The sequence below is a fragment of the Hydra vulgaris genome, chromosome 10, assembly GCF_038396675.1.
Source record: "Hydra vulgaris chromosome 10, alternate assembly HydraT2T_AEP".
In the NCBI taxonomy this organism is placed as follows: domain Eukaryota; kingdom Metazoa; phylum Cnidaria; class Hydrozoa; order Anthoathecata; family Hydridae; genus Hydra; species Hydra vulgaris.
The window spans coordinates 46,739,980-46,812,068 of NC_088929.1; the positions used below are offsets into that span (position 1 = coordinate 46,739,980).

General features: G+C 27.4%; 5 protein-coding genes and 1 long non-coding RNA gene across 6 annotated transcripts; 3 read left to right on the plus strand and 3 right to left on the minus strand.

Moving 5' to 3' along the window:
• The first annotated feature begins 1,868 nt into the window (after positions 1–1,868).
• Positions 1,869–2,481, plus strand: LOC136086619 (uncharacterized). The gene is made up of 2 exons (XR_010641473.1): positions 1,869–2,105; positions 2,222–2,481. It is a non-coding gene; the product is annotated as an uncharacterized LOC136086619 (long non-coding RNA).
• Positions 2,482–7,924: 5,443 nt separating this feature from the next.
• On the minus strand, positions 7,925–9,902 carry LOC100212946 (transport and Golgi organization protein 2 homolog). The gene is made up of 5 exons (XM_065808157.1): positions 9,733–9,902; positions 9,349–9,639; positions 9,070–9,217; positions 8,867–8,968; positions 7,925–8,788 (listed from the first exon to the last, which is right to left on the minus strand). Exons 1-5 carry the CDS (start codon positions 9,869–9,871, stop codon positions 8,662–8,664), a joined length of 807 nt encoding a protein of 268 aa, XP_065664229.1. The 5' UTR covers positions 9,872–9,902; the 3' UTR covers positions 7,925–8,661.
• Positions 9,903–9,995: 93 nt separating this feature from the next.
• Positions 9,996–11,102, minus strand: LOC100209488 (transcription initiation factor TFIID subunit 7). Its single transcript, XM_065808156.1, has one exon. The coding sequence runs from the start codon at positions 11,042–11,044 to the stop codon at positions 10,076–10,078; it is 969 nt and encodes a 322-aa protein (XP_065664228.1). The 5' UTR covers positions 11,045–11,102; the 3' UTR covers positions 9,996–10,075.
• Positions 11,103–11,905: 803 nt separating this feature from the next.
• Positions 11,906–13,458, minus strand: LOC100205945 (ribitol-5-phosphate transferase FKTN). The gene has a single exon (XM_065808159.1). It carries the CDS (start codon positions 13,256–13,258, stop codon positions 11,927–11,929), a length of 1,332 nt encoding a protein of 443 aa, XP_065664231.1. The 5' UTR covers positions 13,259–13,458; the 3' UTR covers positions 11,906–11,926.
• Positions 13,459–14,183: 725 nt separating this feature from the next.
• LOC100198749 (histone-lysine N-methyltransferase SETD1B) lies at positions 14,184–47,250 on the plus strand. The gene is made up of 14 exons (XM_065808158.1): positions 14,184–14,350; positions 21,860–22,296; positions 22,369–22,458; positions 22,595–22,865; positions 25,037–26,800; positions 31,466–31,542; positions 36,633–36,855; positions 41,828–42,212; positions 45,717–45,865; positions 46,148–46,338; positions 46,419–46,535; positions 46,622–46,767; positions 46,853–46,964; positions 47,041–47,250. Exons 1-14 carry the CDS (start codon positions 14,284–14,286, stop codon positions 47,212–47,214), a joined length of 4,203 nt encoding a protein of 1,400 aa, XP_065664230.1. The 5' UTR covers positions 14,184–14,283; the 3' UTR covers positions 47,215–47,250.
• A 397-nt stretch (positions 47,251–47,647) lies between these two features.
• LOC100211777 (uncharacterized) lies at positions 47,648–51,010 on the plus strand. Its single transcript, XM_065808160.1, has 5 exons — positions 47,648–47,841; positions 48,190–48,303; positions 49,747–49,917; positions 50,043–50,114; positions 50,294–51,010. Exons 1-5 carry the CDS (start codon positions 47,815–47,817, stop codon positions 50,789–50,791), a joined length of 882 nt encoding a protein of 293 aa, XP_065664232.1. The 5' UTR covers positions 47,648–47,814; the 3' UTR covers positions 50,792–51,010.
• The last annotated feature ends 21,079 nt before the right edge of the window (positions 51,011–72,089 follow it).

Consider the following 72,089-nt stretch of genomic DNA (forward strand, 5'->3'; position numbering starts at 1 on the left):
TTGCACTAAAAAAAATTCAATAACTTTGGATCCGCTTAACTTCAAAGGTTGACTGACCCCTCATTTTTTAAGTCAAGTCAAGCTCTATACAATGATATTAATTATATATACTTTTTTGAATTATAAAAAAATTGTCTGGAATTGCTAACAATGACATTGTAGGTGCACTTGGTTGTTTTTCTTTTCCGCTATATATTCCTATGACAAATGGTTCTTTCATACTGAAGTTCTTAACAATACAAAGTATTGGCCATACTGAGACACAAGACCTTTTGAAAAGAGGCAACCCATCTACATTAAATTCCAAGAGGATGTTTGTATTTTCGGGTATAAACAAATCATTAATGCAGTTTTTCAAACCATTCTCAAGTCCAATGGGACAATAATCTCCTCCACTTTTTAGTTTTTAACTTCAAACATCGTCAATGTTTGAACAATTTAAAAAAGATTAGTTAGAGAAATGGGTTTTTTCAGCATCAAATAGAGATAACTGTTTTATTACAAATGAAAGTGTACCATGTCTCATTCATACTATACAACTGATGAATAATAATATTACATTTGTTTGTGAAAAATTCCTAAATGTTTTTGAAAGTATTATGTTTCCAATTTCATCAACAAACTTAGGAATTTGTAAAGTGTCTAGAAACAGTTTATCTAAATTGCAACTTTTATCTGTTTCAATGGTGATTCATCAGATTATTTTATTGTACCCCTGTTACATTAAATATTTAATTTATTAATTAATTAATTTTTTTTTTTAACTAAATTTTTAAAAAATATTAGAGTAGCATTTATACTTTTATTTTATACCTTTTGTTTTTAATACTTAATTATAGTTATTTTTTCATACTTTATGTCTTAATAAGATAAAATGTAAAATGATTTCTGAAAAAAAAATTTAAACTTTAGATGAAAATTTTCAATTTATTTTTAAAGTATATATGTATATATATATATATATATATATATATATATATATATATATATATATATATATATATATATATATATACATATATATATATATATATATATATATATATATATATATATATATATATATATATATGTTTGTATATATATATATATATGTAAGTATATATATATATATATATGTAAGTATATATATATATATATATATATATATATATATGTTTATATATATATAAGTTCTATGATTTATAAAGGACTGTTCAGTTTCACATTTTTTTACTTATAAAATTGTTAAATTATATATTTTAACTGTAAAGTCAATTATTTTAATAATTTTTTTTATTGATTAAATAACATTAGATTATCTTTTTATACAGTTAAATATTCTGGCATCATTTAAAATTTCATTTGAAAAACATTATCTTTTATTGAGCCCTAGCTTACTTTTTTTTAAATACAGTTTAGTAATTAATCATTTTTTTAACTTCCTTATTAAAGAAGTTATCCATAATAACCTTCTTTATGGATATTGACTGGTTAAGAAGTTTTTTTAAAAGAGTTCTGAATTGCACCTTTTATCTGTTTCAGTAGTTTTCAAAAAATATCTTTGTCTTCCTAAAAATGTTGATTCATCAGATTATTTTATTGTACCCTTGTTGAGTTATACATTTGTTGTATATACATTTATACTTTATTTATAAGTTTTATGGTTTTTAAAGAACTTTTTAATCACTAATTTGTTTACTTATAAAACTGTTCTCTCATTGATTGAAAAAAAAAATGGATTATTTATTTTTATAGTCAATTATTCTGGCATCATTTAAAATTTTCTTTTAAGTGTGAAAAATATGTTTTATTGAGTCTTATTTTACTTCTAATTTTAAAGATTTCTATGTTTTATTTGTTTTAATATTTTGCTTAATTTATTTTAGAAAATGCAGTTTGCTATCATGCATTTTATAAATGATAACTCTGTAGCAATTGTACCACTGAAGTGGATTGTTAATGTGAATTTCTGTTACTGGCCCCCTTATTGTGGTAGTCGATTAGAAAACTCTATACAAAAAAAAGAAGAGCCTAAATTATCTTAGGAACAGCTGCCAGCTAGATCATTACATTTATATCGTAATTGTTAATAACGTTGATAACCTTTTAAAATTACATTAAAGGTAAAATAAATGATAAAAGTCTAAAAAAAATAATAAAAGTTACATTTTTTAATTTGAATAAAAATAACTATTTTATAATAAGTATTTTGTAAAATTTTTTTTTTTAAATTTTTTAGCAAGTCTTGAAAAAGCACATCAAAATTTAAAACAAGTAGAGTTAGACATCTCAGCTCTCTACACAGAACAGGATGAATAAATTCCTATGTCAAAAAAGCGGCAAAAAATTTATTCATAGTCTAATGAAGAATAATATCAAGGACAATCATACAAAGCTTAAATGTCCAAATTTTCCACCAGGAATGGCAAACCCTTTAGTAAAACCACTAGTTCAGCCTAATAAGCTCACATTTCATCCTAGGCTAAGAAATATCAAAAATACAGCTAAACTATCGCATGCAGTAGTATCAAATACAATTTCAGGTAAATTATTTAACAAGATTAAAAGTTCTTTATCAAGATTAAAAGTTGCTTTAACATTAACTTTCCAATATTTTATTAATTTTTTATAGTTTTTAAAATTGGAGGTGTTTTATTGATTTTAATATCTGCTGTATTATGAAATGTTCAGTAATGTATTCATAGTAATTTTTTCCTTAGGCAAGGAGCTCATAATTTTATCAAAAAAGCAAAATCTATAAGAAATAATTATAAACATTACTTTAATTCGAAGAAGGGCTTAGTTTTATGGCAAGATAGAATAGTTAACAGTACATCTAATCCTTTTGATGAAGAATAATATAAAATAGTAAATAATAATATTCAGACACAGTATACAAGGAATAAAAAATAAAATAACTTAAAGTTTGACGTTTTTATCATAAATATAAATAAATTTATATAATTTTTATATAAAAAGTTATTATTCTTCAAACTCTAAAGTAAATAAAACCTCTTCAATTCTTATTCTTGCCAAACGATTTTTCTTTTTTGGAAGCTCTTTTAACCTGCTAAACAAACTTCTACTATATAAATCATCAGAATCTGTGTTAATAGTTTCATTGTCATCTTTATTTAATTGTTTTAAACTTTCAACAAGTAAGGTATCAATAGCATTGACTGCTTTATGTTTTTTTTTTATTGCGACTTGAGAAAGTTTTTGTGTTGAACTGCAAATTGGTGGAACTGCAACCGACTTGTTCAGCTAAATTTTTTGTGTATATAGTTGTTTCAACCTAAAACTCTATCTGTGTCTTGAGGACAAATTGTATCTGTCAAGAAATGTAGTTGTTTGAAATATTTTCATGTTGGCAGTATAGATGATGCTGCCCCTGACCGTGGTGCTTTCTCTCGTCTGTCATTGCATCGTTTAAAATTTTCAAAATTCAACTATAAAGTTAATTAGAACAGAGTGAGTTTTAATAATAAAAAATCAAGTATAACAAAAAAACTTAAATAAAGCACTACTTAGAGTGCCAAGATAAATTAAAATAAGTATAATCAGTTACTATTAATTGATTAGAATTATAAATAAGATCTATAAACATAAATCAGCCCAAAACTAAAACTTTTCTCTATAGTTTCCCTTTGAATGCAAGAAATTTATTAACCTGTATAAGCACCACCAAGACTTTCATTAATCATTTCCCAAGCATTTTTTCTTTTATCTTTTATTATAATCTTTATGCGAAGATAATGCAGTATTCCATAAACAGGAGTATTTTTTAACACACTCAATAAACTCTTTATTATCGATTTTGGCTATATCGTTGGAGTTAATTTTCCTTTTTAAAGTTGTATTTACATTTTTTTTTATTTAATTCTTTAGAACATATAAGTGAGGTTTCAATTGTTGGTTGCGAAAAAAACAGTTGCGGTGAATTTTTTTGTTTTTGAAGCAAAGATAAAATATATGTTTGTTGTTCAGGTGACATATTAATTCTAGCCAAATCACCATTGTTAATAATTTCCATTATGCTTTTATACCTTTTTATAATTTAAAAACAAATTAGTTGTAAAGTAAAATATTATAAAAGTCTAGTTATATTATTCCTAAAATAATTATTACTTTATTTACCCGTTAACTATATCTAATTTAGCATTAATATTTCATACTTGTTTATTTTTCAAAGTTTGTTTAAAACAAAATATTATTTCTTGTATCATGTGATTGCTTTCTTGTTTTTTATTGGATAATACTATAGGAGCAAATAACTTTCCGCTCTCTAACTTTTATTATAATTTTCCGCCAACTTTTTACAATATTACAGTATGCGCATGCGTGAAGTCGCTTTCCGCGCGGAAAGTTAAAAAAAGCTGAATGGAGAATAGCCCTAACGGTTTCATGTCTTCATTTCATATCTTTTCTTATATTTTACGATTCATATCATTTCTTATATTTTACGATTTTCGGCAGTGTCGAGATTTGCTTATTGGAGTGCGGTGTTTATTGAATTATTTGGATCAATATTTTTTAAACAGGTAAGCAAATAATAGCAGGAATAATTGCAGTTTTAATTTAACAACATTATTTGATAACTATTTAATTTTAATTTTGTTTTGTTTAACAAGTTAAATTATTATCAATAGTACATCCTAAAATGTATTCAAAGGAAAGTTATTCGGAATACACAAAGCAATGTAAAAATCAAAATTCTGTTTGGATTCATTTTTTAAGAGTATCAAAAAAACTAACAGCAAAATGTAAAATATGTTATGCAATACTAAAAACCGCTGGTTCAACGACAACACCGCAGCACACGCATTTAAGAACAATACACAATATTAATGTATTAAAATGAGATGTCGTGCAAGATGAAAGTCCAGAAAGCAGTACATCAAAAATGATGATTACAAACTATTTAATCAACAAAAAAGATGAATCGCTTTCTGCAATCGTATCACGAACGTGGGCCTTAGATAATATGTTATTCAAAGTTTTCTGTACGTCTATCGATTTGAAAAATTTGTTTTTGGCTAGAGGCGCTCGAGATTATGTATTACCAAAATCATCTAACTCGATTCGCAAAATGGTTTTAAAATACGCTCAAAAAATGCGGGCTAAAATCATGCAGGATTTTATAAATTTAAAAGAAGACGGAAAAAGATTTTGCTTAATTCCAGATGAATGGATATTTTCAAGAAACCAATGTTATTTAAATGCGAATGTCCATGGCAAGAAACAGTTTTGGAATTTAGGTTTAATACCTGTTAAAGGACGTTTTCCTGCAGAGAAATGCCTCACGGCTCTAAAAACCACATCGCAAGACAACAATCTAAATATCGATAAAGATATTACGTCTATAACAACTGATGGGCCAGCTGTGATGCAAAAAATTGGACGGCTTTTTCCATGTAATTAGCAGTTGTGCTTCGCAAACAAGAATTTGGAAAACAATTGAATCTTATAATGGACACTAGAACTAGATGGAATAGCTTAGTCAAAATACTTGAAAGGTTTACCAAGCTAAAAACCTATGTTAGAAAAGCATTGGTTGACATTGCATCTGATATCGCTATTCAAGATGCTGAAATTTTGTCGATTAAAAACATTATCTCTGCACTTCTCCCAGTGAGACTAACTGTTCATCTGATCAACTTTCATTAAAATTAAAGAAGAAATTAGAAGACCGAATAAGCCAAAGACGAACTAATGTGTCTGGAACTCTTCAGTATTTACACAATGGCGGAAAAAGTGAGATTCGCCCATCTTTCACTAGACCATTGAAAAAAACAATAGCCAAAGTTATTGAAACTTTGCACAAAGATTGATATTTAACACTAACATGGAAACTTCCTCAGGCAAACAGTCAAAATATTAGAGTCCGTCTACTCACATTTGATTTTGATTCCGCCATCGAGCGTGGAGTCTGAGCGAGCCTTCTCATTGCTGGTAACTTTTGTACAAAAGTTCGAACGAGACTCGAAGACGCAGCTTAAAGTGATCTCTGCTTCCTGAAGGCATATTTTTGGCAAATAAAACAATAATTTTATATTTTTTATTATTAAATGATATACCATATTAGAATGTTTCTGTACTAATTGAATTTGGCATAATTTTATGTTCCATTTTTATTTTTAAAGAAAGTATTTTTTATGCAATAAATAACAATGAATTATCTCAAATAAGTTATTTTTATTATTTTATTGACAAGTAATTTAAAATATTTTCGGAATTCGACCAAATTCCGAAAAAATTTAATTTCTAATTCCGAATTCCGATTTTTTTATTTTTTTATTAGATACTTTTCCGATCTTTAAAATTTTATTCCAAAGATATGGTGCTCGAAATGTAATGCAAAATTTGTTAAATTTTGTTATGCAAAATAGGTTCATATACAGAATTTTTATTTCTAAGTAAATATTATTTGGGTTTAGAGAAAAAGGGTCTTTAAAGGTAAAACTAAATAGTTTGTAAATAAAGCATAAAAAAGTAGAGTAAAACGATCCACAAAATTAATCAATGCGATTGCATGCTTCTGACGGCGATAAAGGCATTGTAACTTATTTTTTTATGCGCTTCCCCAAGCTTGTTGGCATAGTTTATATACGTATGAATAAATGAGTAATAAAGTTGGGTTAACGATTTTTTGTTTAAATATGACCTGGAATATATTTAAGTAAAAAAGCTATTATATAAGACTCCGTTACTTTTAGATATTTTTGAACGAATATACTCAGTATGCGGTTTCCATGTAATGTTCTCATCGAGAACCCCTCCTAAAAATTTAGCAACAAAATCTCTCATTATTAGTCAGGAATAAGTTGTTGTCGTCGACAAATATGATACTCATTAAGTTTGAAGCTGTATTTAAGTCATTTATATAGATTAAGAACAAAAGTGGCCCCTTGATAGAACCTTGAGGAACACCACAGGAAATATTAAAAAGATGACTTTGGTTATAGTTCTATTATACTATTTGGTTATAGTTTTATTAGTGGTACAAAATTTTTTTCAAACAAACACTTTTCTAGATAAGTTCTAAAAAACAGTAATAATTAAAACTGATACTTCATATCACTTTTCAATATTCTTTTCTTTTGTTGAAGATGCAAACATAATTTACAATTCTAAAATCAAAACCTTGAAACGAAAAATTAAAATTCTATGCTTAAATTTAAATAATCTTGATCAACAATGAAATGGATAAATGTATACCAAGAAAGTAATCTTGGTCACACAAATTCCGCATATAACCTATTTCTTGACACCTTTCTTGAATATTATAACAAACATTTTCATATTACAAGATATAGAAATAGGAAAAATTTTATCGAGATCCAAGAAAAAAAATCCATTTTGTAAGAAAAACTTACATTCGAATAACAAATTACGAATTCTTACATACCTGTTATTAAGAAGTACAACATTTTTTCACGTGTTGTGCTTCTCAATAACATATTACAATTTTTTATTTACATGTTATGTTCTCAGTTACATCTTGAAAAGGAAAAAAGTAATACATAAAAACAATGCACTATAATTAAATAATAATAAAGAGAAGTTTAAACTTTGTTTAAACACTTTAGCATCTTGAATTTTTAAATTTATGAATAGTACAAACTATTATAATCTATTTTTTTATATATATTTTTTTTTACTATTTTTTTTTATTTTATTATATTATGTTTAAAGAATATATAAAATAAGCAGTTTGTTGCTTTATTTAAAAAAAAAAAGAAAAGTTATAAATACCTTTTTTGCATAAAAATAACAATAAAATACTTTATCTACAAAATTTAAACAGGTTGAGAACGGGTCTCAAGCCCGTTTTCAACCTGTTTAAATTTTGTTATAATTTTTAGTATAGAACATAAACTTATTAATAATAAAAGTAAAACAATCTTTTAAAAAATACCTTCGTTTAAAAAAAACAGAACAGTTTTCAATAATACACCATCTTTTTAATTTTAATAAATTAAAATAACAAAATCCATGTTATTATACTTGTTACACAATTGGAAAATAATCTTCTTTATTATAACAAATATAAAAATATAAAAAATTGGAATTCATATTAGAGAAAATAATATTTTGTAAGTTAAGTGCATCTTAAGGTTTGCTGTAGAATACTATTTGCTATATGGTAAGGTTAGGGCATTGTATTGTAGCAACAAGTCTAAAAATCCAATAACTTTAATAATTAAATTGAAAAATACTTTTTGAAAACATGCCTCTACATTCTTTGCATAAACTCGTAATAAAATACGTATTTTATTAGGATCGTCCATAAATTACGCAACGCTAAATTTATTTAAAAAATACAAGTAGGAGATCTTAAGCTCTTTTACGCGGCGATTTTCACTAAACTTAATGTGCTATTTTGATTTTTCATTTAACTTAAGGCTCCGCGAGGGAAAACTTTTGATCTTTTTTGTTTTGTTTATTAGTAAAATTTAGCGTTGCGTATTTTATGGACTACCCCCTTACCCAAAATATCTAATTAGATAAAAACCGATAGTTCAATTTACCAGCTACTTATACTGAAGATTAAAGAAGATTACTAACAAAGGTTATTAGAAAAAAGTATAAAAGCTATTATGATACTTAATATAAAGTTAGCAAAAAAACAAAGTTAGCAAAAAAACAAAGTTAGCAACTAAAACAAATAAAAAGTCGTCACTTTATAATGTCATATTCATAAGTATTAGACAACCAATCACTTAGTTGCTGATTAGCATCTGTTTTGGTTTTTTCTTGGAACACAACATGGTTATTGGTATCCACTGTAATGACTGTACTTGTTCTAAATATGAATAAAATGTTTTTTTCTTTTTTAAATTAAAAAATAATAAAAATAAACTTACTTGAAGTTGAAGTTTACCTTGTTCCAAAAACGTTTGCATTTTCAAAAGGAGCAATTGTAGGATCTATATATATTGAAGAATTCCATTCATCAGAAGACTCCTGACAAAGATCTGTATTTCTAAAGGTTAACAATTATAACAGTTGAATAAATTTTCTGTTAATCTTCTTTAAGATTTTAAAAAATGATTAAAAAATAATAAAAAAGACTATTAAGGTTACTTAGTAGTATCAGCTAATAATGCGAACAACTTTTCGTGAATGTTTTCAATTTCTTTTTCACCATGAAGCAAATCCTTGAATTTATTTAAGCTGTTCAAGGCCTTTAAACATGGTTTATTTAACGAACTATTGGTCAAACATAAGTATCCTAAAATATAAAAAAAATTATTTAGAAGCATTAACTTTAAAACATGATCATTGTACAAAAGATTATCATTATAAGAAGATAAGAAGAAAAAGAAAAAATAAGATTGTTGTAAAAGAAACATACAATAAAACCTTTTTCCAAAGTACACAAATTGTTTTCAGTACTTATATAGATAAAATCACTGTCAATTAATCCAGCAACCAAATTGAATGGACGAAATGTCTTTTTAATTTTTTCTAAGCCTAATAAATAATCAGATGGATTAATTTCATTTCTTAAAAAGTCAGCAACGAGTTGTCCACGACCCTTCTGAGTAGAACTGATGAACTCATTTGTACTGATATTTGTCAAAAAACACACACGTCCTGAGCGTGTTATGCCTAACCAAGTTCCACCTTCATATCCTTCAGTCAAATCTTGACCTGCAATCGTATACAAATAATGATTATAAATAACTTATAAAAACAAATATTGAGATTCAACAAGTTTAAACTTGGAACCAACAGTATTTTAACCTGCCAGAATGTGTGAATCACTTCCTTCCCAGAATGAAGCTGGTTTTGCAGGTCTTGAGAAGTACTCATCTCTATTAGCAGCTAATATAAATTTATAATTTGAACGTGAAACACCACGCCATAAAAATATTATACACATGCTAAAAATAATTTATGTAATAAAAAAATGTTTAAGAACAAATTTTTGTTAATAAATAAACCTTTATAAAATATAATGATTTGAATATTTTCAAAAATGATATATTAAAAGAATGTTTTCAAAATTATCAGAAGACATTTTTTTTAAATATTTAAACTTTTCTAAAAATGATTTCTTTAACTTTTTAAAATATTTTTTAAAAAACTACAAATTTAATTCTTCCATCTCAGCAATAAATTTTTCTTCTTGTTGTTTCAAATTGTCCAATTCAGTTTGAAATCGTTGTTTTAAAAAAGGATTTGCAGCCTTGCGTACTCTCATTTCTTGCTCAAGTTTCTTTTCTCGTATCTCCATCAATTTTTTTTCGTACTCAATATGCATATGAGATTTTTCCTTTTTTATCTCATTAATTTCGGTATTTTCTTCTTCATCACTACTGCTAATATCAGGTAAAATATCTCCTTCATCTAAAGCAATGTCATCAGAAAACATGCTAAAATTAGAATTCTCATTAAATTGTTCAAGTGTTGGACCACCAATATCAATTTCTTCTTCCTTATCTAGTTTTTTACTTTCTAACTCATCATTTATTATTTCAAATTTTACATCAACAGCACTGACATCAGCACGCAACAGACGTTTAACTTCTTTTTCTATTTCAGGTGCATCAATATATTTTTGCTTTGCTGTTTTTCGAAAACGACGCTTTCGTACATTTTTTAATGGTGGAGTTAAGCCATGAGCATATTGATACTTTTTAGTTTCCTGCAGTTTACGCTTAATATAATCCATACTTAGGTTCTCTTCTTCCTCTGAACTTGAGTCAGGTTCATCTGGGTCTTTACATATTAGAACCTGACACATATCCCCAGTTTTCCATAAACTCTTTTTATCAAATGTCTTCCAAGTTTCCACAATGCAAGGCAAGTCATAAAGTTTGGCTGCAAATACTACTTTATCAAATTTGACAGTGGCATGACGAGCATCTTCTTCAAAATCTATTTGTAGTCTATCTTTTAAACCACCACTTTGAAGAGCATCACGAAGGCTGCTTGAATAGGGTTCAGGCATACGCAAAACAATTTCATTTTCAAGCTCTGTTAACTTAGGAATCTCATACTTAATCTTTGATTTTCCTTCTTTGCTTTTAGATTTAAGTTTATTGCTTGACATGGTTTTTTATTATTAAATATAAAAACAACTAAACATTTAAACAATAAAGTTAAAATCAAAATGAACCTAAACTTATTTACAGAATATAATTAAAAAAAAAAAACAAAAAAAAAAAACTTTTTACTGCTAAAGGTTGAGAATATTTACAGATAAAAAATTTCAAAACTTGTTTTCTAAAAAATTAAGCTATTAAAAACGGATTGAAAAAAATGATAATCCTTTTTAATCTAATACAGCTATTTATAACCTATAAAAAATAGCAAACTTTTAACTAATGATGAACAAATATGAATTATTAAAATTTTTACGTACACCTTAATCCACCTTAGTTAATAAATATATTTTAAACAGTGCAATCAAAAAATAACTTTAGGCAAACTTAAAAAACTCAAAAACTAATATGTACTAAATATTTTGCAGTATGAAAGTTTAAAATTTAATTTACAAATACAAAACTTTTTGAATTAAATATTAAAAAAAAAAGTAATAAAAATGCAGTGGAAATGAAAATGATTTGAAAATAATTACAATCATTATCGAACTTAAATCATAGTCATATTCACACATTTTTATAATAATATACTAACTATATATATGTATATATATATATATATATATATATATATATATATATATATATATATATATTTATATATTTATATATATATATATATATATATATATATATATATATATATATATATATATATATATATATATATATATATATATATATATATATATATATATATATATATATGTGTGTATATATATTTAATTATAAAAATAATACTAACTTATTCAAAATATTAAAAGGAAAATTGCAATATAAATAGATTTCAAAAATCAATAAACACAATATTTAGAGAAACACATTAAATGCTAATTCATATAAATTACTTGCTCTTCCATTGGCCATTCACCATTTTCACGGACATTAGGTGGACTTGATTTCCAGTCCCAAGTTTTAATTGGAATTCTCCATTCATTGCCATAATTAGCTTGAATATATTTAGTTGGTTCACAGGGTACTCTTACTAAAATATTGCTTAGTTCTGACCAACATAAAGAAAATTTGTGAAAAATATATTTAAATTTTTTTCTAGATTTTACCTGGGTACCTCCATTCCACATATAATTACTATCTTCATAAAAAAAGAAAATGTCAAGTTTTATATTTTCCATTTCAAATGATAGTTCAAAGCTATCCTCAACCTTTCCAAACCTATGCTTAAGATGAAAACCTCTTTCTAAAAAAGATGAGACAAAACTTTCATTATAATACTTTATCCATATTCCAATATCAACATCTTTACTATGTGTTATAAAATCACACTGTCTAAACCAGCCTAAAAGTGTGCCACTACTAAGCCAAAATGGAATATTATACTTAGAAAGTTCAATACTAACAATTTCAAGAATATGCTTAGCTTTTGATCTGAAAATTTCACTTTCTTCGTCATTTTCATAACCATAGAGAGAATAAAATAATCGAGCTTGAGCAAAGTTGCAAGGAATAAATATATGGGTCTGAAACTCTTGTAAAAAAATTTTTAAAAACTGAGGCACATTTACTGATACGCCATCTAGCAACACTGTTCTTGGGTAAGGAAATTTAAAAATATAATCAGAAAGGCAAAATAGGTGAGACTGTTGAGAAAATAAAGCTATGGTAGAGCTTTTTTTCATGGTACATTTTTTGCTCCAATGACCCTTAAAACGTGGATAAGAAACAACTAAATGTAGTAAAGTTGAATTTCTCGTCAAAAATATATGGTAAATTTGCTTTTTTGCATCTTTAAAATGTTCTAAAGATTCATGTGCCATATCAAAATCTTCATTAATATCAACATGAAAACCATGCTTTTCCCATGATGTTTTAATTTCAGCGAATTTTCTTTCAATCTTTATACCACTAATCAAAAAAACTGTAGAAAATTTTGAGCAAAAATGATTGCAATTGTAAACGTCAATCTTATTTTGAATTTTAAATTTTGAAATAGGAATCGATAAAATATCTTTGTCAATTAATACACTAATTACTTGAAATTTTTTTAGAATTTCTTGCATTAATTTTACGTTAAATAAAAAATTTATGTTGAAAACTTTTTCATTGTTTTTTGCAGAATTATATTCACTATATAACATAATGTAAATTTGAACAATTAGAAACGTTATAGATCCAAATGCACAAATAATAATCAATTTTTTCATTGCGATTTATTAAATATCATTAATTAAAAATTTGCTGCAGCTGGAGCGACAATGAAAGTAAGAAAATTTAGAAGTTGCAACTAGAGTAAGAATAATGTCTAGGAAATTAGTAGATCAATACACTACTTTGTACTATACACTACTTTTGATTTATTATGTCTAATAAATAGATTTTGCTTTAATACTCAACTTATGTTATTTGTAATGCTCTGGAGTATACTTTGGATGAGCGAGAAGAAAGTTCATAATGACAGATAAAAACATAAAATTGCGTTCTTTAAATTTTAGAGCGATAAGTTACCGGCTGAATAATTAATAATCACTTATTTAATTTATGAAATTTAAAGTATTACAATCATCGTATGTTTATTTACTTATAGTTTGTACTAGTTTACTATCATTTTTTGCTTGTTACTGCACATAGACTGTTCAAAGTCTCATTTTGTAAAAATTTAAATCCAATAAAAAGTATTTTTGATTTGATTTCCTTATAAATATATATAAATTTTTTTAATGCAATGCTAAAAATATAAATCAGTAATATAATAGGTTTGTAGATAATATAATATATTTTTTTATTATATGTGGTAAAAGTAATAATATATTATACATTATTTTATTACTATTTTAATGTGCAAGTATTAAATATTGCACTATTAGAATGTCTAAATATATCCAAATTATTATATTATACTATTATAATGTATAAATTATTATATATTATTTTATAGTAATAAAATCTTATATATTATTTTATTACTATTATAATGTGGAAATATTAAATAATGTATACATAATATTTGCACATTAATATTTTGTATTAAATACAATATATATATATATATATATATATATATATATATATATATATATATATATATATATATATATATATATATATATATATATATATATATATATATATATATATATTGATAGATGGATATAGATATAGATATTTATTTATCAGGTAACCATAATAGGAACTAAAGCAAAATAATATATCGATATGCTATGAATTTAATATGTCAAGTAAACACAGTTGGGAGTATGAAAAGCGTAGTCACAAAAGATCAGATGGTTCAAGTAGAGGTAAACAAATATTTTCTTTGTAAAAATAGTATGTGTATTAGTATATTAGTATTGTGTAAATAGTTTTATGTTATATTAATATGCTAATAATTTTTAGTAGTTCTTTTTCATTTTTACTAATTGTTCATAAAGTATAAATTTATTTACATTTTTTTCTTCTTTTATGTTTATATATGGGCCCATAGCAACCGGGTGGGCAGCAGGGGCATTTGCTTCTCCCCCTCCCCAATAATTTTTCAAATAAATAGTTTTGAAGAAATTGACTGAAAAAATACTAAAAAAAAAAGAAAAGTTTACTAATGTTTAAGTAAGTTTAAAAGGGTTAAAAATAAATCTAATTTTGATGCCAGCTTTCAATTTTATGAACTTGAACTGTGTTCCAGTTAAACAAAGTGACAAAAAAACAAACTATAAAAAGTTAAAAAAAAATAGTAATAATAAAAAGAGAAGTATATTACACATGAAATTTGTAATGCTGTTTTAAAAGGTTTTTCTTTAGTAAGTACTAAAGAAAAACCTTTTAAAACAGCATTTTTTAAAAGTAAGTTGTTTAAGTTTATTGGTTTTATTGGTTCAGTGATTCTATGAAATGAATACTATTTCAAAAAAAACTTCTATCAATGTTAAGTAATTGATGTAAACACTCAAGAATATTTGTATGTGTGTCTGATAAAAGAAGTGTGAGCTCTTTTTAATGTTCTAAAATTAACTTTTCAGCTGGAGACTACATTGATTTGATGGATTGACAGAATACTCCAATTACTGGACCACCACTTCTCATTGATACTGAGTTTACAGTCATGTGAAGATTAGTCATTCTGTTTTAAAACTCTATAAAAAACGATGTATCTGTTGAGCACAATAAAGTTCAGCACCTTTTAATTGTTAATTGCTCAAAAATCATTTAACCAGATTTTTCTGAATTTTAAGCTGTTTTTTTTTTTTTTTTTTTTTTTTTCTGGAGCCAAATTTTCTACTAGTTACTAATAAATATTCAAAATATTCCTGAGCTCACATTTTTTAGTATAAATTAAACAATCAGTTTTTTTAAGCAGCGTTTATGTACATTTTATTAGTTTTTATACTTTTTGTTATTTTTAGATAAAAGTTTTTAACAGGAAACATTGATAACAAAGATTTTAACAGGAGACATTGATAACACTTTGTGTAACTGAAAGTTACAATTACATACTGTATAGCTATCATTTTAATAATAATTGTTATTTAATTGGATAGGTTTTGGTTATCATTGTTATCAGGTTAAAATGAGTAAAAAAATATTAAATTAAGAAAAGTCTCAGGTATTGTTGGATTAGTTTTGCTGTTCTACTAATAGACTCATTCTATCAGAAGAAAAGCAAAAGATAGAAAAAGATATAAAGATCAATATTGATTAAAATTATTTATTAGCTCTAAAAAGGCAAATCCATGTTTTATAACAATTTCATCAATTCAAATTGATATGATAACTTTTGAATTGTTGCCATAGTATAAAGACTCTGATTAATACTCATTTTAAAATGTCAATCCTTAATAATTTGTTCCAATTTTTTTACTTAGCTCAAGACTAAGTAAAAAAAATTGGAACAAATTATTAAGGATTGACATAGAGCAACTTATTTAACTTTCAAATTAATTCACAATTTAGTTGTTTATAGCTAATTGGTTACAAAACACTTTGCATTTGAGCATGTGAATATGTATATTTTGCATCTATATGGTCAATAATTAGATCTTCATGTACAGAGAGATTTATAATTATCCTTACAGATTTAAGGTAAAAATGTTTCAAAATTCATTTTTTCATTTTGACCAAAGATTAATTCCATGTCAAATGACCCAGAAATTTTTAAAAATGTCACTGCATATTTAGTTAGTGACCATTGTAAGGGTTGATATTTGACCGGGGCCAGGACCGGGTTTGTGACCCTGTTTTTATGGGTGTGTGGGTTGTGGTGTATAAACATTTAGACATCCTAAAGTATATTTCTTTTATTCAAAATTGTTATATTTTGTATATATATGCATATATAAACATCATTATGATCAACATGATCATCATAATCATCATTATTATCATGATGGTGATGATCATCATCATTGTCATGATCATCATAATCATCATGATCATCATCATCAACAACATAAAAGAGGGCTAAAGTCTGATGATGATGATGATGATGATGATGATGATGATGATGATGATGATGATGATGATGATGATGATGATGATGATGATGATGATGATGATTATAGTGATGATGATGATTATTATCAACATCATCAGGATTTAGCCTTTTTCTTTTATGCTGTTTCCCTAATATAAACAATCTATCATTTTATTTTTCTTAGCTAAAGCTCATTCATACAATATGTAAGGCACTCTCTTCAAGTTTTCTTACTTCTACCACTACCATTTTCTACTGAAGCTGCTATCTCTCTACATGCTGATACCTAAATTACTTTAATTGAATTGAAAAGAAAATGGACAGAACAAAATTGATCTGTCAGACAACAACAATTGAAGAATACAAATTGATTTTATCAGAGACAATAAACATGTTAACAGCTTATTCCTACATTGCAAAATGTCAAGCAAGATATCTAAGGTAACAAAAGGAAAATATGGCAAAAGACTGCTCTATTGTCTTAGGTGATTTTGCAGAAAACTACACGTTTGTGATTCCAGATGAAATCCAAAGTTACCATTGGTACCAAAGTCAATGCATGTTACACTCTGTTGCCCTCTATTTATTAAGTCATGGTAAGTCACCATGTGATGGTATTGGTGGCACTGTTATACGCTTAACTAAAAATGCAAGTCTACAAAGCCCCATAAATAACCAGTTATTGAATTGTAATAAATTGCTTGACTGCTGTGCAAAAAATATTAAAGGGATTATTTTTTCAAAATTGAAAAAGAAAGACTGACAGAATTGCACACCACTTTGAAAAAAACGTTTGCAACTAAGTAGAACAATTCCTGGAATTAGGAGCTGCCATCAATTTAAATAGAATCTATAGATACTAAACAAACAAGTGAAAGTTTAAAACTTTAAACAAACAAGTGAAGATTTTAATATAACAGGCATTTTTTTTTTTTCTGATATTTTTCTGATAAAGTATTTAATCTAATCAGCAAATTAACTCCAATACATTGAAAATTAAGCTCCATACATTGAAAATTAACATTAATACATTGAAATTCTGTGAATTTGTTCTGTGTAAATATGATACATTTCATCAGATTAATATGATAAATTAACAATATTGAGCAAGATGTTATGGTGATATTTATGCACCCACATGGTCCTTTTAACAAACTTTTCTGACCATCTAGAGCAGATGAGTTTTGGGTTTCAATCATAATTTCTACTATTAATGCAGCTGTAACAACAACTGGACGGATGTATCTTTGACCGTTGATGCATCTTAGCAAATCTTAACACAATCTTGACACCTTATATTTTTGTATTTTATTTTGTAAATAATTAAATAAAACAGAACAAGTACAAACCATTAAAATTTTTAAAATCAATATTTCCAAAGTTATCTTTATTGAAAATGCAAAAAAAAAAAAAAATAGTTCTAGTCGTCTGCCCTGTAAACAATTTTAACACACATTCATCAGGGCTACACAAATGCTAAAATTTTTAGAGCTTCAGTTTGTCTGGAAGGTAGGAAAATCTATCAAAAGATTCAACAACAAAAAATTGGGGCACTTGCCCCAGTCTCCGTTAATGTCTTGAAACAGTTTTACTGTGTACATTCATTAGCACTACAGAAATGCTAAAAGTTTCAGGGTTCCAGCTAATCTGGAAGGTAGTGAAAAATCAATTGCAATATTCTGCTACAAAAAAGTGGGAACTGTGCAACATTATCTATGGAAATCCATATACTTGCAGATCAAAATCTTTACATTTTTTGAAAGATCAATGAATATAAAATAATGTGTAATATGATATCATATTACACATTATATCAATTGATATCATCAAGGCCACATGGGTTTTTTGAGCATCAAAACCAGGTTTATAAAAAATACTGGTACTTAAAAATATTTTTTTTGATCATTTCATTCGATTCGTTACCCCCAAAATTAACCAGTTACAAATTTTTTAGTAAAAAGATCAAATATTTTAAAAGTTTTTTTATTGTATTTGTAAACTTTTTATTTTTTATAAAAAACAGAATCAAAGTTGAACACACAGTTGTATTAATAAAATGTAACATTTTTTTGAGCTAATTTATTTTTTTATTAAGACTCTAAAGAGTGAAATTGTTTAGCAGCCCGGTTTTTGTCATTTATATTAAAACTTTACAATAATTATTATTAATTTAAATTTATAGCTTAGTATTTATTTAATATTTTGTCAAATGGTTTTTATAAATTTCAAGAAATATTTAAGCTTTTAAAATCTCTTTTTAATATATATATTTTTTTAATTTTAATGTAATAGTACTATTGAATGCTTATTGAAACCAGTACTTTTGATTACACCATTTAATTTAGTTATGTTACCTAATGTTTGTTTTTGTGCTACAGTTTTTCACTATTGAAAGATGTTAATAAAATTAAATATAGAAAAAGTTTGAAAAGATTTGTCATAGAAAATACATATTTATATATAAGAAATTATATATAATATTCTTTGTTAATTAAGATACAATGGTTTTATTTCAAACAATCATAAAAAAAATTTGTTTTTTTTATTTAATAAATTATTTAAAAACTCTAAAACTATTATCTCATTCTTCTTCATTATTAGAATCCCCCTATCATTGAGACTCTTTCTGCGATTTTCTTTGTGATGGCCCTCAGGTAGAAATCATTTGTCTTCTTGCTGAAAAATGTGCTTCTTATGTAACTTCTTGGATTAAGGCTAGCATGAAATCCCTTATTCCCTTTTGATAATTCCAAGTCAAACCTCACCTTCTTCGTGGTTTTCCTCTCAATGTGCTGCTGCAATTTCCAACCATAACAATTGCTTCCATATTAACACTAATTACATCCTACCTGATATAGTCAAACAAGAATCTGACTAGTCTAACTACCGTCCCATTATTCTTCTTCCTATCATTAGCAAGGTTTTTGAGTTTTTAAATAACAAACACTTATTCTCTCATCTTGAATCTAATAACTTACTTTCTGATCGTCAATATGGATCTTGATCTTCTTGTTCTACTGCTGATTTGTTAATAACCGATAGGTTTTAGATAGATGTGGAGTGATTTGGGCTATCACTTTTGACATTTATAAAACCTTTGATAAAGTTTGACAAGCTGGTTTTCTCCATAAGCTCTCTTCTAATGGCGTATCAGACAACATCTTCAAGATTATTGAATCTTTTGTTACCAATCATAGTATATAATTTGTCCTCGATGGACAGCACTCTTCTCTATTTCCTGTAACTTTAGGGGTTCCTCAAGTATATATACTTTTTTTAGTTTACATTAACGAACTCCTAGAAATTCTCTTATCTTAGGTGGGATTGTTTGCTGATCGTACTACCATTTATTCTTGTCTTGAGAAGAAGCTAACACTTTTTGATTACTTGGAGAGGACATTTGAGCTTTGAAAGGATTTAACTTCTGCTACAGCATGGGGTTCTCAGTGGCTGGTGAACTTTAGCTCAATTATTTTCAGCTAATCGTTATTACAACAGTCTAGATCTTCTTAAATTTATGAACAGTAATGTACTCCATGAATCATCTACCCTTCGTCTTCTAGGATTAACAATTATTTCTGTTTCTTCTCAGAAACCATTTATTCAATCCATTGCAAAATTAGCATCTGCTAACATTGCATCTCTCTTTCCTGCTTGCCACTTTTTTACTCCGGACTCTATTCTTTATCTCTATAAATCTCAAGTTGGTCTTTGTATGGAATAATGTTGCCATATCTGGAGCAGATTTTCGAATGATACCTTTTCTCTTTAAGACAAAGTGCAAAAACAAATTGTAAAAATAGTTGGATCTGCTCTTGCAGCCAACTTTCAACCATTGTCACATCGTCGTAATGTTGCTTCATTTTCTCTATTCTATAAATACTATAATGGGTGCTGCTCTAAAGAGTTAGCGTCTCTTGTGTCATCAACTAAAGTTCATTCTCGTGTTACTTGTCATTCAATTAAGTGTCATCCTTTTTCTGTGACTGTTCCCAAGTGCTCCAAAAATTTTTATTTGTTTATTTTTTTCCTCAAACATAAGTACTTTGGATTTCGCTCTCTTTATCTTGATTTTCTTGATTCATACAATTTGCAATCTTTTAAGTTGTTAATCGTTATCTTGCTCTATAAACTTCATCTTTTCTCTTCCATTAACTTTCAACTCTAATAGTGGTTTCCTGCAGCGTTTTTGGAAGCAAAGATGTTTATAAAATATTTCTAAATCATTGGTTGTTTATGAAGTTATAAACTGGTATATATTTATTCTTTTTTGCAAGTATCAATTATTTAAATTATGGCATACTTTTGGTGTAAGTATATTATGTTAACATTATTTACGACTTATTATGTAGGTATTATGCAAAGATTACATAAATAAATTTGAACATTAAATAACTGCAATTATTTATAAAATGATGTGTTATAAATTTATTAGTGATTGAACAAGAAGGAATATGTCAAAAATTAAATAAACTGAAATTTCAGGTATACTAATTCAATACCAAAACTGATTCGCAAACATTTTACCAAAACAATATATATCAAAATTTCAGCTAAACAAATTAATTTCATTAGAAAATGAGAAATCTATATTCTCTAAAAATCAATATAATATCATTAGAAAATGAAAAATCTAAAAATGCAATTTAATGCTAAAACTTTTTTTTTTTTTTACATTTGTTGTTATTTTTTTTGACAACTTCTTTCCATCTTATATAATAATAATAAATTAATAGTTATAAATAAATAATGTTAAAATAACTAAAAACTTACATTTAAGAAGTATTATTCTTGTTTACTTTCTATTTAAAATATTTAAACTGAATTTGTTTTTATTTAAATAAAGCGTTATCAGCGCAAGATCGAAATTATTATGGTTATTGCAACATTTTGATTATTTTTAAGAAGCAGATTGATATGGGCTACTTGCTAACTAAAACTTAATTAAATTGTGAATGATGGGCTTAAAATTTCATTTAGAAATGGTAAAATATTTGTGGATTTTGTCAAAAATATTTATTTTTCTAGATCAAATAAAAACTTAATACTAATTTAAATTTTTATTCAATCTAGATTAAATAAAAGTCATAAAATTGAAATTTTGGTTTTTGGTATGTTTTTCAACTGAAATTTGGGTTGATTTTTGTTTGAAACTAATACCAAAACAGAATTTCTGTCGATCACCCATATTTCCCCATCTTTTTCATAAATATTAATTCAAGTATATTTTACTTTGATATAGTTACATTAATATTGTAATAACATCTTATAAAATAGGGTTATTCATAGGTTGCTTTATTAGATTTTGATATTTTTAAAACATTTTTTCTTTCTTTTATAGGATCAGAAAGAGATTACAAAAGAGATGAATTTAAAAAAGAAAGAGATCGAAGGAGGAGTCATCATGAAAGTCGTGTAAAAAGTGACAAATATGAGCATTATAATAGCCGTTACAAAGTTCATGATCAGCCAAGAAGAAGTTTATCGCAAGATGGAAAAAAAGAATTGTCAAGCAGAAATAGTTTGATTGAATCTGGATTTAACAATTCACCTCAGTCAACACCATCACCTAGTACATTACCTTTAGGTCAAATTTGTGCTAATAGCTATTCTCCATTGGTTTCTAATTCACCACAGATAGAATCCAGAACTTTTGACCCTCGTATTGTTTCAAAAAAAGTTATTGAAGAAAGCAAGCAAAATTTTCGACTTCTTATTGATCCAGCAATAAAGAAAGGTCACATGAAAGTTATACGATATAATGGAGTTCTACCTGGGGTATTTTTTAAATAAGTATAACAGTTTGTTTTTTTCTATTAGCTTTTTTTTTTTAAATTTGTATATTTTTAGCAACCTCCTATAATACCAAAAGATCCTCGTCGTCACAAAAGTAAAGTCTGGACAATGGAAGTTTGTGATCTACCTTTGCCAGACTTAAAGGTAAAAGTTTTAAATGCAGTTAATATGTGTTTTTTTGCTGAAATTTATAAAAATATGCACAAGTGCTAATATTTAAAAAAAGTGTTTTTGTTCATTGCAAAGTTTAATGCAAAACTATTATTACTTTTAAACGTAGGTTGATAAAAACTATGTTGGACCCATGCCTCAAAATACTATTCGATTTTCTGGATTAAATGACAATATTGATCGTAAATTTTTACATGAACTCTGTGAATCTTATGGAGATATTATTGAATACAAAGTTTATTTTGATCCAAAAACTAATCGTCATACTGGTACAGGAAAAGTTATCTTTGATGACAAAACCGATATCAAAAAAGTTGTTGATGCTTTAAATGGGCGACAGGTTATGGGAAAAGTTATTAAAGTTTGGATTGAAATAAAACGTAAGATCTTTTAAAAAGTTTATACAGTAGCCATATAGGTTAATTATTGTTTTGTGTTCTTTTTTTTAAATGTTCTTATTAAAAATCTTTTAATTAAGTTTAACAATTTCTTAAATTTAATACATTTTAATTGAAAATAAAGAAAAAGCTGAATGATTAAAATTGAACAAGATATTAAGGTAGGCATTAATAATAATTTTTAAGACATTTTAGGATAAGATTTGCAACATTAAGTAAATATTAATACAGGGGGTCTCCATCTTTAAATAATATGTATCTGTAATTCTGTATAACTTGAATAGTCTCGAAAAACATACAGGTTACATTCAAAAAAACATTTTACATTTTTAATAAGCTCTGTGAGGTACTTTTGTGACAAAACCTGTTTAATTTTTGATAAAGATAAATTTTAAATAAAATTTAGTTGCTGTAAAAGGAGTTGAATTTAAGCCTTTCTATTTATACCTCAAACAATATTGGTGTAACATAAATAAACTAGTTATAATATATAGAGAATTTTCTGTAAACTTCTCTTAATTTAATTTGTTACAAAATATTTCGTAAAACAGATGTAAGTTTTAAGAAAAATAGAATAATATTTATAAAAAATAATATTTATAAATAATATTTATAAAAAATAATATTTATAAATAATATTTATAAAAAATAATATTTGTAAATAATATTTATAAAAATAGGTGTTAACTTAGATGTAAAAGTGTTAAGCTCTATTTAAAGCTTTAAAAAGGAAAAAATCTTTTATTTCAAATATATTTGTAATAACTTATTTATAATATAGTTTTTGAAGTATTTAATTTCCACAAAAATAAGTAATCAGGATTTGTTTTCATAGTATTTTAAAAAATAAAAATAAAAATATCACTCTGATAAAATTAACTAAGTACTGAGGAAGTAAAACAAAAAATTTGGTATGTGTAATAAGAGATAATAGAAATCATGGTAGTGTTAATAGAAAAGAGAAAGAGGCACAATCTCATAGGGATAACAACTCCCTCTAAATTTATTATGCTTTTTTGCATCTTTTCTTAAAGATAAAGGGGAGTCATCAGGAATTCCATCTTAAGTATGACAGCAGGCTTAGTTTTAAATAAAAAATGCTTAACACATTAGCTTAATCTGAATTTGACATCATAAAACTTTCTTTACTTTTTATTTTTTAAAGACCTTTTTAAACTACAGCAATATAAATTATTACAAAACAAGTTTAATTTAAAAATTCATTCAATTACAAGCCTTGTTATGAGATTTTATTGCGTAACGAAAAAGAGTAACGCATATTATATGCATATTTACATATGTAAAAAGTAAAATTATGTCAATTACTTATTTTAAAGCACTACATTGTAATTAAATTTAAAACCACATTAAAAATCATTTTTAGTCTTTATCTTTATAAAATATCTTTAAATTAAACTATATTGATATAAAAAAAAAAACTATCAGTAAAATTTAAATTTGTTGTTTTAAAAAAAAAAATGCCTTATTTTAAAAAACTTATGCTTATTTAAACTTGTAACTATTCATTTCTTAAAACAATCATAACACACAGCATTGTGTTTGCTTTCTCACAATTTAGTTGTTTTTTTTGAAATAAGGGGCCAAATGTTGATTTTTAAATTATGAGTTAAAAAAAAAAAACTATCAATTTTTTTTTTCAACAAATTGGCTTTAATGAATCTTTGCATACTACTCATAAACCAATTAATCATTTCTAATTAACATTCATTTTATCATTAATCTAAAAAAGTTAATGATAATAAAAAAACTTTTCTTAAAAAGCAATTACAAAAATAAAAAAGATCATCTTTTCATAAATTTTCATAAAATATATTAAGATATAAGACTGATAAAAGATGAATGAATATTAGATTTTTGATAGCACATAATTATAAATATAGCACATAATAAATATAAAGTTCAAGATTTTTGATAGTTAACATTAGATTAAAAAATATTTGATTAATTTTTTTTTTTTTTTATAATTTTTTATATAAATTTTTTGATTTTAAAGGTTTGGATAAAAGTGCTTGTTTTAAAAATTTTATAATTTCTTTTGTGGTTCTTTTTGTTAATTTTTATTCAAAGCACTTTAAAGAATAATTGATTATGCAAAATTAAAAATTGTTCAATTGTTTAAATTTTTGTTTTAGCTCCTCCTGGTTATGCAATGTGGTGTCAGTTGGAAATGGAATGTCAAAAGATGCGTTCCACTTTAACCAATAGTTTTTCAAGACATACTTCAGAATCATCTTATCAAGCTACTCCTAGAACCCCAAACATAAGTTCAATGCACAGAAATCAACCTATTGCTAGCTCTTCAAAAAGCAAACATTCAAAAACTGTTCCTAGCTTTTATAAAAATTGCGAAACTCCGCCTCCTCCACCACCACTACCAAAACAAAACAAAAGTTCTTCATATAACTCACCTGCTTCTAATCTTTTAAAATACGATGATATATCTCCAACAGAAAATTCGAAATTCAGTTTTAAAAATGGGAGGCATACTCCTAGCATAGAATTAATAAAAAATAATTGTAGATCTCAGTCTCCTTTTATGAGCCCAGTGACTCAGAATAAAAATATTATCTCAAAATCCTATAGTCCTGTGTCTGACCCTCAAACACCTCAAAGTCCTTTTAAAGATCTGACACCATCAGAGTTTTACAATAATAAACTTACTGATAATTACAAGCCTGAATCTGTATCAACTTCCAAAAAAAGTAGCGATGATGAAGATGATGATATGTCTTTATCTTCAATTAGTTCAAATGAAGATAGAAAAGTCGAATTGAATGTTAAAAATGTTAAGCATTTAAAGTTGTCACGTCCATTAATACATCCTCATCCGCTAACGCAACTTCATCCATTACCGCCCTCTCATCCGCTACCACAACCTTGTCTGCTAACACAACCTCATCCTCTAACTCAAGGAAATGTTAGTTTAACTGGAGCAATTAGGCCCACTCATATCTACCAGTATCCACCAAATAATGTCCAAACTCAACTAAATTATTATTCTTTACTAGCTCATCCTTTACAGACTAGACAACAAGGACCTCCGCCCAATGGACCTCAAATGGATTTTTTAGTTCGACAGTCTTCTTTTGTTCCTTTAAATAGTCAAGCTTCATTTTCACCTTATCAAAACCCTCAAATAGTGCGAACTGCTTTGATACCTATTGTTCCCTCAAATCATAATATTCCAATACAGCATCATCAAATTTCATTGACTCAGGATCATATACAAAATATTTTATCTGTTGCTGATTCTGCAGCTAACATGCATAATACTGGTTCAGTGAGTGAAAATATAGTACCACCCACTAACATTCCATATACTTCTGATGAACTATTATTAGCTTTCCAGGTGAAAACTGGTTGTGCTCGAGATCTTAGTATTGAGTTAAAAAGTATACTTCTTAAAGATACATTAAAAAAGCTTGTTGAGCAATCAGCATTTAGTGCTTTTGAGAATTGGTGGAGTAAACAAGTTTTAAATCATAACAAAAACACAGAGGTATTATCTGAAAATTCAAGCATCACTACAAGATCATTGTCTGAAGAAAAGCAAAATGCTTTGTTAAATCAGCAAGAAACTTTAAAAGAACCAAGCACAATATCTGCTTTGCTTCAAACTCTTTTTGGTTTTGATAAAAATAATGATAATAGACCACCATCTTCTAATTTTTTAAGTTCATTTAGAATTACACGAAAACCACACTTACAGCCAACTTCATTAAAATCTTCTCAAGCAACACGTAAAAGATCATCATGGTCATCAATTCATGGTTCCCATGTCAAACAACGACGGTTGGAAGAGAGTGAAGATGAGCCAATGGATACTGTTTCAGATGATGAAGGTGAAGATGAAGAAAAGATTGACGATGAATTTGAGCAACTTGCTTTGAGACAAAGTAAGTCATTGTATTATAAAATAATTGTTTGATCTTTCTACTTATTATTTTTATTATTATTAATATTATTATTATTGTTGTTGTCGTTGTTACTTATTTATTTACATGTAATACCCCTGCTAAAATTAATTATAAAAAACAAAACAGAACCCCTCCCCAGATTTAATTTATTTTATTTGCTTGTAAAAAACTTTGAAAGATATTTTTATGTATACAGAAAACCTCATAAGTTATTAAATATACTTACAATAATAGTAGTAGTACCTTTATAACAATTACCTTTAGAACAATTGCAACTGATTAATTTTGTCATAAGTACTATTCTTATAAAAGTAATTTCATGTTCATAAAATCGTAAAAAAAAACTATTCTTAGTATATTGTATTTATAATTGATAGAATAATAAGAGTTCCATTTTTAATCATTTATGTGGTTGTTATATTTATCGTTTGTACAAAAAAATTTAGAGTAAACTTTATTTGTGTATTTAATAGAATACCATCAAGCAAGGTGGTTTTGGTTTTTTGAGTATTTTTGCATTAGTATAAAAATTTTTTTTGAATCTTTTTCTTCTGGTATAACATTATCCCCTAATAGAATTCCATTAAAAAAATTTTTTTTTGGTCCTAGTATATTTTTAAAAGTCCAAAAAGTTATCGATCTCACCTCTTTGTTGGAGTGACTTTGATAATGTTATAATTCTTAATGACTTATCGAATCAACCACCATTATGAGTGTCATAAATAGTTTTTTGAAGTTTTATAAAAATGACTAAAAAAACTTTTTTAATGTTGATATGATAAACATACCAATATAATATATGAATAATAAGTAATCATAATTAGCAGCTATAAAGTAACACAAGGTATATCTTTTAAGGGATCCCTAACTGCCTAGACAAGTTGTATTCATATTAAAGAAAATGTTTAAAAAAAGCGTTTGGGCTAAATTTTTTTGATTAAAACTAAATAATAAATGTATAAATCAGAGACTCATAGTAAAATGAAGAATGTGAGCCAAAGCTCACATTCTTCATTTTACTATGACTCTCTGAGTCTGGATAATAAATACTGCAATCTACAGACATGATAATTTATTTTATGCATGTTTAATTCATGACATTTTTAGTATATGGCGTCATTGTGGATTTTTTTTTTTTTTTAATATCAAAGTATTTTTTATTCCACAATTAGAAAATCATATTTATATAATTATTTCACTAAAAATCCAAAATGTTTGTAATACAGTTTAATTTGTGGAGGGAATAAGCATAAAAATGGTTCAAGTAGTGATACCAGCATGAAGTTTGGTAAAATTATTGTTGACAACTATATAAATTGATTGAGAAAAAGGTGCCACTCATAAATATCTTTGGTTTTGAGTTATAGAGTCTTCAATTTTTAGATAAATGTACTTAAAGAATCTTATAGTATAAAATCAGCTTAAAAGAAAAATGCAAACAATCTATGTGGTCATACTGTAAAAATTTTACAACAAACACAATTGTATAATTTGTTTAGCTAAGTGCAAACAGTGTAAATGATGATTTGTTTGTTTTTTGTTTATAAATTAGCAAATGTATCTTTCAAGATAAGTAACTTTTATGAATGTATGGTTCACACTTTATTTTTTCAGTTTTTCTAGAGTTATTATAGTTTACCAATGAATTTGCTATTTATTTATGTTTTATTTTTTTTAATTTTTAACTATTTCCAAGCTTAAACCAACTTTATTAAACTAGTTATTTTCAGTTGTTTTATTGTAATATATTTATGCAAAATAATTGAATCCATATTAATTTAAAAATCCATATAAAATTAAATAACAAAAATAACCTATATAAGTTAATGATAAATTGTAATGTCTCAGAAGAGTAACAAAGTTGTAAATGCTGCAACAGGTAATGAATTACCAGCAACAACAAATAATGACATAAATGTTAAATGATAGGCATAGTTAAAGTTTTACTAAACAAATTAGAAGGGATGAAACAGGGCACATTTTTCGAGCGTTTCATTCAAATGACAAAATTAGATAAACAGAAAATAAAACTTTTATTTTTTAGCCAATCATTAATGTATCAATCAACTCAACATCTATGGTAAGACAAACTTTAATATAGTTTAAAAAGTTTTGTCAAAATCAACCCATAATAACTGCTGACCAACCAGTTTATGCGTTAGGTAAACAAGTTCAGTGGCACTACTTGGAACTGTATAGCAAAGATAAACTTCAAGTGACGATGGGTGAGTTACACATAGAAATAGTTTCTTATCTTTGGTTAGAGATTAGTTAGAGAGCAGTGATTAATGTGAGATGACATAACTTAAGCTGGTATGACAACTTCTGGACAAGCAAACTGGTCAAAAAGTACAACTTTCAAAGTATACAGCCCAAGTTTCATTAGCTGGTTTATATTCACTATTGACTGAAGCATTCCAAAATATATCTACGACTTCCTGTGGATCCATCAAAGATCATTTGGATCAGGCAAAGAGCAACATACACCTAATTTAATTATTGGTTTACTGTTATTGAGTAACAAGCAATATCCTGTTGCTTGTTAAGAGTTTCAGAATGGGAAATTATAATTTTTGTCAGTGCCTTGAAACAAATCGTTTCTTGGATGTTTGCTTTAGATCACACGCATTATTTTAGATGGCTTCCAATTTTTCTTGCTAACTTAAAGATATTCCCTCATAGACAGTCTGAGGTTATACCAAGTTTTGCAAAGGTTTCTTCAAATTTCAAAAGACAAAATGATGATGGTGATGTCTTTTTTTTTTTAATCTATGGTTATAGATCAAGCCTATATGAACAAAACATCAAAATTATAAAAGGAGATGGCAGCTTAATTGAAAAGATTTCAGAAATTCATTTTTAGTAGAAGGCCACTTTCTTACTCCTAATACTAATCTTTATCTCTATAAATCTCAAATCCGTCCTTGTATGGAATACTGTTGCCATATCTGGGGCAGATCTTTGAATAATGCCCTTTTTCTTTTAGGCAAGGTGCAAAAATGCATTGTAAACATAAGTGGACCTGCTCTTGGAGCCAACCTCCAACCATTATCACATTAATGGTTGGAGGTTGCTACTATACTGGGCACTGCTCTAAAGAGCTAGCTCTTTAGAGCAGTGCCCAGTATAGTATTTATAGTCTTTTTTGCCATCTACTAAAATTCATTCTTGTGTTACTTGTCATGTAATTAAGTCTTTTACTGTGGCTGTTCCTAAGTGCTCCAAAAATTCTTATTTGTCTAGTTTTTTTCCTCAAACATCAGTTCTTTGGAATTCACTTCCTTCATCATGTTTTCTTAATCATATAATTTGCAATCTTTTAAGTTATCTGTCAATCTCTTGCTCTATAACTTCGTCTTTTCTCTTCCAGTAACTTCCAACTCTTATAGTGGTTGCTTGCAGCCTTGTTGGAAGTAAAAAGTTAATAATTTTGTTGTAAAAGTACACAAAAAATAAACACTTTAAGCTTTTATTTAATAGTAAATTTTTAATCAAATTTTAAAATGACACTCTCATATATCATCAATTACTGTTTTACTTTGTCTTTTTTTATCAATTTGAACATAATCGATATAATTATCAATATTTTCTGATAAAAAACTTTAATAGTTTGTCAAATATCCCTTATAAATATTGACACTTATCCAAATTAATTATTAATCAAAATATCATTTTGATAGCCGAAAAAGTAAAATAAAAAAGATTCAGAATATATAATAAAGGTGACTAACATTGGAGTTTGCCATAAAAATATTAATTTTATTTAGCTTTCACACAAAACAAGAGGATATTGATCACCTTAAGTATATGATTTTACAAAGAAATAAGTATAACATTCTATAATACTTGCAAAAAAATCATAAGTTTGACAAATGTTGCTTGTTTAAAAAAAACCAAAGTAAGTATATAAAAGATACAATAATTTAAAAATTATCCTTACGGTTGTTAAAAACAAGTTGCACTACAAAATCTGAAAACAGATCTGTCTTATTTCTAATTGTATTACAAATATTTTTGGATTTTTTCGGATTTAGTGAAGAACTATACAAATAAATATGATTTTCTGCTGGATGCAGTGCCTATGAAAACCTGTTTTATAAATTTTGATAAATTTATAAACCAGGTATTTCAAAAATTGTTCTTATATAATAGCTTATATTTTATGTTTTACGTCCTAAACTAGAAATAATAGTTAAAAAATACAATAAGATTAAAATGCCAATTAATGAAAATCTGACTAAATAAAAAGAAAAATTTGAATTTTTGTGTAAATGTGATTGATTGTAACCAAAAATAAGTTGCACATTCCAGTAGTATCATACATACATATCACTGGAATATAACAATTGAACATCTAAATATGGTTAAAAGTTGTTATTTTGTTATTTGAGTCAGGTTAATTCCTGTACATTTTCAGGAGTTAGAATCACTTCAAAATAATCAGAATCTTAAAAAATAATACAGTTATTAATAATAGATATATGTCATATAAATCCCAGAAAAATATCACCCTCTTTGATGGTAAACAATTTGAGTAGTTTTTCAATAAACTTAACAGTTTTAAATATTTATGAAATAGTTGCACTACATTCGCACTAACATTGTTTTTATTTCAGTTTTATAAATGAATTTTTTTAAATTCAGGACAAGTATGTAGAAGTGGTTCATCATTGTACCAGAAGATTTATTCAGATGACAGTGAAGATGAAAGTGATGCTGAGGTTTGTATATAACAATAATGAAATAGGGATAGGTTAAACAAATGTAAATATATCAACTGACAGGTTAAATAAGGCAGTTAGTATTAGTAAAGTTCATTTGTTCTACCTCTTTTTTTATGTACTCAAAAATGCAAAAGATGTTTAAAACAAGTAAAATTTTATGAGTCTTAACATAATTATTTCATGTTGATGATGGTGATCCTGTTAATGGCTTCAATAATGCAGACCATGTACCATATTGTACCATATTTGTTGTTTAAATCTTTAAAAATATCTTATTATCACAAGAGATCTTGTCATTCTTTTAGTATTAGTTTTATTTTATTTTCAATTTTATTTGTTTGAGTTGTTAATAAATGTATTGTTAATAAATGTGGTGTTTGTGTAGTATTAGAGTGCTCACTTTGTAAGGATAAAGCTCCGAGTTTGATTCCAACCACATACTTGGAGAGGGTTGTTAACAACAACATCAAAAGCAAAATTGGTCTTTTTACCAACATGGCCCACTTGTTGCACATTACCACTGGTCTTTTTACCAACAATTGGTTGTGTAATCTATCCAATTGTCAGCAATACAGTTCAGCTGTAACTGTTTTTCCTGGTTTCAGTAGTTCAAAATGAATTATGCCACCAGAGTCCCACCAAACGTATAATAACAGTTTCTTTAAAGTAGGTGATGGTTTGGTAGTGGTTTTCTCCAAATCAACAAGTTGATTTGGAGAAAGCCATTAATTGGTACACTTGTTGTTGTTGTATGAGACCCATTTCTCATAACTAGTAACAATTCTTTGTAAAAATGGATGATTTATTTGTCTGCACAAATGTGCAAATTGTAAGCCGTTGATCTTTGTTTATCTTGACAATAGATGTGGGACTCATATACCCTGACAAGTATATGGACACTATCAGACAAGTCAAAAATACCATTGGAAAATTTCCTAAACCAACGTTGACACTTATTGACTTTCAATATGTCTCCATACACATCACAAATTTACTTTGTTGCAACTGTTGCATTAACACCTGACCAAAAATAAATCCACATGCAATGACATAAATGTTCTTTAGTTGGTGAATTATAATATTAAATAGTAAAACACTTGTTTATGCATTCATGGTCTGAGTTAGAATGAGGCAAACATACAACACTAAAAATAATTGATTAATTATGGGTACCCCTACCATATATATACATATATATATACATTTATATATATACATATATATATATTTTTTTTAGATTATTCACCTCCCCAAGGCCCGAGGGGGGCCACTACAGTCGAGGAGGCTACTCATTTTTTTGTGTTTTTATTTTTTTAGTTGTTATTCGTGGTGCAACCCTCTCTCAACTCTTTAACTCCGAAACACGAACCTTGCCGAGCAAGGCCGCTGCGCGGAGAAACTAAGTAGTAATATATATATATATATATATATATATATATATATATATATATATATATATATATATATATATATATATATATATATATATATATATATATATATGTATACATATATATATATATATATATATATATATATATATATATATATATATATATATATATGTATACATATATATACAGTGCTGGCCAAAAATATCCAACCGCTAAGGTTTTTAGGCGGAAATGTAATACCACTTCAATTTAATGATAATATGATTGAATTAAACGCAACAAACAACATTCACATAAGTCAATGACACACTTTCAAAGAAACCAACAAGTAGTTCACATCAGAAAAGAGTTTCTAGTACCTCCAATGTCTTCCTCTGGCTTTGAGGACAGCTTCTATTCTTCGAGGCATAGAGGCAACAAGAGAGTCACAGTAATCAGGCGTTATTTTTAGGACCACGCCTCCAGTATAGCCTCCTTCAAAGTTGTCGCCGACGTTGAGTTTGCTTTTGTCACTTCTGCTTTCAATTTTACCTAGCAATTTTCAATCAGGTTTAAATCCGGTGACAAGCCAGACCACGGAGCAAGAACATTGATGGAATTCTCTTGAAACCATGTCTTGACGTTCTTTGCCTGATGACATGGCGCGCCGTCATGCATAAAGATTTCACAGTTGTGAGTTCTGAGCCAAAATGTTAATTATTTGCAAATAATAAAGGAAAATAGTATTTTCCTTTATTATTTGTAAATAATTAACAGCTTTGATTGTTTCACCTGGTGGCATGAGATGGATTCCTGCTCGATCTCTGGCAGTAATTGCTCCCCAAATCATAATTGCAGGGCAATCTTTTACTGCTGGAGCAACATAACGGGCATTGTAGCGTGTGTTTAGTGGCCGTTGAACATTCACTTTATGCGTAGCAAATTATTTCACCTGCGATTCGTCTGAGAGCATGACATGTCGCCACATTGCCACAGTCCAATTTTTATGTGCTTTACAAAATTTGAGGCGGTCATGAATATTTTTCTGAGATAGTCGTGGTTTTAATGCAGCGCGATAGGATCGAAGACTGAAAATATATATATATATGCTTAACGCAATAGGATGTGAATTTGATGTCATAAAATTCTCTTTATTTTTTTTACTTTTTAAAGACATTAACTTTTTTAAATTACTGCAATAATATTTATTATCGCAAAACAAGCTAAATGTTATTTAATGGCTTTTTTATTATTACTATAAGGAAATATTCTTTTATTTTAATTTTAATATTAAATAATTAAATTTAATATTACATTTTTAAAAATGTTTGATATAAACAAATTTCTTTCTTTTCTCGACATTTGCATAAATGAATTGTAATATGTTTAATTTTTGAATTTTTAAATGATTATTTATAAAATTTATAATTGCAGCTTTGCAACTACAAATGGTTTTTATTAAAAAAAAATCAGCGAGTAACAAAAAAAAAATTACATTAATTTACTTTATTTAATTAAAGTTTATTATTTTAGTAACAAATTTGTTGTGAAAGCAAAGATTATTTTTCCAAAAATCATTTATTAAAACTATATCGCTTTTAATAAACTATATATACAGCGATATAGTTTATTAAAAAATGATCCCTGCGATTCAAGTTGTGTTAAAAAAATAAGTTTAACTTACATTTTGCACAAATTTTTGATGCAGCTATTTATTTAAAGTTTAATTTTGAGTAAAAAAAAAAAGTTTAGGAAGGAAAACCGAAAAAGCAATTGCAATAAAAATGAGCTAATATTTTTCCAAGAATAAATAAAATTTTAATATTGAATAATATTTAGTAATATTTTTAAATAAATTTTGCAGTTAAGTTAAACCCAAGCATTAGCTTTAATTTTAATAAACTTAAATATATTTTTTAAATCAAAATTAAATTATATATTTTGAAAATCTAAATTATAAATTTTTTTTATCAGAATAAAATTTTATATTTTTAATTAAATTAGTTTTGAATTAAATCATATATTTTTTATCAGAATTAAATTATGTTCTTATGATCTTTGCTTCAAGCTTAAAGTATTAGCATTAATCAAGCAAAAAATTAATTATTACAGTAAAATAAAAACAAAATAAAATAAAATTTTTAATTTAATTTGGTTTTTTTTATTAGTAAATAGTGCTTACATCTAACATAATTAAACTTTTGTAACAAATATTTTTACATAAATGTCATTCAAAAGTTAACCCTTTCATTACCAATCTTTCTAAAAATTGTAATTTCATTACAAATTTTACTGTATTTTGTCTGGTAACAAAAGGATTAATGTGACTTTTTTAAAATTAATTACTTCTTTAATCTTACTGCTTATGGAATAATTTAAAAGTTAAAAAACGATAAAAAGTCACTTAAGGTGTACATAAATCGCTCTACGCAAAGTACTATAAAACAAGACCTGATATATATTAAGTCATGATTGTTTCACAATCGCCTAAGTCATTATTTCATGTTATGAGAAATAAATAAAAAACTTTTCAAAAAAAATTTTTTTTTTTTACTCTGACATAAATAATCTGACAAAATAAAAAAATATGAAAAAACTATTTTCTAATTAGTTTAAGATATTATTTTAAACCAAATTATTTTTGTTTGTTTTATTGTGATGTACGAGAAAAAATAGCAATTTCTTTAAGTCTACTATTTATTTCTCATAACATGAAAAAATGACTTAATCGATTGTAAAATGATTTTGACAATATATATATATATATATATATATATATATATATATATATATATATATATATATATATATATATATATATATATATATATATATATATATATATATTCTCTGCAATGTCGAAAAATTGATTTCAAAAGTAAAAACAAATAAAGTTTTATTAAATCAAATCTATTCTAAAAAGTTCATTTTTTTTTTGAAATATGCACACACAAGAGTATTCTGTTAGAAAAAAATCTAAATTAAATTTTTTTTGAAAATAATTGAAAATAATTTTATTTTGAAATAAATTCTTCAATATTTTGTCAAGAAGTCTTTTAAAATGATTACTGCTTTGACGAGGCAAGCTTGATAATTCCATCATAATCATTTTTCCTATTTTTGTTTTAGAATTTTAAATAAATCTTTTTTATATGTTGGTTTTCAACCTAATATTTGTTGATTGAGGTGTTCATTTTGGTATTTTGTTTTTTGTATGTGACAGCATAACATTCTTAATGATATCATTGCGCACATTTTTGTCTCTTATTCCATCAATCTATATCCATCACTATCCACTATCGATATTACGTGGATAGTATCAACACAATCTCTATTAAAGTCACTATTGTTTTAAATATTTGTTTTATCACATGATTTTAACAAAAGTTGTCGATTCAAAAATGTTGACATACACACATTATATCTATGTATATATATATATATATTATACATTATACACGTTATATCTGTGTATATATCTATATATTTATATATATATATATATATATATATATATATATATATATATATATATATATATATATATATATATATATATATATATATATATATATATATATATATATACACACACACATTATATCTATGTATATATATATACATATAAATATATATATATATATATATGTATATATATATACTATATACACTATATAAATATGTGTGTTTGTATGTTTTTATTTAAACTTTTAGTCCAAAAGTGAAAATGAAGATATGGATGAAAAAATGTCATCAGATTCATCTAAATCCTCTACTGAACAGTCTTCTTCAGAATCTTCTGAATCTTCAGAAGAAGAATATACTGAAACTGAACTAACGGAAAACAAAAAGGTTTTTGTTGAAAGTAAAGAAAAAAACATTAGAAAAAATCAAAAATCATCTACTGCAAAGAAAGACATTGAATTAGATAATAAAGGTATCTTATACTTCAACAAAAATTAAATTTCATGAAATTTGTGTCATTGAATATTTTTTTAGTTTTTTAGTAACTAAAAATTGTTCAATCATTTTTTGTAGCGTGTATTGTTGACTGTAACTGTGTTGACTGTAAACTTACCTCAATGTGTATATATTTTTAAATAAACTAGTCCATTGATGAATTAAGCTGTTATTTCACCCCCATACAGTATTATATACATATATATATATATATATATATATATATATATATATATATATATATATATATATATATATATATATATATATATATATATATATATATATATATATATATATATTTATATATATATATATTATATATATATATATATATATATATATATATATATATATATATATATATATATATATATATATGTATATATATATATATATATATATATATATATATATATATATATATATATATATATATATATATATATATATATATACACACAGTATAGTGAAAAAGTTAAGTACCACTAAATAAAAAAAAAAAAATTTTTCAAATAAATTTAATTAATTTTTATTCTATAGATAATAAATAGTCTTTTTTTTTCAAACATATTAAATATAGCATGAGAAAAAAGAAAAATTTTTTTTTTTTGAAATTTAGTTAATAGAACCTATAAAAAATAAGGATTAAATATTATGTGTTAATTTTTTTTTATATTTTTTTTTGTAAAAAAGTTAAGAACCACAAAGAATTTTTTGTGCTAAATGCGGCGGAAACGTCTTTTTAAATTTGTTTTTCCCTTTTTTTTTAAATATTCTTTTAACGACCTGAGTTATTACCAAAGAACCAATAAAAATATTTAAAAAAAATTAATTTTTTTAAATACTTTTAAAAAAAGTATTTAATTTCAAACAAAAAAAAATTCTTTCCTTTTGAAAAAATGTGGTGCATTTTCACCAGGAAGGTAAATCCTCTCGCGAAATTGGAAGAATAGTAAAGCGATCACATAGTTCGGTGCTAACAATCATCAAAAGATTCAAAGAGACGAAATCTTACGTTGATCGCCATCGTTCTGGAAGACCGCGTTTGACGACACCCAATGATGATCGCCTTTTAATCAGGTTGGCAAAGAAAAATCGAACCATGCCGTCGCATGAATTAAGAAGGGAATGGAAGCTTTCAAATAGACGTCAAGCCTCGGCATCACTTGTGCGTAGGAAACTATTAGCTAACAATATGTTATGGAAAAAAGCTGTTCTAAAACCGCGACTTACCAAACGACATATAAAAAAGTGAAAAGAATTTTGCCAAAGCGTCAAAGAATGGTCTAAACAAAAATGGAGGACAGTAATGTTCAGTGATGAGATGAATATCGAGGTTGATAACCGAAAAAACCGAATTATGATTCGCAGGCAGCCTTCAGAAAAATATAATCATGATTGTATTGTTCAAAGAACAAAACAAGGTAGCGGGTTGGTTGGAATATGGTGCTGCATGACATATTATGGTCTTGGTATGTTTAAATTATTTGATGGTCGACTCAACTCTACTTATTATGTCGATATTTTAAATAACAACTTGTTACCGTCAATTGATGCACTTGAGCAAAGCGTTCCATTCATTTTTCAGCAAGACAATGCACCATGTCACAGGGCTAAAATTGTCTCTGAATGGTTCGAAAGTAAAAATATTGAGCGTCTAACATGGCCACCAAATAGCCCAGATCTAAATTGCATTGAAAATCTTTGGAGTTGGCTTGATAAAGAGATTGCCAAGAAAGCACCAAGGAGCCTTGAGGAGTTGCGCAATATTTTACCAGCAATACTTGGAAATGTTCCCAAACATATTTTAGAGAATTTAATAGACTCAATGCCAAATCGTATAAATGAGTGCTTAAAAATTCATGGTAGAATTACGCGGTATTAGGTGGTAAAAATTATCGTTTTTTATTCTGTGGTTCTTAACTTTTTCACAATTTTTTTAAAATAAAAATTACCTATAAAACTTTAAATACATTTTTTATATTTGTTTAAAAGTTTTTATCACTATTATGATTTTTTATTTTGTTTGTCTATTTTCTAAAATTTATTATTATTATTCTTTTTACCAGAAAAATATATTCGGTTAAAAAAAAATTTAAAAATAAAAATAAATTATGATTTTTTTTTTTTGTGTTTCTTATATTTTACACTATACTGTATATATATATATATATATATATATATATACATATATATATATATATATATATATATATATATATATATATATATATATATATATATATATATATATATATATTTATATATATATATATATATATATATATATATATATATATATATATATATATATATATATATATATTTATATATATATATATATATATATATATATATATATATATATATATATATATATATATATATATATATATTAGGGTGATGACTTTTTTACAATCTTGTTTCCCTGTATCATTATTTGAAGAGCTTTTATTAAAGATTAGATAAAATCTTACTTTCAAGGTAATTTTATAAAAAAAATGTCACGCACAAAATGACTTAAAAATTTTTTATTTATTATATTTTTTGCCTAATTTTTGAGGTCCATTAAAGCAGTTACAAAATCAAACACAAGCTTCAGAGTCATATATGTAACATTTTATAGGGTCATCAAACACACAAGGAAGTCAATTATTTACGATAATGTTATTGAACAGGATGAATCTTAATGGGAGGTTGTCCTTAGTGCTGCAGCAGTCATACAGGTCTTGAAAAACTTCGATCGCACGCTCACAGCACTGGTTGCTTCTGGCATTGTCAATTGGAGATTTGTATGTTTTCCAGTGGTTTTGCGAGTATCTGAGGCCTTTTGAATAGTCATTCAGCACTGTAGATAGTTTATCAAAATCTTCAGCGCAGAACAATTGACTGCGAAATCAACGGTAGACCCACAAGTAAGATTTTCATGCAGCTTGTTACAGGTTTCAGGCATCAGAATAAACGCAAGAAGGGCTAGAATGGTTTGAGATTTCCAGCATGCATTGTTGATGTTTGGGATTACTCATTTGTGAATCTCATTCATCTCATAGTGGTGACGGATGACACAAGTGAGATGGTAAAGAAACTTCGTATCGTCTCTCCAGCCGCCTGTTTCCTTATTCTCATTTTTACAGTTGCTGAAGGCTGATTTCAATTTACCATAACTGCACATCAAATCCTTCACAAAGAAGTACTCAATGTTGGGTGATTTAGTCAATCCATTGACCTCATCATACTTGACAATGCGAAGAATGCAATCCAGCACATGGTGTTGGAAACTCATGAACTTTGGTTTGTGTTAACCTTTCTCCTCAAACATTTGGTGCTGCCAAACAACACCACCTGTCTTCTTGCCATTATTTACAGTTGTCGTATCGTTAAAAGAACTTCATAATGTGTTAGAGGAATTCAGCCTACAGGTTGAATTCCTCTAATGCATAGTGAGTTTCTTCTGGGAAAACAGCTTCGAGATTGTAACAAGGTGCCTTGCAATGTTGGTTTATGCTTCTTTTTGCTCGTTGATGTTGCAATTTTATCATCTTAAGAAGTGTATTTGTATGAGTTGGAGTTCATGCTACTTTCAAACTAATCAGGAGTCGCTGAGCTGGTAACTGTGAACACTGTTGCATTGATTACCTTCTTTTGCTTGGATGGGTGGATGATCTTGGCACTAGCAGATTTGCCAGTGAATTAAACAACCTGGCCTTTGCACTTAATTTGTTGTTTATACAGGTTCTCATTCTTTTTGCAAAACAGTTCATTTAATACACTAAAGTTGTGTTTTTTTCTGCAGCGCTCATAGTCTTTCAAAAGTTTTGATAATTTTGCACAAATGACAGATACATGTGGAAAGTTCAATGCTCCATAGGGCTTTGAGCTCGGCTCTTTTTACTCAAGGATGCTTTGTAAATTAACACTTTGCCTCTATATAATGGCTCTAGAAACTATATTAAGTTCTTTATCCAAGTTTCTTACTTCTTCTTAGTGTTAAAAGAGCTCTTTTTAAATGACATGTTACATTCTACTCACCAACTTAAACAGAATAGGCCTATTAAACACGTAACAAATTTAAGAAACTGTTACTGAGTTTTCATATATTTTATTTAAAAGCAAGCAATTTAAAATTATAGAAAATAAAAAAAGACACAAATTAAATATTATATGCACTGTTATATGTTTGTATATAAAGCACAAATATCAATGTAGCTCACCAAATAATACAAGATCTCTTTCAATTAGGCAGTAATAGTGTTGACACAAAATTAACCTAATTTAAACTTAAGGATTTGCTTTGAACACCTCACTTATATATCAGTTTATACCACACTGAAAAATGGTAAAGAAAATTTTACAACTCTGCAGGAGCTTCTCGAAAGCATAACGTTATACAGTATTGTCAACTCCCCTAGGGTACGAGCCTGTCTCTATAATAAGATGTAGTAATTAAATTATTTTACAAGTTGGTTTAATGACTTATATTATATATAAATATTATTGAAACAAATATATATTTCAATAAAATGGTCTATATTACATTTCAATTTGGTTTGCGCGTGACCTTTTTCAATATTTTATTGGAATAAAGGTCATTTTAGTCAATAATAGGCAAAAGTTCATCCATTCCTGTTACAGGAAATGATTTTAAAGAATAAAAGTTAAAAAGTCATCACCCTAACATATATATATATATATATATATATATATATATATATATATATATATATATATATATATATATATATATATATATATATATATATATATATATATATATATATATATATATATATATATATATATATATATATATATATATATATATATATACACTCACACAAATAAATATACACGCACAAAAATATATACATAAACATATATGCAATTTTTTAAATTTGTATATGTATTTATGTTTTTATATTTTTTCTTTGATACCATTTTGTTTTCAGTCATGTTTAGAAGTATGTATGATGAACCACGTAGAAGAAATGCTAACAAATATATGGATCAAAAAGCAAGAAACAAATCTATCATTCTATCTAAACCTGAAAAGGAATCATCTGCTTCAAGTACAGATACAGGAGATGAGTCATCTCATGAAAATAACAAAGAGTTTAATACTATTTCTGACATTTTGATAAAAGAAACAGAAATTCAAACCGAAAATTTATTGAAAAAGTTAATATGGCTAGAACACAACTACTTCACTATACCACCTTCACTGTCATCACCACCATCATCACCACCACCTCAACCAAAGTCATCTACCACAAACCGAAGAAGTTATATGAATAAAGCTTTGTCAGAAAATGAACATAAGAAGTTTACTATGAGGTGATTTTTTTTTGTTATCATTATTATTATTTTTTTGCACTGTTGATTTTACTGTGATACTTATGTTTTATTGATAATAATGTTATAGTATAATGTTGAAAACTATATGATGTTATGTTATTATAACAGTCGATTAGGGTTTGTCAAATAAGATCAATTTTTTTTACAAAGCTAAAAAGTGCCTCATGTTGTAGAATTTTTTTTACCTTCGTAAGGCTTTTCTACAAAGTAAAAAGGCAGGACAAGGACAGATTTAAGATTTATAGAGATAAAAAATAGAGTCTGGAGTAAGAAAGTAACAAGCACAACAAAGAGATGCAACCCTACCAGATGCTAATTTTGCAATGGATTTGATATATGGTTTCCCAAAAAGATCAGAAGTAAGAGTTAATATTAGAAGATGAAGGGTTGATGACTCATCAATTACATCGAGTAAGAAGATCTAAATTGTTGTGATAAAGATTAGCTAAAAATAAATAGTTATAATTAAAAATTTAAATTAATAATTAAAAAATAATAATTATTAGAAAATAATCTAAAAAAATATTTGAGTTTTATCTGAGTATTCAAAGTTCACGAGCCACTGAGAGTCCCATGCTGTAGCAGAAGTTAGATTGTTTTCAAACTCAAATGCCCCCTCTAAGTAATTTGAGAGTGTTGGCTTCTTATCAAGACAAGAATAAATGGTAGTATCATCAGCAAACAATGTCACTTTAGATGCGAGAATTCCTGGGAGATTGTTAATGTAAATTAAAAAAACTATAGAGCCAAGGATAGAACCTTGAGGAACCCCTGAAGTATATAAAGAAGAATGCTGTCCATTGAGGAAAACTTTTATACTACGATTGGTAAGGAAAGATTCTATAATCTTAAAGATGTTACCTGATACACCTTAAGAAGAAAGCTTATAGAAAAGACCAACATGCCAAACTTCATCAAAAGCTCTAAAAATGTTTAGAAATGTTGAGAGCAATATCCTTTACTTCTCCACAGCTATCTAATGCACGATAAAACCTATCAGTTATTACTATTAACAAATTAGCAGAAGATCGAAATCCATATTGATGATCGAATGTCATGCAATGGATCAACATGTTTGTCTGCTATATCAGAGAGGTAGAATAACAGATTTGCCCTTATTATAGACACTGTTAAAGATTCTCCAGAAGTCTCTGGAGTCTTTTAGATGAAATACGAGATTTCGTGACCTGAGAATAGTGGGCTTTGGCTTTAATTCTTTCATAATGTTTTCTAGCAATAGTACACAGACGTCTGTTTACTGAAGAATTGTTTTAGTGATAGATATGGAAGTAATGATTACAATCAGAAAATGCATCAGCACAATGAGAGGAAAATCTTGGAGAAGAGTGAGGCTAGACTTGAAATCATTGTGAGGGATTAAAAGATTCCATTTCAGTCTGAACCTCAGTAGTTACATAAGAAGCACATTTATTAGCAGGAAGATAAAAGATTTCTACCCAAGGGCCTCAAGAAAATCATGGAAAGAGTCCCAGTCAGCTTTTAGGTAGTTGTAAGAGGTATGGTGATAGAGGGATTCTGATGATGAAGAAGACAATAGTTTTAGAGAGATCAAACCGTGATCTAAAACACGTAGATGTTTTAGATCAAGGTGAATCTGGAGAAACTGAGCACTGACTAGAATCTGAAACAAGACATAAGTTGAGTAGAAAAGGGTAGCAAGTTTTGTTGAGCAGAAAAGGAAAGTTGACTATTTGTGTAAGAAAATGAGACAAACGTTGTGGGCCTTAATGCCTGCAGTGTCACTGACACTAGAGCCAAGCCATTCAGTGTGATGCTCATTGATGTCACCAACAACAATGATATTGGCTGAAGAATAAAAACAAAGGGCTTGTTCAATAGTCTGTTGGTTCTAACCTATTTTCCTGATCTATGGGTAAGTTCTTACTGCTGAACTAAAATTAGTCTCACAAAGAGCAAGTAGGTCTAGTGAACTTTGCAAGAGATATGACTTAACAGAATAAAAGTTACTTGAATATTTATGATTGATTGATTTGAAGTCGGTGATTACCATGGTTTTTTGTGTTTTATGATTTTTGGTACTTTAATTATATTTGGGTTTGTTAATGAACTTGGCTCAAAGCACAGATAGTACTTAGTGCACTATTTTTTAGTCCAAGCAATTACCTCATTACTATTAATAAACCCAAAGCCATAGCAAAGGGCTCCAAATGTGGCCTCGACAACACACACCAAAAGTATGTGCTGGAACACCATCAATGCGCAACATGGAATTGTTAGTACTCTGATACTTTACAGCATGACCTTCAAACCATAAAACTGAGTTTTAAAGCTGTACCCTCATTAGGAGATAATAGAATAAGTTGCCTAGCCATAAGAGACACAAGCAAAAACCATGCATTGAGTCTGGATGATCCAGTATTCATCACCCTAAACTAAAAGCAATATATTATAAATATATCTACGTCAGCCTAATAGATGAAGAATGGGTGCAAAGCTGGTCATCAGATAGAATCTGTTTACCCCTTAAGTTAAACAAGCTAAACATAAACTATTCATGATTATTTTTTAAATTGCATTTTTCTGTTATTTTTTGTTATTGTTATTGTTGTTATTATTATTTTTATTTTTGTTATTATTGTATATGCTATATGCTAGATATTGTCATACACTATCTATCATATATAATGAAATAATCATGATAAGTTTTATCTATTGATTATTAGTATCATTTGTGATTTAATTGATATAAATATCAAATGCTTATGCTAGATATTGATATCATATGCTATCTATCATATATATTAAAATTATAATGATGAGTGTCTTCTATTAGGTATTGATATCATATGCTATTAGTTGACAATGATTATTAGATATTGATGAGTGTCTTCTATTAGATATTGATGAGTGTCTTCTATTAGATATTGATGAGTGTCTTCTATTAGATATTGATGAGTGTCTTCTATTAGATATTGATGAGTGTCTTCTATTAGATATTGATGAGTGTCTTCTATTAGATATTGATGAGTGTCTTCTATTAGATATTGATGAGTGTCTTCTATTAGATATTGATGAGTGTCTTCTATTAGATATTGATGAGTGTCTTCTATTAGATATTGATGAGTGTCTTCTATTAGATATTGATGAGTGTCTTCTATTAGATATTGATGAGTGTCTTCTATTAGATATTGGTATCATATGCAATTAGTTTCCAACATACTATTATGATATCAATATCTATTAGATGTTTAAGTCATGGGCTAATTGTTATATATTGATTCAAACACTTTTTGGTGTTGCCAAAAAAAAAAGTAGGATTTTATGTTGTTATTTTTTTCTTCTTTTCTTTTAGGCCTTTTATTTGTGCCATTGTGCACAAAAATAAATATATGTTATAAGAAAAGCTTTTAAAATAAAGTTAACCTTTTCAGACAAACCCTACAGTGAATATTACCTAGAATTAGTAGCAAAATTTTTGAATTCATTAAAAACTTTTTTTAGATCTAGCAAAGATGAAAAACTACTCATATGGGATATTTTAAAACAAGGAGTTGATGCAGAAGATTTATTATACCTTAAAGAAGCATTTGAAAGTTTACAACAGGTTGATGCATTTGAAGTAAAAAACTTACGTTGGTGTGAACATCCTAGTATCTTTTGTAATTAGTTAAACATCATTTAAAATATTGAGTTCCACATTTTACAGCATCATGTACATGCTACAATATTATATTAAATAGTTTGTGAATAAAAAAGTTCAAACCTTTTTAGCTTTATACACATTTCAATGACTTACTAAATTTAATTGTCCATTAATTTTTAAATGAATTCAAATATGTGTTAGATAGCTTTCATTTTTTGTATAACTTGTTATCTTATATGTTTTTTGTATATATGAAACATAATTTGTATTTTTGACTTAACCATTTAAGTTACTATAACATCTCCTCAAAAGTATAAAAGAAATGAATCTAAATTACGCATCCACAAAAGTGGCTGCGCCCGCACCGAAGGCTTTTATAAAATACCTATAGTGGAAAAGGCTCAATACCTGAAAAGTGCTCTAAGACAGTTGAATGCTAAACATCAAAGTGATATTCAAATGCAGCAGATTTCTGATCAAGTAGGCTTTTTATACATTAGTTTAGTTTTTAGCAAATTTTTACAAATTATTGCATCTATATTTGCTTTTTTAATTGACAGGCTGGTACCGAACATAAAATAAAATCAAGACAAAAGCGTGCAGTGCAGAGAAGATTAGCTTCTTCGATTGCTCAAGAAGAATTTAGCAGTCTTATTAACTACAATAACAAACTTATGGTTTAAATTTCATTTTTTTCAAAACTTGATTTGATTTTGAAAGAATTCTTCTAGTTTTATGATGCTGTTTTTAAATCATTTTCTAGAGGCGCAAAAAAGCATTGCGCTTTTCAAAGTCCAGTATACATAACTGGGGATTATTTGCGTGTGAACCAATTAATGCAGATGAGATGGTATGTGAATATGTAGGTCAAATGGTACGCTCGATTGTTGCTGAAATACGAGAACGAAGGTTAGATTTATTTATAACTAATTAGAATTTTTTTAGAAAAAACTTTGTCTTTAATATTTTAGGTATTAAAAATTGATCGTTTTAGATATGAGAAACAGGGCATTGGTAGCAGTTACTTGTTTCGATTGGATTCTGATAGCGTTATCGACGCCACAAAAGATGGTTGTAATGCTCGGTTTATAAACCACTGTTGTGATGTAAGTAACTATTTTTATGTTTTTAAATAAAGTTTTTTTGTAAAAAAAAATTATTATTTTATTCTTTATTTTGCAGCCTAATTGTTATGCTAAAGTTATATTGGTAGAAGGTGCTAAAAAGATTGTTATATATTCCAGACGAGCCATCAAACTAGGAGAAGAAATAACGTATGACTATAAGTTCCCTATTGAAGATGAAAAAATTCCGTGTTTATGTGGAGCTGCTCTTTGTAGAGGGACGCTTAATTAGAAATACAGAAATTTTATTAATAGCTACCTTATATAATAAGGTTGTCTTTTTTATATTATTTGCTGCGATTGTTCAATTGTTGGTAATTTCGTGTTCTACCTGCGCTATATGCAACAAAAATTGTTGCTATGCAACAAAACTTTTGTATTTTTCTTTTTGTTGTAAACAAAATGTTTATTATAAAAAAATATTTTATAAAGAAATTATAAAAAACTTAAAAAATTAACAGTTTTTTTTTTATTTTTGAATATTTTTTACTTGTATCAATTTTATTCCCTTTCTCATTAAATACTTCATTTAAAATAGTCATGTTGAACAAAGAAGAAAATAGTTGAAAGTGAAAGAGATGAAAGTAGTAAAATTTTATTTATTAAAATTAAAATATTTATTGATAATAATTCTAAAATTTGTCAAGTTAATATTTTTACAGTGATTGTTATTCATTTTGTTTTTTTAGGTTTTAGGTTAATATAAATATATGTATATATATTTGAAAACATATTTTAAATGCAACCACCGATCCTATATAGAATATAGTGTTATTGAAAAATAAATTTTCTGCTAATCTCTTTAAATTTAAGAAATGCATTTGTTTATATAATGAACTCTCTTCAAACCACCATTTTGGTAAGGTTTTTTTTTTAAATTAATTAGTTTATTTGTTTAAAAAAAAAATGAAATGGGTTAATACATTATAATTTTTTTTTTTAGTTAATTTTTATTTTAAATAATAAATTACCATTTAATAATAAATATTAATGAAGTTATTATAATTTAAATAAATATTATTAACTATGTATTAGCTTTATTAAAAATTTATTATATAATATAATAATAATTATATATTAAACTAATAGAAAATGTAATAAACTGAAACATTTTTTAACATATAAAATTTTATAAAATTTTTTTTTAAGTATTTATACATTAAAAATTAAAAAATTTTTATTTTGGTAAAATGTGATTATGTTTTAGCCTTCAGTAATTGTAGTGAGTCCAAGTTTTCCTACTGCTGCTATTGTGGTTTTGGCAGTTGGAGCTTACATAATTTTCTTCACTACTTCTTTACTTATTCGTAAATGCATTATTGTAAGTTGCACTTTGATGTATTATTTAAATACATTGTATTTTGATCGTTATTCTTAAAAGCATTAAACAATTTATGATTATTCACTGTAATTGCTGAAATTTGATAAAAGTAATAAAATTCATTTGAAATATTTCTTTTTAAAAAAAATAACTATTCTTATCTATTTAGATAATTATTTCTGTTGTTATATCTTTGTATAATAGTCTAGTTTTAGGTTGAAAGAATATTGCCAAGTATTATTTTTCCATAGTAATATTCTTTCGTAGTATATCCAGATTTCTTATTAAGTTTGTTATCGGCACTTTTAATTTACTTTTAATAATTACTAATTTTACTTTCTTTTTGAATAAGATATATACTTATACTTTTTTATTAGCTTTTACATTCACATTCTTTTAAACATTTTTTTATTTTACTCAATTACTATTAGTATCAATTCAAACAAACTATTAATTAGTATCAATTCAAACAAACTATTAATTAGTATCAATTCAAACAAACTATTAATTAGTATCAATTCAAACAAACTATTAATTAGTATCAACTCAAACAAACTATTAATTAGTATCAATTCAAACGAACTATTAATTAGTATCAATTGGTTGTAGTAAATAGAAGTTTAATATATTTTTTTTTATACTTGAGGAGCCCATTTGCAAAACGCGCAAAGTCCGAGCAAACTGATTTCGAGAAAACAACAAAAAACTAAACTACTTTTAGTTGCACATCAACAAAAATTGATTTTTTCTTTGTCCATTTTTAGGACCAAAAATTTTTTAATTGATCCAATATTTAAATAGATGATTTAAGTATATAGTACGTGGAAATAGAATTAACTCAAAATTTTTGTTTTTGTGACTTATCGTGTTTTGCAGATGGCCTCCTCAATTATTTATTAAGTTAAATTATTTTCTTTATAAACATATTTTTCAAAGTAAATTTAGCACTTCAATTACGTTGTGATTTTATGAAAAACTCTTAATAGTTGGTTGTAGTTATTTTTTTTTAAATAGTATTATTAAATTTTGCTAATATTTTTACAAAGTATTTTCTTTTACATACAGAGTATACTAGTAAAATTGGGTGGTGTGGTGCGATGTTGTGCTCATCTACGTATAAACATCATACACATCAGTACGGGCCTAAGAAATAAAAAATTTAGAGAACTTTATTAAAAACAGAAATAGGTAAACTGATGGCTAACTTAGTCTTTCGGTTTATTCAAACTGAAGTTTTATATATCTGATTTATGTGCTTAAAACTTTACCCTAGTTATTCGCACTCAGAACCCCTGGCTTGTTAACAAAGGTCTCTAAGATTCTATAAAATTTTGTGAGACATACTTGCTGATAGATTAGGAGGTTCAATTTTTTTTCTGTTATAGATTTTCGTTATTTAATTGTTTTTATTTTTTCGTTTCTTTTCATATATGTAAACATAAGACCAAAGGCCAAAGTTTTTGTCCAACGTGGTTCAATGAGATATGTACTTGTCAGACCTGCTGTGTAAACAATTCTGTCGAAGAAACAGGCTGTTTGATAAGTTTTGCTCGCGCATGTGACTTTCCTCTTCCTCATAAACAAGTTTGCATGGAATGTTTGCCTACAAAGCAGGTTTGTATTAATTTATTTAATTGTATTAATTTGTTTATGAGATTATCTTTATAAAGGCTATTCATTTTTTTGTTCAATCAGATGTTTGTCTAGTTTAAATTCATTATAATTTAATTTGATTCCAGTGGTGTGATAACACGTTTTGTTCGTGTTTGAATGGCCAATCGAATGAGTGCAGCGGATGCAAGAACACTAACGTAAGTGAATCGAAAAACGTAATTAGCCTCATATTTTTCTACTTAAACACGATACGAATTATTTGAATTAAGCGATTGTTATTATTTTTTAATTTCTTTCCACAAGTTTCTGCTAAATAAAGAAATTTTTTTTTGGGGATGCGGGTTGAAAATATACTGGTTATAGATCTGATTTTTAGTTCGGAGAGTTTACTGGTTGTGAAGATTGTAAGGAGTGCTCCGAATTTTGTGGTAACTGTGATTGCAACTTTTGTTCTCAACCTGATTCTATTAACTGTTGTTGTATAGAGATAAAGCTTACTGGTAATCGAGCACAAAATCCTGGACATCAAATGAATCCATATGGTGGTTACTCAGGTAATCAGATGTACTACAATAATCAGGGTAATATAATTAATCAACAGCCTTCTTTGATGACTACCGGAAACCATCCAGGTCGGGGTGATGCATTGTTCAATACGCAACAGGCTGCTCAATTTCAGAACACTTCATATAATCCTAATCAGTCATTTAGTGCAGGACATCAATTAGCAAATTCAAGACTCTTACCTCAGCCAAGGGAGCACCTAGTTCCTGGACAACAAGCATTTCAAGGGCAACAGTCATTTCGGGGACAACAATCAGTTCCAAGTAAAATGCTAGGGGAAAGTTCTAATTCTGCAACAATACGACTCTGATTTTTCAATTTTTTCCCATTTGGTTGTCAATAGACACCAGTTTTAAAATAAATTTAACAGTTAAATACACACGCACACAAATGATTATATTTATTTATTTATACTTGTTAATAAATCATGTTGGAAATAGTTTTATATATTATATAAAAATAGCTATATATTAAATGTTAATACTATATAATAATTTTTTAATTTGAATAATAAATATTAACTTTAAAATGTTTTTTATTAAAAATGATTTCATTAAGGGGGTAGTAAGTAATTAAAATTGAAAAATTTTATTTTTTCAAAAATTCATTTTTTGACTAATATAATTATTGTAGTTTCTAAATGTGTTCCGGCTTTACAAAAAAAACTTTGGTATCCACTTATAATACTTGTTTTAAATTATTCGATATCAATTTTTATCCATAGATACGTTTTGTTTATTCTGTTGCTTTTCTTTCTAAAGGTACAAAATGAACATAGTGATCTAACTACTCCTTGTTTAATGACGAATATATTTCGTCTAAGACTGTTTTTGTGACCTTTTATGCTCTTAACAAACTTGCTTATTAGTCAATACTGCAGTCAATTGTTGTAATATTTTGTTAAAATACAAGTGCAATGGGTGGGTCGAAAAAAAAAGAGTTATCAAAAAGACAATACCAAAATAAAAAATCACAGTTTCATGGAAACAGATATAAAATGGTTTGTTATTTCATTGAAACCTTTATTTCAACCTGTTATTTCAATGAAATACCTTACGTTGACAACACTCCATGTTCATCATCTTTCAAGAAGTTCAACAACAAAGCGACTATACAGGATCCTCAAAATTTAATTGAAGACTTTAACTTTATTATAAGCTTTAATTTGCGAAAAAAAAGCAATAATGCTTCCTAAATGTCCAGAATGTGAAGAGTTAGTTCATTTGAAGTTTGATTCTTCCAAAAAAAATGGCCTAAGTATTGGACTAAAAATTTCTTGCAATGGTTGTGAATGGGAAACTTTTTTTTTTTCATCTGGTGCTATTAATAAAAAGAACTACAATGCCAATCAATATAATCTCGCTAAATATAATTGTGTTGTATGTAAACCATTTGGCATTAACGCTCGTGTAGTAGTTGCATTTCGTGAAATGGGTAAAGGGTTGTCAGCATTAAAAAAGTTTTGTGGAATTATGAATATGCATTCGCCATTAAATAAATATTGTTATAATGATACATTGCACATACTGTTGGATGTTTATCAAAGTTTGGCTGATAAAAGCATGAAAAATGCAACTGAAACATTACAACCAAAGGATTTTGTATGTGGGTGTGATGAATCATGGCAGAAACGTGGATACACCTCTAACAATGGAGTAGTAACAGCTGTTGCAGCAAATGTATTGATTAAATACAAAAACTTGTAAGTTGTATTTAATATGCGACTTTACGAAATACACACATTCTGAAAAAAATAAAATGACTTTTATTCCTTACATTATCAAAAATGTAAAATCAGTCATACTGGTTCAGCTTCTTCTATGGAATCAATGGTGTAATAAAAATATTTTTGCATTCTGAAAAAAAACAACAATTTAAGATATACAACATTTCTTGGTGATGGAGATAGCAGTTCATATGTTAGTGTTGTTACTGTAAAACCTCATGGAGATATAATAGAAATAAAAAAAGCAGAATGCATTGGGCATATTCAAAACGTGTTGGTAATCGCCTAAAATTAAAAAAAAAAACAGTAAAGAAATTTTATGTGATGGAAAAATAAAGCAGAACGTTGGAAATTTATGCAAAAAAAAGTGATGCAGCTGTACATTTTTTTTTCGTGATGCAAATTAAAAGCCGACAAACTGACTGGAAAACGGCATATAAAGAAAATATTTGTATTCCTGCAGCTGTATGTGATGCTATCAAACTAATATTTAAAGACCTTGGTTCTGATGAACTTCTTGAAAAAATCAATTAATATGGAAGCTATGTCCAAAAGATGTATTTATTGAAAGAACTCCTTTAAGTATTGAAGTAGCGTCAGCTGTGCTAAATTTTAATGACGGGCAACATTTTCTATATAAGTTGTTTAAGGAACTTGGAATGACATTTGGTATAAATATGGAAAATTATTGTATACATAAGAACGCTAAATGAGTCTTTAAAGCTGAAGAACAATGTAAACCTAAAGCAAAATCAAGAAGAAAGAAGTTAAAAGCAATACTTAATAGTTTTTTTTACCGAAATGAAACATTGGAAGGTGTAACATATAAAAGTGGTGAATTTTGAATTATCTTTATTATTTAATTTTTTTAAATCGCGTTTTTCTCAAAATCATGTTTTTTGGGTTGGCGACGGGGATATTTTTAAAACTAATAGTCAAATTGACTTGAAATTTGACACACTTATTTACGACATTAGTATTTACAACATACAGAATGATTAATAGAATTATTAGAATAATTCAAACTAGAATAATTAATGGTGCTTTTTTGGTGTAGTATTTTTTTTAAGATTTTGTGTCTTGAAATACCCCCGATTTGCCCCGGATTTATAAAAATGGTAATATTTTTTGATTTTTTAGACCTAATTTAAGTCTTTCAGTCCGCGACGCACTGCCACAAGTAATATATTACGAACCAAAATTTCAATAAAAAAAACTATAATGGTTGCTAAAAAATCTCTGTCGCCCTTTACCCCATTTTTGGGCCTTTATCAATCAATAAGTAAAAAGTTATAATTTTTTGTTAAGTTTTTTTTTGCTGTTTAATGGAATATTACACATTTTAAAATATATATATATATATGTAAAAGTTAAGAAATTTTTTTTTTTTTTTTATATAATTACTGTACTACCACCTTAACTTTAAATTCAAATAACTATGGTTTGATTAATGGTTTCAATTAGAATCTAAAAAATATTATTGATTGAAAAAACGACAACACAGTACAAACATTATTTAAAAAAAAAAACTAAAATCTGACAATACCTGCAAACAACCTGCAAACAGCATTTGTTACAGAGTTCAATTTTAATAGCTTGAATCTGCGCTGAACAGTGATCCTGCTATCGTTTAAAATTGTTTAGAGTATAATCAAAGTAATGTTATTAAAATGTTATTTTCATTATACTCTCATATTTATTAAAGCGAGTAACCTTTATTAGATAACATAAAAACAGCGGGTTGGTAAGATAACGGTAAACTAAAAACAGGCCTAGTTCTTATAAGAATTTTAAAAACACACGATTTACGTCCCAGCAAAGAAATTAATGCGCTACACTAGACTTATAAAAAATACAACAAAAGATTACGCATCAAATACATACAAATAATGATTATTCTTGTTTTAACACTTTGTGGCAGCTGACAAAATGTATTATTAATTAGTAAAATTGGTTTTATAACCCTCATACAAAATAAATTTTTTTTTTTTTTTTCCTTAAACATTTTCACTTCCAGCAAGGCTGCAAACAAACACTAATTAGAGTTGGAAGTTACTGGAAGAGAAAAAATGAAGATTGTAGAGCAAGATAACGATTAATAGACGACTTAAAGGATTGCAAATTATATGAATCAGGAAAGCAAAATGAAGGAAGCGAATTCCAAAAGACTGATGTTCGAGGAAAAAAACTAGACGAATAAGCGTTTTTGAGCACTTAGGAACAGTCTCAGAAAAAGGATGAGACTTAATTGAATGACAAGTAACACGAGAATGAATTTTAGTAGATGGCACAAAAGACGCTAGCTCTTTTGAGCATTGTCCATTATAGTATTTGAAGAAAAGAGAGAGAGAAGCAATTTTACGACAATGTGATAATGGTTGGAGGTTAACTGCTAAAGCAGGTCAAACTATGTTTACAATCCGCTTTTGCAACTTGTCTAAAAGAGAAAGCGCATCATTAGAAGATCCGCCCCAGATATGTCAAAAGTATTCCATACATGGCCAGATTTCAGATTTATAGAGATAGAGAACAAAATTCGGAGTAAGCAAGTGTTGAGCTAGGTAAAGAGATGCAACCTTAGGAGATGCTAATTTTGCGACGAATTTGATATATGGTTTCCAAGAAAGTTTAGAAGTAAGAGTTAATCCTAGTTGATGAAGGGTAGATGACTCATCGAGTACATTACCGTTCATAAATATAGGAAGATCTAAATTATTACCATAACGATTGGCCGAAAAAAACTGGGTTTTATCTGAGTTGAAGTTCACCAGCCACTGTGAGCCCCATGCTGTTGCAAAAGTGAGAACCTTTTCAAGCTCAAATGCCCCCTCCAACCAATCAGAGAGTGTTGGCTTTTTATCATGGCATAAATGGTGGTATCATCAGCGAACAATGCCACCTTAGATATCAGTATATCTGGAAGATCGTTAATGTAAATTAAAAAGAGTATAGGGTCAAAGATTAAACCTTGAAGAAGCCTGAAGATACAGAATAAGAAGAAGAGTGCTGTCCATCGAGGACAACTTTTATACTACGATTTGAAAGAAAGGATTTAATAATCTTTAAGATGTTACCAGATACACCGTAAGAAAAAAGCTTTTGAAGAAGACCAGCATGCCAAACTTTATCAAATGCTTTAGAAATATCAAGAGTGATGGCCTTAACCTCTCCACCTTTATCTAATACACGATAAAATCTATCGGTTATTACTGATAGCGAATCAGCTGTAGAACGAGAAGATCGAAATCCATATTGATGATCAGAAAGTAAGTAATTAGATTCAAAATAAGAGATTAGGTGTTTGTTAATTAAAGATTCAAAAACCTTGCTTATGATAGGAAGTTAGACAAATCGGATTGCTCTCCAGAATTTTTGAAAATAGGGAAAACAAATGCCGCTTTCCAGCAGGCTGGAAAACAAGACTCTGATAAGCACTTGTTGAATAGTTTTGAAAGTATAGACGATAGCTCCGGAGAACACTTCTATAAGACTATAACAGGTATGTTGTCCGGGCCATAAGCTGTAGAAGGGTCTTAGCAGGAAATCACTTTAGATATAGAAGCTGGAATGATACGATTTCAAGCAATGGATCAACCTGTTTGTTGGCAATATCAGGTAGAACGCAACTAGTGGAACCAAGAGATGATAATGATGAAAAATTCTTAGCAAACAATTCAGCTTTGTCTTTAGGTGAGGTGACAAAGTCTGAACCATACAAGAGAGGTGGAATTAAAGATTTGCCTTTATTATTAATACTATTAAAGATTCTCCAGAAGTCACGAAAGCCTAATTTTTGTGATGAAATACGAGATTTCATGATCTGAGAATAGTGGGCTTTGGCGTTAGACAAAACCCTTTTACAATGGTTTCTAGCAGTAATAAACAGACGCCTGTTTTCTGGAGAATTGTTTTGCTGATAGATATGGAAGTAACGGTTTTGATTGCCAATTGCAGCAGCACAATGTGAGGAAAACCATGGAGAAGAGTGAGGCTTGACTTGAAATTGTCGAGAGGGAATAAAAGATTCCATGCCAGCCTGAATCCACAAAGTTATGTAAGAAGCACATTTGTCAACAGGAAGATGAAAGATTTCTACCCAAGGGCCATCACGAAGAAAATCACGGAAAGAATCCCAGTCAGCTTTAAGGTAGTTGTAAAAGTTACAATTATAGGGGGATTCAGATGATGAAGAAGAATGAGATAATAGCTTTAGAGAGATCAAACTGCGATCAGAAGCACCGAAGGGTGAATGTGGAGAATTTGAGCACTGACTAGGATCAGAAACAAGATAAAAGTCGAGTAGAAAAAGTAAACGATTTGGGTTGTAAAGAAAGCGAGTTGGAAAGTTGACTACTTGAGTTAGGATTAAGAAAGGCAAAAGTTGTGGGCTTTCATGCCTACAAAATCACTGACACTAGAGCCAAGCCATTCAGTGTGATGAGCATTAAATTCACCAACAACAACAATATTGGCTGAAGAATAAAGAGAGAGAGCTAGGTCAATATGTTCAGAAATAACATCAAAAAGAGTGCAGTCTTGAAATGAAGGAGACAATATAGAGCAAAGAAAAAAGCGATAGAGTGAAGTGGTGCTAAACGAAAGCACATGAAAGAACACTATTGGTGAGTTCTCACAAGTTTAAATGCCCAGGCTAACCATGTGGCTATTGGAGTCTTTACGAATTAAAGGAAGATAACCATTAACACTAAGATTACAAGATTAGACAGCTGAACTCTAATTAGTCTCACAAAGAGTAAGTAGGTCTGGTGAACTTTGCAAGAGCTTAGACTCAACAGAAGAAAAGTTACTTCGAAGACCAAGAATATTAGTGAATGATAGGTTTAGAGAACTTGGTGATGATGATGGTTTTTTGTGTTTTATAGTTTTTGTTATTTTATTCATTTTTAAATTTGTTAATGATTCAAAGCGTAGATAGTACTTAGTACATTATTTAATAGCCCAAGCAATTGTCTCATTACTATTAATAAACCCTAAGCCATAACAAAGGGCTCCCAATGTGGCCTCGGCAATGCACACCAGAAATACAAACACGGACACTATCCATGCGCAACGTGGCACTGTTAATACTATGATATTTTCCAGCTGTTGATGGAATCAGCCTCTTTGAGAGCTATTACAGAGTTAGCGAAATCTGACTACCAGCCGGTCTCAGAACCATAAAACTTAGTTTTAGAGCGGTACTCACATTAGGAGATGATAGAATGAGTTGCCTAGACATAAAAACTGAGACACAATCAAAACCCATGCATTGAGTCAAGAAAATTCAGCATTCAACATCCTAAACTGGAAACAATGTATTAAAAATACATCTGTGCCAGTGTAATAGATGAAAAAGGGGTGCGAGGCTGGTCAACAGATAGAATCTGTTTACCCCTTAAGTCTTTGCCTAGGAGGCCGTCTACAAGACAGTAGCTGGATGTTTTTAACACCTGCCCAAGGTAAACACTTTTATCGAGACACTATCTCTAGCCTTTACTCAACTAAGAACTCCAAGACAGGGGGTGTTTTAAGTCGGAGTTGGCATCTCCTAGCATTTGCATAAAAAGGCGTATCCTACAAGTAAGCAGGGCATGAAGCAGATTGTACTGGGTTTCATGTTACCAGTGGCAGGATAACCTGACCTGACATTTTGCCTTGGTAATTCTTCAAATGTTAGCGTCGTGTCTCGTGTGGCGGAGCGTTGTATTTGGTGAAATGAATAACCTTGCACTTCTTAATGTTTAGTTTTATCAACCAGGTTCGAGTCCAGGTGACAATGTTCTCCATATTGGATTGCAGACGACCTTTGTCTTCAGCGGTTTTGACGACGCTCAGGATTTTAGTGTCGTTCACATACAATTTACAAAAGTTTGTGCTACTGATGTGTTCCGGTAAGTCGTTAATACAGTATTATCCACAATTATTTTCGTCGCGTCCATAATTATTTTCGTTGCAGTCCATAATTATTTTCGTCGCGTCCATAATTATTTTCGTCGCGTCCACAACTATTTTCGTAATAAAAATACTTTATTTTTCAAACGTTTTACAGTAAATTAAGAAAAAAAATTCAAGTATAATTTAATCACATAAACTCATTACGCTGAATTACGCTGAAAAATTTAACACCCACTCACGCATGTGAGAATAATAATTTTCAAAAGAGTGTTCAATAAAACCTGTTAAAATCTCAGTAATAATGTTAATCATTTCTTGTAGATTATTAGGTCGTGGTTGTATCCTTTTGAATAAAATTTTCATTACACCAAAAAACTCCTCGATAGGATTAAGTTGAGGGCTGTAAGGTGGTAAAAACTGGATAGTACAATTGCTTTCTCGAAATGCCGATTCTGCAGTTAATGAATGGTGGAATCGCGCACTGTCCATTATTACAACATATCTTCGATCACTTAAAGCTGGTCTTAAATCTTGTTCGATCCACTCGTTCATGCTAGCAGTATTAAAGGTCCCAACCTTTATTTTAAAACCATCCCGTAACTGAAATGGCGCATTTTAAGCTAACATTCCTTCCTCTCTGTGTGGGGACTGTAATATATGGGGTACTTCCCAACAATGCATATCCATGATGTCGTGAATCGTGCAAATTAAAAGTTTCATCAATTTAAATCAGATCAGAATTTTGCAGAAAAGAAACATGATTGCAAAACATGAACCTTGTTGCTATTACATAAGCTAAATTTCTCGCAACAACGACCGATTTAAGCCTTTTACAGGTACACCTCATTTGTTTTAATTCTCTTTTAGTTGTAGTTGTCGAGCATTTATGTTCTTCGGGCATTAATTCTGCAATGTCAATCGTAGTTAATGCATTATTTGCATTAATTAATAATTCAATTTCTCTCTTTCTTTCAATATTATCTGGTGCCGCTCTGCAACGCTTTTTTGGCACAGTATTTTGATCTAGTTCAAGTTTTCGCATCCAGTTTTGAATCGCCCTAATTGAAAGACCTGTTGCATTTGTAATAGATCGACTTGATTCGTTGCTATTCATCATTCTTTTTATTGTAGAAATATTTTCTTCCGTTGCAGTTTTGTTTTCCGTTTGTTGTTCTGTTTCGACATTCAAATGATTGATGTTTGTATTGTTTTCGTTTGCCATTATATATTTCGTGATAAAAATACTAAAGTACTTTTATTACGAAAAAAATTGCGGATGCGACGAAAATAATTATGGACGTGACGAAAATAATTATGGACTGCAGCGAAAATAATTATGGACGCGACGAAAATAGTGTGGACGATGCTGTAAATATTCTGAACCTTGTGGAACGCCACTGGTAACTTTTACTCAGGTGGATAACGTATTACCTAGAAGAACGTGCTATGATTGATTTTAAAGGAAAGCATTTATTTAGTTAAGAATGTTACCTTCGCTTCCGTAGGACTCAAGTTTTTGCAGTAATCTTCTGTGAGGGACTTTATCAAAGGTTTTGACAAAGTCAAGAAAAAACACGGCAACTAGAAGCTTGCGAGAAACGATGTAGGTGAGAAAGTCCATAGCCTCAAGCAGGTTTGTAACGCAGGCTTTTTTTGTTGACGAAGCCGTGTTGACAATTGGCAATAAGTTTATGGGCTACAAGATGCTGCATGACCTTTTCTTTAACCATTTTCTCCACTATTTTGCATGGTACAGAGGTAATGGAGACAAGTCTGTAGTTTTCCGGATCGAGTCTGGAACTTTTTTTGAACGTTACGGTTTTTTGGCGTCACGTTTGCCAAAAGCCACGCTTTTGGGATTACACTTTGATATGTATATACATATATACATATCAAGGTGTAATATATATATATATATATATATATATATATATATATATATATATATATATATATATATATATATATATATATATATATATATATATATATATATATATATATATATAAATTATGTTAGTGTATTCTACAAGCAAAGTGCTCAATGTTCTAAAAGAACAGAGCAATAATAAATTAGTAAAAACACTTATCTAATTTTTGATTACTTCAACACTGTGTTTCACCATCAGTAGGTTCATCAGGAAGAATGTCTAAACATAAAAAATTTTCAAATTATAGAAAATTATTTCACAGGAAGTTAGAAATTGTAATAATTAATTATGTAATTTCTGTAGTATTTTGCAACCAGGAAGTTTCATCAACTACATTAGCTAATTAAAAAATCATGAAAAGAATTCTTTAGAACTAGGATAAATTTGGACTGGTCATTTGTTTTTATAATTTTTTAAAAGGAATTTATTTTCATGTCTGCATTTAGAAATTAATTCTGATTTTTTATTCAGTAAATTTTCTTGATCTAAATGTGTAATAATTTTTCAAATTTTTCTTGTAAACATAGTATACATTTTTTGGAAATGTTGTTATAGGTAGGCGCAGTTTTTAGGATAGACCAGTTTAATTTGAAATTAATATTTTTTTCTTTTAGTTGCCAAATATACTTAGACAGCATAGTCTCTTTTGAGTATTTTTTATGTTTAAAAGATTGTTTGTGATTGGCATAACGTTTTTTCCATTTGCCCTCGGTTAAGCCAATATAATGTTTATCAGGGTTGTTTTGCGAGGAAACAATGCATTTGTAAATAATTATTTTTTGATAAGCATTTGCCATTCATAGGGCAGTCAAGTTTTTGCTTGCAGTTACAATTTTCAGTATTTTTTTCTTTGAGAAATTCAACCCTACGTACAGCAAAAATGTTTCAAACATTAAACAAACATTGGAAAAGCGTTTTTTAAATTCGTTGACAAACATTTCCCTCCATCTAATAAATTGCACAAATTTTTAACAGAAACACCATTAAAGTAAGCTTTAGCTGTACAAAAAATATTGAAAGAATTACATCATATATATATATATTAATGTAAGTGTTAATATATATATATATATATATATATATATATATATATATATATATATATATATATATATATATATATATATATATATATATATATATATATATATATATATATATATATATATATATATAAATTAGTAAAAACACTTATCTAATTTTTGATTACCTCAACACTGTGTTTCACCATCAGTAGGTTCATCAGAAACAAAAAAAATTTTCAAGTTATAGAAAAATTATTTCACAGGAAGTTAGGAACAGTAATAATTAATTATGTAATAACTGTAGTATTTTGCAACCAGGAAGTTTCATCAACTACATTAGATAATTAAAAAATCATGAAAAGAACTTTTTAGAATTAGGATAAATTTGGACTGGTCATTTGTTTTTATAATTTTTTAAAAGGAACTTATTTTATATATAATTTACATATATACTTATTAATATATAATTAATTTCTAAAGGATCCTGACAAAACCTTTCAGTTAATACATAACTTACATTGTTATTAATTAAAAATTTGACTTGTTCAATAACAGAACTAACTGTGATCTTTATACCTTCATGGGTTTGCCAAGTAATAAACATATTACTTTTATCACTTTTTGAAAAATTTCTCGGTCTTGATTCAATAGAAAAAAGCCAATCAGAAAGGTATTTTAAAAAATTTTCTTTTTGCCATTTAAATCGAACATCATTTAATATATGAATAATAAATAAGTAGCAAAAAATATTGTATAGAATAATAAATAATAAAAAATATTATATAGAATAGTAAGTATTTTTAATAAGTATTTTTTACGGTAGTTTTATAATAGAGTTTATTGTTTTGTTTGCACATTACTTTACCTTGGTTGTATTTTTATTCAACTTATAACAGAAAAAAATATATATTGTTTAATTAAAAAAATTATTTTTATTAACGAATTTAAAAAATTATAAATAATAATAAGATAAATCAATTTACATATGATAAAAAATTATATTTATAAATTTATTTGCTTAATAGTTTTAATTTCATCATAGTTGTAACTGAAATCACGTAGAATTCAGTCTATAACACCTTTTTCAGAAAAATGTTTTTTTTTTAATTGTGTTAACAATGCATCTTGAGGCAAGGTTCCAATCATCACTTAAATACCGATTGCATATCGTTTCACCAAGAATCGTAGAAGTGCTGAAATCTGAAAGCTGCATCGAAACCTTTTACGAAATCTACAAACAAAACATCTATAACTAACCCCTCTACAAGTGCTTTGATATTTAAGTTAATTAACTCTTTCTTCTGACTCACCTTCTGACCCACTTCCTTCTAACTCACCTTCTGAAGTAAACGGACGTGTTTTTTTTTTTTTTTATGGCGTGGAATTAGTTTTTAATTTAAAAAGTTATTTATTAAAATAAAAGTTTTTAATAATAGTTTAATAATTAAACTACTGAAAAAATTCAAACTTTAAACATTTAAACTATATTTAATTTTTGAACTAATACATTTTAGTAACTGCGTAATAAGATTTTATCATTTATAATAATTGAATTAAGATTTTAACAATCATATAAATTTAATTATGGCATTTATTCGAGATGACATTAAAATAATAAAGGAGGTGCTTAGTGAATACAAAAAAGAATTTGAAAAAATCCTAAAACAACAAGAAATAAACATTATAGCCATTGTAAGTTCAAGCTCAAAAATGTCCGCTTAAATAAAGTTGAAAAAAATATAAACGACAATGCCGAATGAGTCAAGCCAATAACAAAATATGTTGAAAAAATTAAATTAATCTTGAATTTTCATGAACAGCTTATAGGTAATAAAATAAAAACTGCAATTAGTTTAGAAGAAAAGATAAATTCATCTGGTAGTGAAATAACTTAAGTTAACTCAGAATTCTTTATTATAAAAAATAAGTTATAGGAAATGAAAGATCTCAACGAAATAACTTAGGAATAGATGATTTAAATGAGAATAGAAATGAAAGGTTGGAAGAGACCGAATTAAAGGTAAAAAAATTATTTGAAGATTATTTAGATGTAAAAAATGTTAAAATAGAAAATGAACTGGTAAGTAAGATGCAAGAATGCCAAGAACGATGGCGCTTAAACTTTTGGATTTCAAAGATAAAACAGAAATTCTTAAAAAATCTTTTTATCTGAAAGGTAAAAATATTTTTTATCAATGAAGACTTTTGTCCTGAGACCACCCAAAATTTTGACCACCCAAAACAAGAAAAGGTTTAAAGAAAAAATGAAAAAGTAAAATGAACTTGAAATACGCTTTTACATCGTACGATAGATTGATCATACGTGAATGGGCCTCAATTCGAAAAAAGTATTAGGTTCGTTTTATTTTAACTCCTTTTTATTCATTTATATATATTATTTTGTTCTCTCTTTGTTTTATTTGAACAATAATGCTTTCTTGATTTTAACTCTGAACATTTGGAGTGAGTAAAAACTTTGAAAACTTTAAAATTTTACTAACCTAGAAAATGTTACTGGGTCATTTTTAAACTCGTTTATTAGCATCTCTACAACTTCTTGTTTTTAACATACATCAGCTCAAGGTGTAGATAATATTCTTTGTTTTATGTTCAAATGTAAAACGAAATTATCTTCGTCTCTTTTTCATAGTTGATTTATAACAAAACAAACAAATAAATTCGATCTACGAAATTATGATTTTTTGATGCAACCTTTTTCGAAAACTAATCATATTCAATTTTGCATATTATTTCGTGAACCGTTGAAACTAAATTTTCTTAAACAGCATTGATTTTTATTTTGATTATAATTACTTACCTTTTAAAAAAAAGAAGTAGTTTTTGAAATTGACAATTTTAATTGCAACCGTGCAAATGGAGGGGAAAGTTGCCTTAATTGGAACACTAAAGGAATAAATATTTATTAATCAAAGGTGGCTAAACTATGAAAACATTTATGATTTGATTAATGCAAACCGACAACCCTACTATACTTTTAATCATAATTTGAATGCACTGTTATTAGAAATAAATTTGTTTTTGCAAAGATGCCATTTTGTTCCAATCAAGGCAACTGGTTGAACACTTTGATTCCTTAATCAGAACAGGTTGTTTCATTTAAAATACCTAATAAAATCAATAAAAATTAATTTAAAATAGTTTTTATCTTTACAGTGAATATTTAAACAGTTCATTCAAAGCTTATAATAGGGTCAAAATTACGCTGGCAAATTGAAATTCTGCAAACAAAAGTTGTACAAAAGCTTCAACTGTTATGACGTTCTCCTAATTTATTGATTAAAAATCACTATATAAAGTATTACTTTTAAGGTTTGTGGTTATTACTAAGTATTTTTATATTGCGCCTGAACTATTTCTACAATCCTTTGATTTTATTACTGGTTTAGTAAGAAAAAACTTTATCAATCAAGGATTTTTTGGACTATTTTGTTATATCACTGCAATATCATGCTTGCAGCAACTTATAAGATAAATTTATATTGTTATTTGCATTTTAAAACCCATCGCACTAAACGCAAAAAACCGTATAACCTATGGCAGTATAGTTTACCTAATCAATATACTGTGAACACAAAATTAGATCCTTAAAAAAAATGACGCACAAGAGCTTTACATCAATGGTTCATTTGCATTTTTCGAGAATTAATTTTTTATTTTCAATTAAAATTTATGATTAGCATAAATATTTTAATGACAGCTTGCGTTTGCCTGACGTCTTTATAACGTCTTTTTTCTTAAAATTTAATGTTGTTCTAACGGTTTTCCTACGCCATTTAGCTCAAATGTAACGTTGTTACAACGTCATTTTTACATCGTTACAATAACGTTAGCAAAATGACGTTTTTCCGCTGTTTCATTTATAACATAATACCAGCGTCTTTCCAACGATACGTAAGACCTTGACACAACCTTGTTCCAACGTAATACTTCTTATTGGGTATCGGTGAAACGTCTGCTCAAAAATTTAAGGAATTGCTATCGACAACAACCTGGCAAAAAGTCTACCAAGAATATAACCTAGGAAACACTCACTCTGCGTATATTAACTTTACAAATTTATTTATTCTACAATATAATAATAGTTTTCCAATTCAAGAAAAAGAAATAAAAGCAAAATATTTAAATTATCCATGGATAACAAAAGCAATAAGAAAATCCTCATAACAAAAAACAAAAACTTTACGTAAAATACTTAAAAAATAGAAGCGAAACGAACCTATTCTTCTACAAGCAATACTAAAACCAATTGAAAAAAACAAACAAACAAAAAAAAACATAAACTTTATTTCATTCTAAATAAATGCAAAAATTTAATGGAGACTTTTTTTTTTTTTTTTTTATAGTTTATTTCGTCATTTTCATAATAGAGCAGGCAGAAGACAAAAGTCTTATCATCTAGCCCCGTTGTATCGTTTACACTATCATAAATCTATCATAAATTTTTACAATATCAATAAAATAATATAAATACTTTTAAATAAACATTTTACATTTTTTATACATAAAAAAATAAATATTTATACATTCATAAAAATATATATGTATAAAAAAAAAATAAATAAATACAAATTTAGATAAATAAGCAAAAAAAAAATATGTTTTACTTTTAAGCAAACGAAAGAAAAGTTAAGAATTGAAAAAGAAGATATTAAAAATAAAATAGAATTGGAGATATGTCATATTCAAGTAACTGTTTTTTTAAAATAACTTTGAAAGTTTGAAGTGAAATTAAAGTTTTACTTTCAATTGGAAGGAATGAGTTCCACAAATGTGGCCCTCGGTATGCTATTGAGAAATTAGACTGTTTTAATAAGGTTTTTGGTACCTGATAGTTATGCAATGAATGCTTTGTTTGATATTTATGATTTATAATAACAAAAAGGTCGTCAAAAATATTTGGCAGCATACGATATTTAAATCTAAACATGAATAAAAGAATACTGTAGATATTTAATTGATAAAAATTAAGCACTCCAAGCTTTTTAAGCAGTGGATTGGCACTGGTGTATTTATTAGCATTTAATATAAGGCGGTTTGCTTGTTTTTGTTTATTTAAGATACGCTTTAATTTTGATGGATAAATGCTGGCCCACGCAATATTATAATAACTGATATAGCTATTGATAAACGAAAAGTACATAAGTTTTAAGCAGTTTTTATCCAACATATGTCTTGTTTTGTACATAATTCCAATACTCTTTGAAATTTTATTTTCTATTAAATTAATGTGGTCTTTCCAACTTATTTGTTCGTCAAGTAAAACGCCTAAAAATTTAATGCAGAATGTCCGTTGTAAATTAGTTTTTTCTATTGAAATATTTGAAAGTTTTAGGGGCAAAGTTTCAGATTTGGAGGATTTAGAAAAAAGAATATATTTGCTTTTAGTTTTATTTAGAGAGAGTTTGTTGGTTTTCAACCATTCATTGAGGTTGTCAAGCTCAAGATTCATAGTGATAAAGATTGACTCTATGTTTGAGTGGGTATAAAAAACCTGAGTGTCGTCAGCAAAAAGATTGAAATTTAATACACTAGAAGATAAGTAAATATCGTCTAAATAGATAATAAATAATAAAGGCCCTAGAATAGATTCCTGTGGAACTCTGCAAGAAATGTTTTCTAGTTTCGTACAGGTTTTGTCATAAGATACACATTGTTTGCGATTATTAAGATAGGAAAAAAACCATTTATAATTATTACTTTTGACACCATAATTTCTGAGTTTGTAAAGAAGAATAGTATCGTCCACAGTATCGAAGGCCTTTGAGAGGTCAATAAAAACCCCAAGAGTATATTGGTTGATTTCAAATCCGTTTAAAATTTCTTTAACTAATTTAATTACTGCATGACTTAAAAAAGACGTGGGACATTACGAAGGAAATAATTAGAAAAAGCAAATCTAATTTTAACAAAATACCTTCTAGAGTAATAATTAATGAAAGTGAGTCAAACAATAAGCAAGATATTTTCTTCGAATTTAACAACTACTTTGCCACTATTGGTGCCGATCTTGCATCAAAAATTTAATGTCAAAATAATACACTTAAAATTTGCATAACAGGCTCACACTGCTCCTTGAATTTCAATGAACTAAATCAAGACGAACTTGAAATAGCTATGAAATCACTTAAAATCAAGTTCCCAGAAATCGACGACATCTCTTGCAAAGTAGTGTTAGATATTTTTGAGTTCAATTCTTTAAATAATTATAGACCAATCGAAATTCTTTCGGTATTCTCATAACTTCTTGAACGAATAATCTACAATAAATTAAACGAATATTTAAAAACTAACAAAATTATCAATAAAAGTCAATATGATTTCAAAAAGGATTAGTTAATCATTTAAGAAAAAAAATTCACATTAGGGATCTTCATCGTTTTGGCAAAGACGTTTGACACCGTCAACCATGAGATTTTATTGACAAAAATAAAAAACTGATACAAAAAATCAATCTTTAAAATGGTTTAAAAACTACCAGACAACAGTGTGTTATTATAGATAGAAAAAGCATTTCAAATTTACTAAAAACAAAATGTGGTGTACCCCCTGTGTATGTTCTATACCCCCCCTATTCTTGCTACTCTTTTGTTTCATATTTAAATAAACGATCTTCCAAATGCCTCTTTAAAACTATAATGTTTGCCGACAATACAAACTTATTTTACTCGTCAACGACAATCGAAGACCTCTATGAAAAAACAAATGCTGTACTATAAAATATTAATATATGGTTTAAATCAAGTAAACTGTCACTCAACATAGAAAAAACTAAGTATATACTATTCCACTCTAATGAACAAATTAAAAAATTACCCCTGAACCTACAAACAATTAATATAGAAAATATAACCATCAAAAGAGCTCTGAATACAAAGTTTGGGGTTCTAATTGATGAACACATCTCCTGCAAACTCCACATAAACTACATAAACACAAAAATATCAAAGAACATAAGTTTACTCTACAAGACCTTTTTTGTCACAAAAAAAGTTTAAAACTTGTTTACTTTCATTCATACATAGCTATCTTATGTATGCCAATATAACATGGGCAGTACCTACAAATCTAAATAGGAATCACTTTAATTACGTCAAAAACACACTTCAATACTAGTCCACAACAAAAAAAAATTTACTCATGCTCAACCCTTACTGGAACAAATGAACACACTTAATATATTTGAAATAAATATTTATCAAAGTATGCTTTTTATGTTTAAATATAAACTAAGTCTGGTTCCAGAGCATTTTAGAAAACACTTTTTAAAAAGTACTATAAATAAATACAATACAAGAGCAACAGACAGCTTTAAGATACCATTTGAAACAACAAGACTCTCAAAGTTATAAATTACACATCGTGGTTCCTATTAATTTAATAAAATGATTTCCAGAAACGAATCACTAACAAATTTAAACAATGAACACTCTCTGAAAATAAAGCTAAAATCTACATTAATATATGTATATATAAATATATATATATATATATATATATATATATATATATATATTATATATATATATATTTTTATATATATATATATATTATTTTTATAATAATATACGTAACACATACATATATACCACGTATGCAACTGATTTTTATGTGTATTACATGTCTAGAAAAAGGTACTCAAAGACAAGACTGGCTTTAGTTTTCTGCGACCTTCCTATAACAACAAACAAGTAATTCTTTTTATCAATTTTATACAAATTTCGTTTTTATCATATTATATACAAACATTATTTTAAAATGTGATAAATAAACATATAGTGAAACATTTTAACACACCTCCGAAAAATTAGCAGATTCTTTTTTATTTATTGTATTTTTTATTATTTTATATTTTTATTTACTTTGTACATTGTGAACTTTATGTTTATGATATTTATATTTGTATATCTTTACCGCCAATCTGTGATCGGATACCTGTAAATACTTTGTAAAATAAACATGTTTGAAAAAAAAAAAAAAAAAAATACGTGTGTGAAGATACACTTATATGTTTATCTGCATAGAGTTCATGGTAGGTGTATATATAGTGTATATGTATATAGTTTTTTCGAACTTTATTTTGTATATAGTCTTATAGTATATCAAGTTTTTTTTAAATAGGTGTTATCCGTTATTTATTAAAAAAATATTTCTTAACCTTACCCCTATCCGTTGTCAACAATTATCAAAAATTTTCTGATACCTCTCCCCCCCCTCCCCTACTTTGTTGACATATTTAATGGACAGCCGCATAGTTATTAGTTTGTTTTTTGTATATAAAGTATGTGTTTTCTTATAAATTTGTTATTTAATAGTAAACTTATTATTTGTCTTTAATCTCTCCATCATTCCCTTTCCCCCATCTACCCGAAGTTAGGGTAGGGTTCGAATTATTCCCTCTTGCCTCTTATTAACACCCTCAGTATGAAATTGTTATTCTTAAAATATTTCTTTCTTTAGAGTCTAAATGTTTTGAAATTAGATATGAAAATACAAAGATTTGAAAATGGTATTTCAAACTTTTGTATGCCCTGGATGTGTCTTTTATATATATTCATTCTCCCATTTAAGACCTTTCTTTTAATAGCAAGTTGTATGAATTTGGATAAGAATTTACAAGATTGATGTTATGACATTTTAACTCAAGAAAATCTTTAAAATTGGTCACTGTTTCTTTAACAAATTCATATATCAAAAATTTTGTAAATAAAACGCTATAACTTTGTGTAGAATTGTTCGATTTTAATAGTTTTTTCACACTTAAAATATTGTAATGAAGCTCTTTTCAAACTAATATTTGATCTATTTAAAAAATTTATGCCACATAACTAACATATGCGTATGGATAAAATTTTAAGCAATTTTATGAACGTTATTTTTTATATCTAGTTTTTTTTTATTGGAATGTTTTTATGTTACATCATAACGCTCGAAACTATAAATATAAATTACTAAGTTAAATAACAATTCTGCAAGTTCTGAAAAGTTTCTGTATATATGGAAAAAACACTGTGTAGTATTCAGCTTAATTAAAGCGTAATATAAAATTCTAATGTTTTGTTACATAAATCTTAAAGTTAGCTGGAGGCTTTTTTTCTTTTTACAGATGTCAAAAAAATCTTGAAGAAACTTGATTGCTCGTTCTGCACACTGATTTATTCTGGGAATATCCAGTCTCGGTGGCTCCTAATTCCAAAATTTTTTCAATGACTTTAACACTTTTTCGTGACCTTGCAAGCTGCTGCATAGCTTCCGGTTATCATTTACATTGTAAATTCGGTCAGTAAACTAATGGTGCGCCCATCTGAAAAAGATGAATCTACAAATTTTAAGTATTGAGTCTTTTTTCTCTGGTAGAAGAAACCAAATAAGCTAGTATTGCTCGAGAATTCCATCTTGCATAATTTAATTTAGGTATTTTCTGAAACTTTAGAGAATACTTCAGGTTCTTTAAAAAAGCGGAATAACCGAGTTAAATGAAATTTTATACTATCATGCCATCCTGCTGTTTCAGTAATTACTTCTTTAACTATATCGAAATTCTTCGGAAGTTGTTGCTGTTACCATTACCTTTATTGAAATTGGCTTCAGGGGCATTAAATCGAGTGGTTTATTTGACACTACAATGGGTGCGTTTGATGGTGCAAAGAAATGTGAGTTTGTAGTGATATTCAATTTATGTGAATTTGTAGTGATATTTCTTATTCAAGTTTCAAATTTTTATAACAAATATCACGCTAGCGGTCCGTAAATAGAGAAAATTAAAAAGCATATCACACACATATCTAAATGTAACGATCTTAACATAAAGCGTTAACTCGAAATAAGTGTGAAAGTAGAAAAACAACTAAAACAGGTACTTATCCCTTTTATTGAGAACTAAGTATAAATTTTAAGACATTAATATAAGAAGGTATAGTATTTCAAAGAACTTATTATATTCCTATAGGCATCTAATAAAATTTCAAACTTTTTTTTGGTGATACTCATTGCTTGTTTTACAGAAGAACTATCAAAGCTATTCGATACTTTTTATATGATATTTTCAAATCTTTAAAGTTTCTGCATATTTTTTTTTTCTTTTCTTTTTCTCAATTTTTGTTTTGACGTGAAAGTTGGTTCAAAAATAGCAAATCCTCTAAACTCCCCAGAATTGAAAACCTCATCAAGAAATTGAAATCAGAATTGAAAAATTTTACAAAGCACTGGCTAATTATTAAAGTTTTACAACTTTATTGAAGTTGGTTTACAACTTTCTTCTTTTCTTTTCTTCTTGAAGTTGGTTTACAACTTTCTTCTTTTCTGTTCTTCTTGAAGTTGGTTTACAACTTTCTTCTTTTTTTTTTTTTCTTCTTGAAGTTGGTTTATAACTTTCTTTACTTTTTCTTTTCTTCTTGAAGTTGGTTTACAACTTTCTTCAGCGGATTCTTGCACTTTTTCTTGAATCTTTTTTAAGTTTTTTTAATTAGACGATGTGAAGCGCATAACCTGACAAATATGAAATTATATAAAAATATCGACAGAAATAAATTCCTTCTTTCTCAATTCGACACAAGGTAAAAAATAGACTAAGACATCATGTAATTAATTTTTTTAAGTCAGATCAAATTGAAATGTTAAATTTGTATTTTTAACGGTTTTTTAATTTCTTGATTTAAAAGTATACAGCTGATGATTGCCGCCATGATGATTGGCTGATGATTGCCGCCATGATGATTGGCTGATGATTGCCGCCAGACATGAAACTCTGAGTAATAGCAGTTAATAGTAGTTAATGCCGTACAAATCCAGTGACTGTGATGTCGCACACGCTATGACAGCAGTTATGCTCGATTGCTATTCAGCCAGCAATCAAGAGCTCTTTTAAAACAATTAACTGACTTTTCCTTGACTGAAAAACATTTTCCTCTGTTTGTTTTGTCAATACCGAGCAAAAGCTTACATAATGTTTTCAAATCTCTCCTTTTTCTTCTCTTAGTTAGGGTTGTTAAGCCTACAGTAATAAATCGATCT

Bases quoted from the DNA above. Each gene is read 5' to 3' on its own strand.
- LOC100212946 (XM_065808157.1), bottom strand. From the start codon at position 9,871: ATGTGTATAATATTTTTATGGCGTGGTGTTTCACGTTCAAATTATAAA. The intron at 9,218-9,348 runs GTTTTATTGTAT...TTTATATTTTAG, and splicing joins TTTGTGTACTTTGGAAAAAG to GATACTTATGTTTGACCAAT. The intron at 8,969-9,069 runs GTAACCTTAATA...GTTAACCTTTAG, and splicing joins TTATTAGCTGATACTACTAA to AAATACAGATCTTTGTCAGG.
- LOC100198749 (XM_065808158.1), top strand. From the start codon at position 14,284: ATGTCAAGTAAACACAGTTGGGAGTATGAAAAGCGTAGTCACAAAAGA. The intron at 22,459-22,594 runs GTAAAAGTTTTA...TTTTAAACGTAG, and splicing joins TACCTTTGCCAGACTTAAAG to GTTGATAAAAACTATGTTGG. The intron at 36,856-41,827 runs GTATCTTATACT...TTTTGTTTTCAG, and splicing joins CATTGAATTAGATAATAAAG to TCATGTTTAGAAGTATGTAT.
- LOC100209488 (XM_065808156.1), bottom strand. From the start codon at position 11,044: ATGTCAAGCAATAAACTTAAATCTAAAAGCAAAGAAGGAAAATCAAAG.
- LOC100211777 (XM_065808160.1), top strand. From the start codon at position 47,815: ATGAACTCTCTTCAAACCACCATTTTG. The intron at 47,842-48,189 runs GTAAGGTTTTTT...ATTATGTTTTAG, and splicing joins CTCTTCAAACCACCATTTTG to CCTTCAGTAATTGTAGTGAG. The intron at 49,918-50,042 runs GTTTGTATTAAT...ATTTGATTCCAG, and splicing joins AATGTTTGCCTACAAAGCAG to TGGTGTGATAACACGTTTTG.
- LOC100205945 (XM_065808159.1), bottom strand. From the start codon at position 13,258: ATGAAAAAATTGATTATTATTTGTGCATTTGGATCTATAACGTTTCTA.